Raw genomic sequence first — 72,089 nt, 5'->3', positions numbered from 1 at the left:
CGGTTTTGGGGCTTGAAATCTGGGTCTTGGCACTGTCCCTCAATTCTTCAGCACAACTCTAACACTATCCCACTTAAGCCACAGTGTCTCGTGCAGGTTTACTGCTTATGTGGGGCTGAGGAATCGAACCTAGGGACTCATGCATGCAATGCAAGCACTCTACCACTCTACCACCTTCCCAGCCCTGGCAGAGGGTTTTTATCTGAAGATCCATCACACTTGGGAGCTTCTGGCTGAAAACTCCAGAAAGACAAAAGTGAAGAAACACTTAAGAGAAAATGTAAAACAGAAAGCCACAATGCTTAACCCTAAAACAAATTTCTAGGATAAGGACACTCAAGAATTGGTGTCACCTAAGGAGAAAACGGAAATATTCAGGAAGAATGAGAAGGAAGTGGGAAGGAATAGAGAAAAAGAGACCTAGACTACCTAGAGCTGGGTCCTCAATGTGAGCTTAATTTTACTGGGGAAACCAACCCCAAGGACGCAATACCTTACAATTTTGATTACTCTCTCTCATACTACAAAGCCTAATCCAGATCCACTTCCACTCAGCATGGTGTCCATTCTGTGATCCAGATTGACTGCTGGAGGTTCCCAGGGGATGCAAAGAGTGAAAACCACAGGGTTAAAGCTCAGAAAAGACACATGCCATCACTTCTCACATGTCATTTGTCAAAGTAAGTTCTACAACCAAGCCTGGTATCAATGGGGATGGGAATAGATATTGAGAGCATTATAATAATATCTACTATTATTATCATATAATAATCTAACATCTATTGTTTCATGAAAGGGAGAGAGATAGCGTTTCTCCCTTTTTAGGTGTATGGGACAGGAGATTCTATAGAATGTTCTTCAATTGGGGGCTCTCTGAATCTTTTCTCCCAAGATTGTGGCTATGAAGTTTTGGGAAGGAGAATTACAGTGGAAAAGTGAGTTCTCAAGCTGGGTACTGATGGCTGACACCTATATTCCGAGCCTGAGATCTGAGGATTATGATTTGAAGTCAGTCTGGGCAGGAAAATCCATGAGACTCATCTCCAATTAAACAAAAAGAGCCCGAATTGGATCTGTGGCTCAAATGTTAGAGCATTAGCTATGAGTGGGTGGGGGAGACAGAATCTTGACCCTGAATTTAAACCCAGGAGTGGGGGATGGGTGGAAATGTATTCTCAGTGCATGAAATCAAAGTTGTATGGTCCACATCACTATTGATGTTAACTTTGGGGTAGAGTTGATCAGTTTTATTCTGGAAATGATTTGTTCCACTCTTCTCTGTCCTGTATTCTTTAAAAGAAACAGCTTTGAGCAATCTATATCTAAGATGTGTGGATTGCACTGAAGCACTGGTTTCATTTTTTTTCTACTTACAAAATGATACATAAATAGTGTACAAAGGAGTTTTAATTTAATATGTCGGTTTGTGAGTACATCTTGATCGATGTCATTAATTTGATCATTCTTCTCTATCTCACCCAACCCCACCCCCTACATTTACGTGGTCACATTTTCACACATGTACATTGAATATTAAGACTGGATTCTCCCACTGCACCAGTTTGGCAAAGAAATTTCTTCCTTGTACAGGCAAGGAAGATGAACCTGAGGACTACAAGCCCAAGACAGCATAGCTATTACTTTGCATCAAGATTATTTGACTTACAAAATCTTCACCAAAAGAAGCATTATTAAAAAGAACATGGCCAGGAACTAGAAGCATCTATCTTTGTGTGTGTGTGTGTGTGTGTGTGTGTGTGTGTTGGTTCTGGTGCCTGAGTGCTGTCCCTGAGCTGCTTTGCTAACTGTTAGCACTCTACCACTTGAGCCACAGTACCACTTCCAACTTTATGGTAGTTAATTGGAGGTAAGAATCTCATGGACTTTCTATCCTGGCCTCATTTTAACCCACAATCTTCAGACTTCATTTTCCTGAGTAGCTTGGATTGCTGGTGTGAGCAACTGGCAGCTAGCAAAACATCTATTAGTTACACATGTGGAGCAATTGGTCATTTGATACTGGTGACACTCAACCTTGCTAATTAGGAGGCAGAGATTTATAAGAATGATATCATGACCAGTTTTGACAAAAAAAATTCGTAAAAAAACTACAAAAACAAAGAAAGTTAGATATAGTGTTAACTCACTATGTGGAAGCCATAGGTAAGAGATCATTGCTCAAGGGAGACTTGACCTGAAAAATAATCTAAAGTGGTTAGAGCTTTAGCACCTTCAAGCACCAGTAGTGCCAAAGGAAAAAGAAAAGAAGAAAACAGAAAATGAAAGGAAAGGATAAAAAGGAACTATTTGCAATTCATTCGTGGTTTCATTTCATTGGATACAAGAATTGAGAGTATTTTGTTAATTGTTTTAGGATTCAGGCCTGTCTAATATAAAAGCATTTATTTCAGGTAAATATTGTATTATTACTATTTATTAACTTATTATTAGACATTTAGGTTTGGAGATTGAAATCATGGTTTTGTATATATTAGTCCAGTTCTACAACTTAGCTGTACCCAAGCTCTCTTGTATAGATTTGAAAATTGTTTATGAATTCTTCAATAGTTAGCAATTCTACTTTTCATCTTATATTTTCTCTCCCACCTTTTCCCCTATGTATTTTAGTTTATGTGTTGAAAACTCCTCAATTTTATCTTCTAAATTTAGAATTTTGCTTTTGAGTTTACAGAGAAGTCAGTTATTTGTGACACCTTTTAAAATTATATACAGGTATATGTATTTCATATATATGATTGATTCTTATAGTTCATTGCAATAAGCAACATTTATCTGATAATGTGCACATAGCTATTGAGCCATTGTGATCCTCTCCTAAGAATAGCTTCCCTTGTTCTTGCCATGTGAATGCTTAGAGTGCTGTTAATCATATCCAAGTGTAATTATTTGTCGTTTACTATCTATTAGATAAACTTGTGGATGTATGGGCTTATCTAGCTATTAGAAATGAGGGAAACCATGCAGCATATATTTAATTGGATCTGGCTTATTTCACTTAATACCATTTTCCCCCCAGTCTTTCCATTTCTTCAGAATGGGGTAATGACATTTTTTCCCATGGAAGCACAATACAACAGAATTGAAGATCCAGAAATGAATCCCCTCCTATAAGCACATAATCTTTGATAAGGAAGTCAGAAACACAGGATGGAAGAAAAACAGCCTCTTCAAAAAATTGGTTTAACTGGCTGTACACAGAAAACTGAAATTAGATCACATTATATCCTCCTGCAGCAGAATCAATTCCAAATTGATTGAAGAGCTCAATGTAAATCCAGATGCCTTAGGAATCTTACAGGAAGAGTTAGGGGAACATGAGGGCTCCTTGGCATAGGTCAAAATTTCCAAAGTAAGTCTGGATAAATGGGATTACATCAAACCAAATCAATCATTTGTCAGGCTCAAAAGCAATGAAAAAAAGAGATAGTGTAGCACAGATTTATTAGGGAGCAAACCTACAGATGAGAGCCTCAGCCAATGGTAAACCCTTTCTCCCTTTTCTAACTAGGTTAATTATTCTGGGTTTACATGAATATAAGTATTTTCTGATGGGGATTAGTCAGAAAACAACTAATGATAAGACAAAGATAGTATGTGAAATGAGTTGTAGCTGGAGAAAGGGAGGGATTAAGGCACGGGTGTCTAGTTCAAAGACTTGGCTTGGTGCCAGCTAAGTAAGGTATAGCTGCACAAGGGAAGGGGAGTAAAACAGGAGTGGTTATAAACAAAAGCACTGGTCTGAAGCCTCAAAATAAGGACCGCTGTCTGTGTGGACAAAACAGTCTCTAACAATAAGTTTTTTTAAAATTAACAAGCATGACTTTAAATTTTTGCAGACTGGGATGGTATATAGTCACAGGCAATTTCTCCTATGTCAGGTATGTTCAATCTACTCTTTCACATATTACCCAGTAGCCAGGTTTCAACACAAATGACTACAATGAGACTGTACAAATGAGGCTGTGACTTTCCCCTCTTATGAATCAAAATTCTGTCAAATGATTTATGTCTTCCAGATGTTTACACATTTCTCATGATCTTTTTTACGATTTTGTCTTCATTATTGATAATCATAGTACATTTTGTTGTTGTCTTGTGTGTATATGTCATTTTTAGGGCTTGAACTTGATGTTTAATGGTCTCCCTTGTATTTTTTGCTCATGGCTGATGATACTCTATCCTTGCGTCACATGCTCACCTTCTGCTTCTTGCTGGATAATTGGAGATAAGTTTTCACATTTTTGTATGTTTGGACTGACATTGAACTATAATATTCAGGTCTCAGCCCCCTGAGTTCTAGGATTGTACATATGAATGGCTAACACCAATCTTTGCTTTACTATTATTTTAATTATGTGGTAGAGGAAAGTGGAAGTATATTTGTGTTAAGTGTGCAATTTTCAAATACAAGTTTGAATCAACTTGATATAATATAACTGTTATCAATTTTACCAGTTAAATCATGAATAATACACATTACCACAGAAATTTAATTGAAAACAAAAGGCATAATTGTTTTCTTAAAACAGTCAATGAAACCATAAATTACTTTCACTTTACAAATCATGTTTTATTTAACTTAAATTAGGTGGACCCATTGCAACAATGAGATGTACAAGTCGTTATGTCCAAAAATGAACTTTACAACTTTGGTGTGGGGGTGTACCGGGGAGGATTGGGGGGGGCAGGGGGAGGATGGGAAGGGGAAACAAAGGAGGAGGCTAGGATTGGTAAGAAATGTACTTATTATCTTGACCATGTAATTGTAACCCCTCTGTACAGTATTTTCACAATAAAAAATAATATAAAAAAAGAAAAAGAAATAAACTGCAAAAAATTTGGACAGGGTACTAATATACATATTTTTCCATCATCACCTAACACATCCTCCTTCTTCCTTCCTAGGAAACACACCCAATCAATAAAAGGCATAGATATTTGGCTCTTGACCTTAGAAATGGAAGCAGAATGTTATGGATGTCTGAGATGATCATTAATAGTGTTTTACATAGTAATGTCACATGCAACAACCTATGAGTCCTGCAGGTCTTAACACTACTTCCTTAGTGATGTAATAGGATGTCAGCTTTATTGGACATAGTATTGTTTTCCACTTCCTTTCCTACCACCTGACCTAAATTATAATACATATTAACAGAAAGAAAAAGTAATGCCATCTTAAGAAAGTCCCATTGGAACAAGACGTTATGTCGAAAAGGGAACTTTACAACTTTGTGGGGGGATGGGGGGATCGGTGGGCAGGGATGGTAAGGGGAAACAAAGGAGGAGGCAACAATACTTGATAAGAAATGTACTCATTACCTGCTCATGTAATTGTAACCCATCTGTACTGTATTTTCACACAAAAACTATTAATATGAAAAGAAAAGTCATTTAGGGCTCGGGAAATATGGCTTCATTGCATGAAACCCTGGGTTCAATTCCTCAGCACCACATAAACAGAAAAAGAAACACTGGAAGTGGTGCTTTTCCTCAAGTGGTAGACTTCTAGCTCAAGAACAGTTCACGGTCCCTGAGTGCAAGCCCCAGGACAGGCAAAAGAGTCATTTAGCTAGTAAATGCAAAATAAAGAACCCATACTTGGAATATATTATTGCTGCTTCCAAGTGATACCTAACAATAGTCCTTAATTCATGTACTTTACTTATATTAGAATACTGTGTTGAACAAAAAAATGTTTTGTTAATAGGTCATGGCAATTAATGCCAGGAATGTGCTTGGATGTCAGGTGAAGTTTAATTCTGGAAATTGAAAGATTCCAGGATTTTGTGTGCTCAGTGCTAATCAGAAAGGGAAAGGTAATTTAAGTGAGATTTAGAGATCTTTGTGGCCAGTCATGGCACCAAAAATGCAGATGCTAGTTAACATTTGTGACAGAAGAGAAGGAATAACTCCAAATGGAAGGAATAAATTGTAGTAACTAAGGTATAGCAGAAACCGTTCTAGGGAACCATTTTTGGTTATTGAAGAACTAATTATAAACTAGGTTTATTAATCATTGCTTTTATTATTCTAATCACTTAGGCTCTTCTTAATCTCTGTGTGATAAGTTGTATATCCTTCTATGCTGCTCTTTCATACCTGATCTCTTTTGCTTTCTAAAAATATCATCTTTCTCTATTTCTCTATGAACAATTTCTGATACTAAATCCACATATGCAGACATGAGACGATGCTAATGTAAGAGTCCCATAGCTCATGAGTCATTAATGTAACAACATGGAAAAAGAGGGCATATTTATTGCTACCTCAATTTTCTGAAAAGCTGAAATGTCACATCATTTGATTCAAATTTCCATTCTTTGTCTACAGAGTGTCATTAAGTGCACATAAATGCAAATATGAGCCAGGTGCTGGTGGCTCATGTCTGTAATGCAAGCTACTCAGGAGGTTGAGACCAGAGGATTGTGGTTCAAAGCCAGCCAGGTCAAGAAATTCCATGAGACCCTTATCTTCAATTAACCACCAGAAATCTGGAAGTGGTGCTGTAACTCAAGTGGAAGAGCACTGGACTTGAGCTGAAGAGCTGAGGGACAGCACCCAGGATCAGAGTTCAAGCCACACGACGAACAGAACAGGTGTAAATATGACTTTACGTTTCCTCAAAAGGAACAACAAAGTCAATAGTAATCTTCCCAAGCAGAGAAAGTAATTGCAAAATGACTTTACACTCGCAAAAATGTTTCAAGTTTAAAAATCGATAATCCTGGAAAGATAAAACATAAGAATATAAGGAAGTCTGGGAAGTTCAGGTTGCATCAAGCCTAGGCAGAACAGTCTTTGTGACATTATCTAAAATTAACCAGCCAAAAGCTGCATTGGAAGAATGGCTCAAGTAATTGAATACTAGTTATGAGCAAGATTGCTGAATAAGAGCTTGAGTTTTTTTCATACACACATACAAGCATGCATATACACACAGAGGCACTTATATGTGTAAACACACATAAGAAACAACTTTCAGAATGTGTAGAAAAGTCAGAAAATATATCCTGATAAGACTAGAACAAGTAATAATTTTTAATATTAGAAAGTCCTCAAGTGAACTTTCCCCAAAAAGGTTGAGACTATTACATAGGTAGGGACCAGAGATAATAAGATAGTCAACTACTTATTATTAAAGTGATCAGTTCCATGGAGGAATGAATCAGAGACCCCTGCAGGTGCATCTGAAAATGTTCATAACCTCTGTCAAATGTTCCGTCTTTGAAAATTGTACATAAACAGTTTAAGCACCTAGTCTAGTGGATAAGATTATCAGAGAAGTTCAGAATTGCTAGCCTGTTTCTAGATTAAATAAATCATCACACTATGGCAGGGCAAAGTGATACAAGCCTGGAAATTTAGCACTCAGACTAAGACAGGAGATTAGAGAATGAAATTATGTAGCGATATCTTCCCTGGAACAGGTAGTATAATTTTCTCTCAATAAAACAAACCTAACAACAAGAAAGAAATATACAGTTTGAAGTTTGGGCTAATTGTGTCACTATGTTTTGAGAAGTCAAGTTTCCTTTTGAAATGCAACTCATATATCATCCTCAGTTGTGTTTTAAATGCTCTCTTCATTTCAGAAAATGCCTAGATGCAAAATGGCTCATGATTCCCAACTAAAAATTTGAGAAAGTAAGTATCATTCTGTTGGATTCCAAAGAAATGATGAGGGATTACAAAAACTTAAGCCTGGAGAAATGGCAAAGCTCATCTAATGTAGGACTTTGTAGACCTGGCTAAATTAGAATTTACATTTAAAATAAATTTTTTTTGTTTGTAATTTCATATTTGATAGGATACTACAAAATGGTTTTCAAGTAGAAGGTTTAATTTAGAAATGCACAAATGATTCTGGCATTCTATTTGCCTGGAATATTCTTTCAACTGAGGTATAAATAGAACTTAATAGATAATACCAACAGTTCATGTATAACATGATAATGTGAATAATCTAGACAGTTGCCAACAAATGGATGCTATTAATTTATAAATTTAGAAAAAGCAATTTTTTGAGACATTGGTGTAACATGGTGTGAAGAGAGTAATTGTGTTATATCTTTTTTTCTTCTACCTATACATAACACAGGAAGAAATTTCCTTAATTACGGACCTCTGTATACAATTAAAAAAATGCTAGGTTTGAGGTTTGATTTTATTTTGTTTTTGTTGTTTATTTTGTCTTAGGGCTTGACCTCTGGGTCTGGGCACTGTCCCTGATCCTGTTTTTGCTCAAGGCTACACCTCTTCCACTTGAAATTCAATGCCACTTTTGATTGGCTTTTCCTGAGCAATTTACTGGAGATAAGAATCTAAGAAAACATCTTTCCTGGGTGAGCTTTGAACCATAATCTTCAGATCTTAATATTCAGATATTCAGATCTCCCGAATATCTATGATAGATAAAATGATAATAATTGTGGGGCAAGTGGGCAGCAAAGATGGTGCTGAGAGGGAGTTGAGTAGGCAGAGTCCGATTTGTTTATATTCAGTGCGTAAATAGCTCCTGGAAGCTTAGGTGCATGATAGGGTGTGACCTTTACAGTGATTAGTTGGTTCCTTTTCCTCCCCATGCCACCCGGTCTTTTTTGCTTTTAAAAAGTGCTTGCTATGGTAAATAATGCTGCAATAAACATAGTTGTGCTGGTAGCTTTAGTGTGGCCTTGTTTTTGATCATTTGGGTAAATGCCCAAAAGTGGGATTGCTGGGTCATTGGGGAGCTCTATGTGGAGTCTTTTGAGGAACCTCCATACTGCTTTCCAAAGTAGTTGAACAAGTTTACATTCCCACCAACAATGAAGTAAGGTTCCTTTCTGTCCACATCCCCTCCAGCATCTGTTGTTGTTAGAGTTCTTGATTTTTGCTGTTCTAACTGGAGTGAGGTGACATAGCTAAGACATGGAACCAACCCAGATGCCCCTCAGTAGATGAATGGATCAAGAAGATGTGGTATATATACACAATGGAATTCTATGCCTCCATCAGAAAGAATGACATTTCCCCATTTGTTAGGAAATGGAAAGGCTTGGAAAAAATTATATTAAGTGAAGTAAGCCAGGCCCAAAGAAACATAGGTCCCATGGTTTCCCTTATTTGCAATATCTAGTATAGGTATGAGTCAAGCGGGAAAAGTCAGATAATGTGATGTTAGGAAAACGAAACCTCAAATATGTATTTTAATGTTTTTGTTTCTTTCATGCATGTGTTTCTAACGCATTTATAAGATTATTTCTTTGTTGCTTTGTATGTCCCTCCCCCACAGTGTAACCCCCGCTTACACTATATTTGATGTCAGTATAACATGTGGAGGAGATGGGGACAAACAAGTCGTTTAAGGATTCAGGTGGACCTGTTGCAACAATGAGAAGTACAAAATGTCATGTCAAAACCAGCTTTACAATGTCGGTGGGGGGGGTGGGGGGGTATGATTGGGTGGGAGGGAGGGGGGAGGCTGCGAAGGGAGGTGAAGGGTAAACAAAGGAGGAGGCTGCAATGCTTGGTAAGAAATGTATGCATTATCCTGCCCATGTAATTGTAACCCCTCTGTACAGTATGTTCTCAAATAAAATAAAATTAAATTAAAAAAAAAGAAGTGCTTGCTGTGTGTTAATAAACGAGTTCCTGCTTGACTTGACTCCCTGCTGTGTCTGATTGTCTCCTGGGTTAAGGGAAGCTTGGGAACAGGCAAGCGGCGCACTTACCTTTCCTCAGACCCCGTCCATCTTTCATGGGATGAAGACCCAACATCAGAAGCCCAACTTGGGCGAGAAAGAAAAATATACAGGCTGAGGCTAAGCGGTCTCTCAGGGTAAGTAAAACCCTTAGTATGGGTAATGCTATTTCACAGAAGAAGAAGGAGGAGGCAACATTAAACCTAGAGGGAGTAAAGGGGGACTTGGGAAGTGAGAAGGTAAAGGAATGGGTCAAATTCGACTGAGAATGCACTGAAACATGCACAGTGCAAGTCAAAACAAGGGTGAAGGTTACCCCCTCTGACTTGGGTGACCTGACTTTCCTAGGCTTCCACCCTATTCCTCCGATTGGGCCAGAGATTGTGCCTTAGGAGACCTGTGAGAAGGACCTGCAAGACGCAGATCCATACCGACCTTCCATTGAGGGGCTGACGGCTGTAGAAGAAACCTACTCGGAGGCCTGCCCTGTAAAGGAAGTCCCACCTGGGAGCCCAGAACCTGGGCCACAGGATTCACTTCCCCAACATATCCAGTCAATCTTTCACCAGGAGCTAACAGGCCCTTGGAATGGTATCCATAGGAAGCTAAGGATCTTAAAGAGATCCGCAAGTTGGTGGCGGTGAATGTCCTGAACTCTCCTTGGGCCCATACCCAATTACAGGACATTGCTTATCAACCATGTGTCCCTAAGGACTGACTGGATGTGGCCAAAGCCGTCTTCACCAGTTCTCAGTTTATTAAATGGTGTGCTTTCTTTAAGGAGCCATGCAGATTGTGGGCGGAGAATAACTGGCAGGTTCAAGCCGCAATACCTATTACTTATGCAGTTTTAACACGGATGGTGGCAGGGTGCTCCACTGGGGTCCAACAGGCCACAATACCTGTCCCGTACTATGACCAGGTGAGGCAGGAAGGACTTGCCGTGTGGTACAAACTGGATGATGGGCCCACTGTGTCCCCCATAGCAGGAGTGAGACAAAAACCTGGTGAGCCTCTACTTGAGTTTATAGCCCTAGTCCAAAAGAGTATTAATTGCAAGCTGCCGACAAGGAACCTCCGAGATCAGTTTTTAAAGCTACTGGTCTGGGAAGGGATATATGCAGACCACATCATGGCCTATGTGGGATTGAGAGAGAATTCCCTGAGCAGATGGGTGGTGGCCTCGCAGGATATGGGAACACAACCGCATCATTCCTAATCTCTACCTTTATCCTTACAGGCTCAGACATTTGCAATGACTGAGCCTATTACCCAGGCGCTGGCAGCCCAGGGCCAAGGAACCCCAAGACCATTGGGGAGAGGGACTTGTTTTAAATGTGGGCAGGAGGGGTACTTTAAGAAGGACTGTTCACAACAGTCCCCCACCAACCAACCCGAGGGGCCCAAACTGACCCCTACACTCTGCCCCAGGTGCAGGAAGGGGCTGGGAAAGGGGCTCAGTGGTAGGGTGCTTGCCTTGCATGCATGAAACCCTGGATTCAATTTCTCAGCAACACATAAGCAGAAAAAGCCACAAGTGGCGCTGTAGCTCAAGTGGTAGAGTGCTCACCTTGAGATGAAGAGCTGAGGGACATCGCCCCGCCCCAGCGTTCAAGCTCCACGACCATCTAGATAAATATATATATATATATATATATATATATATATATATATATGAATATTGGTGATGCTGGAGCAGGAGTTCCCTATAATCTCCAAGGCCAAGCAATTATAGAAAGAAATCACCAATGACTTAAGGAGCAATTATAATTATTAAAACAAAAAGGAGGTGTTAGCCTCCATATACAGTTACAGATAGCTTTTTTACCATTAACATTTTAAATTTTTCAACAGGGGCAACTGAATCCAGATTTCAGAAGCACTGGGGACAACTAAACCCTAAGCCCTAAGTGAAAGTCAGGTGGAAGGACCTCCCTGACAAATCAATTGAGATGACCTGACCCCCTAGCTACTATGGGCAGGGAATTTGGATGTGTTTTTTCCATAGGGGAGACAACCCCTTTGGGTAGAGCTGGTCAGATCTGGTTGAGTCAGCTAGAGTAGCAGTTGAAGCACATTTCCTTCTCATAGAGATGTGACCCACAGGAACATCTGCCTAGCTTGACAGCCATGAGCTGTCCAAGCTCCCTACATGCCTTAGTGCCTGTCACCAAGCAGTGCCTGTCACAAGTGCCTTACATCAATTCCCACTATGTGATTGGCCCAGAAGGACTCAGGAGGTTGGGAAAGCTGGGGTGTAAAATGCCCCCCACTTGCACAAGAGTAAATGAGACCTTCTAAGCCTATTCTCCCAGTGTGTGTTCCTTGTGGGCCTCATTCACTGCCCCTGCAGGACATCTAGCCCTATAAGTGGCGCCCAACGTGGGGATCTGGTGTTTTCGGCAGACGGACGGTCTAATGCAAGGTAAGTGCCTCCATGGGCAACCTTCCCCCTGCAGCATGAGAGCCTCAATTACGAGCGTTTGTTGCCCTGCTTCAGAGTAGGCGGTTAAAAGTATCACAAAAGGAAGCTAGTTTACTATGGGAAATAGTAAATGAATTATGTCTGTGGTTTGACTCCGGGGCCATTTGGGATCCAGACAGCTGGACCTGCTCCTTCAGGCGGCTCATAAAAAAGAAATCTGAGAAGGCACTGAGCTACCCCCAAATTTACCCCATTGTAGTAGCCATTCAAGCCTGTCTATCGGGGAGAGAAGAAGGAGAAACTCTGCAGGCATTTAAGGCCTCACTGCGAAAAGAAACAGCATACAGAAAATGGTGAAGCTGCTCAGGCACTCCCATATTCTTGGGAAGGCAGCAAACAATTCCAGTAAGAATGCAGATGACCAACAACTGCCACCATCATGTGACCCAGAGGGCCAGCCAGCTATGCTTGTAAAACCCCTCTCCCACACTTTGGGTCCCAGGAAACCTGCTCAAGCACTTCTTTTGGTCATTTAGGCTAGCCTGAGAACTCCCCTCAGGGAACTTTGTATCCTTGGGCCTTCATATCCAAGTTTGCCCAAGAAAGAAAACCCATTGTTCCCCCTATAATACAACAGTTGTTTGCGGGCCCCACAACTACCATGGCAATGGCAGCCAAGCCTATGGATGAACCCCAGTTCGTGTTCCCGGTAAACTTCCACCGAACCACTGCACCACCTAACCAATGGTACCCCCACAGCCCAAAAGTGCTTGACAAATATTGGACCGCTGTTAAGGAAGATGGGTTGCACTCCCCATATGCTCAACAGATGCTTGAAACCATTAGCATTGATCTGAGTTGCCCCATTGATTGGAAGAACTTAATGTGCACAGCATCATCTTCAGGGGACTTCCTTTTATGGAAGGCTGCTTTTTATGATGAATGTGAACAACAAAGCACATGAAATGTCACTGCTGGAGGATATGATGCAACCATGGCAGACCATGATTGCTTAAAAGGGGAGGGAGTTTATGGATCTCCCATTGCATAAGCAGTGGCATCTCCGCAGTACTTTGACCCAGTACTCCTCTGTGCATTGTGGGCTGACTCCTTGGTCCCTTCGAAAGAAGGGAACAAACAACTAAAAACCCTCATACAACATCGCAATGAGCCTTTCACTGACTTCGTTGCCAGTGTTCTAGAAGCAGTAGCCCAGAAGTTATCCCACGCTGGAGCCGGAGAAGCACTAACCAAGACCCTAATATGGGAAGGGGCCACACAGGAATGCAGAAAAGCCATTGTCCCTGAATGAAATGGGGAGATCACTGATTGCATCCTAGCCACCAAAAATTTGGGGACATCAACTCATGCTAGGACTACCCGTGCACAGGCTTTCACCTCTATGACCGCCAAGTGTGTGCGCCCACTAATGGCGCAATGGGAAATTGACCTTGTTGGGGATGTGGCATAACTGGTCATTTTATTTTCATTTTTTTAATTTTATTTTTTTTATTATGAAAGTACTGTACAGAGGGGTTACAATTACATGGGCAAGACAATGAGTACATTTCTTATCAAGCATTGCAGCCTCCTCCTTTGTATCTCCATCTCTTCCCTTCATATTCTCCCCCCACCCCTCCCACTCAATCCTCCCCACTACCTCCCCACACCCGCACCAAAGTTGTAAAGTTCATTTTTCACCAAAACGACTTGTACATCTCATTGTTGCAATGGGTCCACCTGTATCACTATTTAAACGATTTGTACTTCCCCTTCCCCTCAACAAATTATACCGACATCAAATACAACGAAAGCAGGGGTTATACTGTGGGGGAGGGAAATACAAAGCAATAAAGAAATAATCTTCTAAATGTGTTAGAAACAATCACCTGAAAGAAAAAAAACACTTGAATACATATCTTAGGGTTCATATCATTAACATCACCTTATCTGACATTTTCTGCTTGATTCAGAAATATATTAGATATTGCAAATAAGGGAAACCATGTTTCATTGGGCCTGGCTTACTTCATTTAATATAATTTTTTCCAAGCATTTACATTTCCTAACAAATGGGGCAATGTCATTCTTTCTGATAGAGGCATAGAATTCCATTGTGTATATAAACCATTTTTTGATCCATTCATCTACTGAGGGGGATCTGGGTTGGTTCCAGATCTTAGATATAGTAAATAGTGCTGTAATAAACATAGCCGTGTTGGTAGCTTTAGTGTGGTCTTGTTTGTAAACATTTGGGCAAATGCCCAAAAGTGGGATTGCTGGGTCATAGGGGAGCTCCATACTGCTTTCCAAAGTGGTTGAACAAGTTTACACTCCCACCAACAATGAAGTAAAGTTTCCTTCTGTCCACATCCCCTCCAGCATCTGTTGTTGTTAGAGTTCTTGATTTTTGCCATTCTAACTGGATTGAGGTGGTATCTCAATGTTGTTTTAATTTGCATTTCTTTTATGGCTAGCGATGTTGAGCATTTCTTCATGTGTCTATTGGCTATCCTTCTTTCTTCTGCTCCAATTCAGGAGCATAGGAGTTTTTGCCATTTTCAAAGTTCTGTATTGATTTCCTTTTCCAAGTTTTTAAAGTTTTCATCATAGACGTCCTTCACTTGTTTTGTTAAGTTAATTCTTAGGTATTTTATTTTTGTGGAGCTATTCTGAATGCAGTTGCTTTCCTAATTTCAGCCACACGTTTCTCATTGTTGGCATACAGAAAAGCAATTGCTTTTGGGGGGTTATGTTTATACCCTGTTACTTTGCCAAAGTTTGGAATCAGCTTGAAGGATTTGGGAGAGGAGTCCGTGGGATTCTTTAAATAAAAGATCATGTCATCTAAAAATATGGACAGTTTTACATCATCTTTCTCTATTTGAATCCTTTTTATGCTTTTATCTTGTCTTATTGCTGTAGCTAGGCATTCTAATAGTAGATGGAAGAGAAGTGGAGAGTGTGGACATCCTTGCCTTGTTCCTGAGTTAAGAGGAAATGGCTTTTGTTTTTCACCATTAAGTATAATGCTGGCTGTATATTTGTCAGATACAGCCTTTATTGTATTGAGGAATATTCCATGGATTCCTAATTTTTCCAAGGCCTTCATCATAAAGGGGTGTTGGATCTTGTCAACTGCATTTTCTGCATCTATTGAGATAACCATGTGTTTCTTATCCTTGCTCCTGTTGATGTGATGAACAATATTAATTGATTTGCATATATTGAACCAGCTTTGCATCCCTGAAATGAATCCTGTTTGATCGTGGTGTATGATTTTTTGGATGGATTGTTGATGCTGTTTGGCCAAAATTTGTTGAGAAGTTTTGCATCAATGTTCATCAAAGAAATGGGTCTATAGTTCTCTTTCTTTGATGAGTCCCTGTGTGCTTTTGGGTTGAGGGTTATGATGGCTTCATAGAATGTGTTCAGTAGTGAACTGTCTCTTTCAATTTCATTGAAGATTTGGATGAGTATTGGTGTGAGCTCTGCTTTGAAGGCATTGTAGAATTCCACTGTAAAACCATCTTGTCCTGGACTTTTAGATGGGAGGTCTCTTATTGCTGTTTCTATTTAAATCCTTGATATGGGCCTGTTAATATAGTTTAACACAACTTGATATAGTTTTGGCATGTCAATATTTGCTAGGAAAAGGTCCATTTCTGCCATGTTCTCAAACTTATTAGCATAAAGTTTTGAGAAGTATTCCCTTAAAATGTTCTGAATCTTGGTTGTTTCTGTGGTGATGTTTCCATTCTCATCTCTGAGTTTATTTATTTGGGTGTGTTCTCCTCTTTTTCTCATAAGATATTCTAAGAGTCTGTCAAATTTATTTTTTTCGAAGCACCAACTCTTTGTTTTGTTGATTCTTTCTACAGTTTTTTTGGATTCTAAATCATTTAATTCTGTTATAATTTCAATTATTTCTTTCTGTTTACTGAATTGGGGTTTATCTTGGTGCTCTTTTTCAAGAAGGTTCAGATCAACTAGATTTAACAGTCATCTACTGAATATTTCACCCAGAAGCATCAGAATACACATTTTTCTCAGCAGCACATGGAATATTTTCTAAAATAGACCACATTTTAGGCCACAAAGCAAACTTGTCCAAATTGGAAACATTGAAGTTATACCTTGCATTCTCTCTGACCACAAGAGAATAAAATTAGAACTCGACACAAAAAGCCACCAAAGAAAGTCCGGTAACATATGGAGGCTGTACAACACACTGTGAATCACGGCTGGGTAATGGAAGAGATTAGAAAGGAAATTCAAATGTTCATGATATTCAACAAAAATGAGCACACAAATTACCAGCTCCTCTGGGAACTGGTCATTTTAAAAAGGATTTCCCTTCACTCCGGGGTTCACCCAAAAGAAAGCAACCTCCTTCTCTATGTCCTAAATGTAAAAAGGGTTTTTGGGCATCCTCTGAATGCCACTCTAAGACTCAGGCTTTAAACTAAATATGGGGTAGTCCTCAGCCCCTACCCCAAAAGCACAAAAACTACAACCACCACCTCAAGTGAAATGGACTTTTCCTATCCAAAATGGAAAATCTAGAATGGAACTTAAGGTTAAAGAACAAAATTTAAGGGCATCATTGATACGGGGGCTAAATGTACAGTCCTTAGAAAAAAAGAAGTCGAAGGGTTGGGGTGGAACCTAATTCCTGGCCCCTGCATACAAGGTGTCGGTGGAAAAACAGATTCCCTCCATGCCCAATGGCCTGTATTATGGAAAGACTGTGATGGGGTCACCGGGGCTTTTAAACCTCTTGTTGCCCCTGGCCTTCCATGCAATATTTGGGGAAGAGATGTCCTCACTAATATGGGTATTGTGATAACAGCAGATGATAAGGCTTTTTATGAAGACATCATAACCAATCAAGCCATTAGTCACCCACAGTACCCCCAATTCTAATGGCTACTGTTTTAGGGCCAGAGCCATTTCCACTCCAATGGGATACCACCAAACCCATTTGGGTAGAACAGTGGCCTATTTTCCCTGAAAAGCTCCCTCATTTTCACACTGTAGTGGAGGAGCAACTAGAAAAGGGACATATAGAACAAAGCATCAGTCCCCACAATTCTTCCATTTTTATTATCCAAAAAAAGAGCTCAAGGAAAATGGAGACTTCTTCATGACCTACATTCCATTAATATTCATATGAAAAAGAAAGTAATGCTTCAACCTGGACTCCCACATCTTTCTGCAATTCCCAATGATTGGCACATTGCCATTATTGACACCAAGGACTACTTTTTTCCATCCACCTACATCCCAAAGATAAAAATATTTTGCCTTCTCAGTTTGGGAACCTCACTGTCAGTTACCCAAACATTGATATCAATGGAAAGTTCTCCCTAAAGGAATGAAAAATAGCCCTAATCTATGTCAGATGTATGTTGCCCATGCTATTAGACCTTTGCTTTCAAAATGCTTTTGTGTCCATTACATGGATGACATTTTATAGCACATAAAGAGGCTACCACCATTCAAGCCTGTTTAACACAACTCAAGGAAAATAGGCCTCCATATTTCCCCCGAAAAAATTCGACTTAAAGCCCCTTACGCCTAACTTGGATACTATTTAAATCAAACAATTACCCCAAATGGGTCTAATATTGTCATTAAGTCCCAATATACTTTAACTGAATTACAACAATTATGTGGACATATCAATTGGGTACGCAATTATATGCACCTCCCTACCCAAGAGCTCCAAACTTTATTTCAATTGCTTCAGGGACCCTCTGACACAACTTCCCTTTGTATACTTTCCCCTGATGCTCAACAAGTTTTACAACAAGTCACTGATCAATTATGGTCAACACCCTTGGTGTTTTTAGATACCACCGACGAAATCACCCTGATTATATTAACTCATAATTGACTAATGGCAGCGCTGACTCAAACTTGTGGTGTGTTACAATGGGCAAACCTTGACACTTCCCAATTACCAAAAAATAGCACACCCATTACCATGCTATGCAACTTAGCCATCAAAGGCGTGGAACGATGCCATCAAACATACGGCCGATTCTCCGACCGTCTTATCTGGCCCATTCGAAAAACAGTCTTTAATTTCCTGACAACAGAAGAGGAATTAGCCTTACAAGTCATCCATTACTAGTTTAACATTGATAATCATATGCCCAAGAACCCCTTTTTAAAGTTACACAAGAACTCCCACTTTCATGTAAATGCTGTACTCGTCCCAAGGGGCAACCTATCCCTGGAGCTGTTGTGCTTTTTACCGATATTAGCAAAACTGTTAATGGATTTTACAATGCTAATACTAAAAAATACATGATTCAACAACATTCCCTGTCCATTCAAGCTGCTGAGGTACTGGCCATTTTACTCGCCCTTACATCTTTTCCCAGAGAACCTCTTAATATATTTTCTGATAGTTTATATGCTGTACAAACTGCTGTCGTTCTTCCTGGAGCTTTATTAAGAGATTATGGTCATGATATAACATGAATAATGTGTAAACTGCAAACTGTACTAGACAACCATGCCCAACCCTGTTACATTCAACACATTAGATTTCATACTAACCTCCCCGGACCCCTAGCTCCTGGTAATGAAGCCATTGATCGTGCTATCACACCAACTGTATTACTCACCAATATGCCCATGGACCAGGCCTGAACGTTGCATGGTCGCTTTCATTTACTACTATCAAACAATTATTTCCTGATTTGACACACCAACAATGCAAGCACATGGTTCGGTCCTGCTCCTCTTGTGCACTTCCTTTACCCTTAGGATCACTTCAACCCATGAAAACAAATCCGTGAGGCCTTAGGCCCAATGGCACATGGCAAATGGACATAAACCTTATCCCCCAGTTCAGCAAACAAAAATACGTCCATGTATGCATAGATTTATTCTCAAGCTTTCTAACAGCTTTAGCCTTAACAGGTGAAACAAGCCACGCCATTAAGTCAATTCTACATGCCATTACAATTATGGGCGTTCCTTGGACCTTTAAAACAGACAATGGCCCTGCTTACACCTCCAAATATTTTCATGAATTTCGTACCCTTTGGAACATCACACACCAGACAGGTATTCCATATAACCCACAAGGCCAAGCAATTGTTGAACGCAGTCATAAAGAAATTAAGACCCTTCTTTTAAAAGAAAAGGGGAAACTGGAGGGGCTAGGGCATAAAGATCCCCAAACACAATTAAATTATTGCCTTATACTAAAAAACGTTTTAACATTCACACCCACCACAGGTGCGTCCCCCGAGGCCCTGCATTGGGGAGTCATGAAAACCCCTACTCCAGTCCCTTTGGTTAGATGGAGGGACCCCATCACAAGAAAATGGAAGGGCCCTGCTCCCTTAATGGCACAAGGGAGAGGATTTGCTTGTATCTTTCCAGACATGGTGATAAACCTGCAGCTGGAGTTGTCCCACCAACCGTCACCACCTACGAATGAGATGCGTTGACTACGCTTGAACAGCCCGAGGAGTAGGAGATGCAAACTTAGAGCTAGAGCCCATGCCATCACTTGGGGAGACCTAAAGGAATTGGTAGAACAAGCCCAGGCTATGGCCCCAGACCCTAACTCAGGGCATGGTACTCTATTCCTCCTAATGTGTGTCATTATTACAACCAATTCTCAATCTGCTACAGGACCAGGTAAAATAACGTTAATGTCTAGCCCCCAAATCTTGATGATAGTAGGGGAAGATACCACCATCATCCCTCAAATGCTTTCTTCCAGTGGCACGGTTGGCCTTCCTTTCTCGGCAGCTGCCCTATGGCACCAAAAAACAAACCTTACTTTTGGATGGAAGGGAGCCATCTCTTTTTGTTTTTCAGACGAGACTGTAAAACAGTTTGATGGCTGTACCATCCCCCTCTCAACAGTAACTCATGGGACAGGATGGTGGAACTACACGGAACCCTAACCAATTTGTCCCACGGGAAAAAATTGTACTCAGGCTATTGACATAACTTTTCATATGCATTTATGCCCATGCAGGGACTTTGATAGCTTTGGCAATGTTCCCATTCCTCTTGAGGAATTAGTGATTAGCCTTTGTGCCAGTTCCTGGCAAGGCAGAGTATTTGGGGACCTCACATTGTCCCTCTACCTGGCTATATACAACCAATCTGAAAAAAATCCCAAACCTCAAAATCTAAAGGAGTTTTAGAACTCGTCAGGGGGACAATTGGGAGACCTAGTACTCCCCATGCCAGTCGTTTGCTCATCATATTCCTGCCTGGATTTGTTCCCTTTCCTATTGGCCAATACTTGTCGCTGTAACCACTCTGCATGCAACCAGGTGTCAGGAATGGTAGTGGTTAGAGCCCTGTTCTTTTTTTGTCAAGGAGACAACTTCCCCGCTACTTGCACTCTCAGCAATCACTGGCAACCCAATGACTCATATCACTTTGTAGGTTTGGTATGTGTTCCCGCATTTATTGTTCTGGCTACTAATGACTCTCAGTTTTCTCAGGTTCAATTAGTTCATCCACGCCCTAAAAGAGATCATTACAATCATGTCGGCGATCATCACTACAGTGGCTTAAGCTACTACGACCGCTATATCACTGTCCCAAAGCGTGTCCACCGTGCAAGAGATAAACCAGCTCATCCCTCAACTGTCATCCATAGAATTACAACATTTGCAAGTTGCCAATCATCTTAACGGAGGCCTCCTTGTGCTCCAGCAACAAATAGACTTGCTCCAAAAAGAGATTATGTTTCTTCGATTACAAGGAGGACTATGTAATGCTATGACTACATCTGTTTGTCAGCTTTCCACTCCAGCACCCAATGTCACTAAACTTAGTAACTACATCAAAGGCCCTTGGTGCCTTAAGTACTTAAACTTCACCCACCTCCTGCTGCATGATATTACCCACCTAAACCAAACCACCATACAGCTTATTTGCGCTGCCTCATTTTTAGAAGATGTGCTTAAAAAGTTACAACAATGGTTTTCACCATCCTCTCTGGTCACCTGGGGAGGCCTTGCACTATTAGAGCTTATTCTCCTGGGAATTATTCAACGCTTACACTCCAGGCAAAAATGTCTCCAATGACGGGTCACCATAATGACGGTCCTTTTAAAAGAAAAGGGGACATTTGTGGGTAGAGTCGGTCAGATCTGGTTGAGTCAGCAAGAGTAGCAGTTGAAGCACACTTCCTGCACTTCCTGCTAATAGAGATGTGACCCAAAGGCACGTCTGCCTAGCTTGACAGCCATGAGCTGTCCATGCTCCCTACATGCCCCCGGGGACCAATCAGTGCCTGTCACCAAGCAGTGCCTGTCACAACTGCCTTACATCAACTCCCCTCGAAGTGATTGGCAGGGAAGGAAAGGACTCAGGAGGTTGGGAAAGCTGGGGCTACAAAACTTCCCCCCTTCTCCAACCTACCCCCCTCGCCGCCACCTTGAGGAAGAATAAAGGAGACCTGCTTAAGCCTATTCTCCCAGTGTTTGTTCCTTGTAGGCATCATTCACACTTACCTCCTGCCAGAGATCTAGCCCTACACATTCCATTTGGATCCCTGCCAGGATCCTTAAGTTTTTACCCATTTTCTCTATACAGGATGCCCAAGGATAAACAAACCAACAAGGAAAGAAAAGTGGCTATGGTGGCCGAAGCATGTGTTTAGCTAATTATTTTAATGTTACTTGCTCTCATTGTTCTTTTACTAAATTGCTTGTATAGTGGCATTACTTGAATCCATATGCTTCCTGTAAACATGTCTAAAACTTGGTATGATTTAGGCCTTTATTTCATTAGCTGCCTCTGCAGCAGCAGCTGCTATGGCACTAATACAGAATTTTAATCATAATAATTTTTCTTTAGAACTTTTTCAACCCCACAGGCAAATAGCAGGATTAGAACAAGCCCCACATCTGGACTTTGAAGTGGCAAAGACTGCTATCCCATCCCTGACTAATGTTAAAGGACTGCTAATGATATTGCTTGGCCTAGTAATGATTTTGCTGATGGTTTTTCTATGCCTTCTTTGCATTATCCGTGCAGTGCAAATCTCTTATGAGTTTAGCCAGCTAGTTCATAAGATCAAGCTCCAAGTGAATGAATTTCCCCCGAGAGGAACCACAGCAAGAGACAGGTAAGAGGGGGTGTCAGTCTGACCAACCTAAGACAAGCATTCAGCTTCTCTCTGAAGAAGTTCTCAATGATAGGGAAGGCAGACAAGCAAATCCACCCAACCTAAGACAGGCTGGTTCACTTCTTTAAACAAAGATGGGGTGTTGGGAGCTGACAGTAAAGCTCAAAGGTCATTTTGACCCCTGTGCTCGCTTAAAGGCACATACAAGGAACTGGCTTACTTAAAAGACACCAGGTGCCTGGGATTGCTTTGCTATATCTGCAGAGTTTGTTTTAAATTTCCTTGTTTTTCTGGACGATAGAAGAACGTCCTGAATGTGGGGACCCACTAGGATTCACTGTGCAGCATGTGTGGAACTCCCAATACCCAAGATGCTCTCATGTTGTGAACAGTACAACCTTACAAGATAAGGACATTTATATATGTCCCAGAAGTAATCGAGCTGCTTCAGATATTTCTACCTGTAGTGGGGCTGATGTTTATTACTGTGCTAGGTGGGGCTGTGAGGTAACTGGGACAGGCTCTGGAATCCTGCACAAGGACCCTCCCTATCCTTGTCTGGCGAATCTCGCCCCCCAGACTTGCCTGGAACCCCCTGTACGGTCAATGCTATTCTTACCAATGTAATCCTGTTAAAATAACCTTTACAGAGGAGGGAAAAGGATAACTAACTGGGAGGTGGGTATGTCATTAAAACAAAAAAGGGGGAATCTGTGGGACACATGGGCAGCAAAGATTGTGCTGAGAGTTGAGTGGGCAGAGCCCGATTTGTTTACGTTTAGGGCATAAACAGCTCATGGAAGCTTAGGTGCATGATAAGGTGTGACCTTTACAGTAATTGGTTGGTTCCTTTTCCTCCCCAGGCCACCCGGTCTTTTTGCTTTTGAAAAGTGCTTGCTGTGTGTTAATAAACAAGTTACTTTCACTTGACTCCCTGCTGTGTCTGATTGTTTCCCGGATTAAGGGAGGCTGGGGAATGGGCTCGCGGCGCACTTATGTTGCCTGGGACCATGTCCATCTTTCGTGGGATGGATGAAGACCCAACAAATAACATATAATAAAGTAAATGTAAAATAAAAATAAAAAAATAATATTTGCAAATGTTCTGATCTCAAGAATACCACTGGGGGGGGATGATGCAGTAATATTTAGTGTACTGTTCTTTGCAAATTTGGGAGGGCATCACAGCAGAAGTGCAGTATTTTTTCACAATACTGATAAGCTGGGCATGATGTAAATTTAGGGAAATTTATGGTGTACCTTACAAGTTGGAAACTGTTGGGCTAGGATGACTTTATGGCATAAAACCTTAGCATTGATTGTCAAAGAAATATTAGCTTAAACCAGGCGCCGGTGGCTCATGCCTGTAATCCTAGCTACTGAGGATGCTGAGATCTGAGGATCACGGTTCAAAGCCAGCCCGGGGAGAAAAGCCTGTGAGACTCTTTTATTTTTCTAATTTTTATTTTTTTATTGTGAAAATACTGTACAGAGAGGTCACAATAAGATGGGCAAGATAGTGAGCATATTTCTTATCAAGCATTGTAGCCCCCTGCTTTGTTTACCATTCCAATCCCTTCCCATCCTCCCCCCCAACCAAAACCTCTCTCCCACAAGTTGTAAAGTTCGTTTTCGACATGACAACTTGTACTTCTCATTGTTGCAACAGGTTCACCTGTATCCTTATGTAAACGACTTGTTTTTCCCCTTCTCCTCCACAAATTATACCAACATCAAATACAGTGAAACAGGGGTTATACTGTGGGGGAGGGACATACAAAGCAACAAAGAAATAATCTTATAATTGCATTAGAAACAAATGTATGAAAGAAAAAAAACATTTAAAATACATATCTTAGGGTTCATTTTCCTAACATCACCTTATCTGACCTTTTCTGCTTGACTCATACATATATTAGATATTGCAAATAAGGGAAATCATAGGACCTATGTTTCTTTGGGCTTGGCTTACTTCACTTAATATAATTTTTTCCAAGTCTTTCCATTTCCTAACAAATGGGGCAATGTCATTCTTTCTGATGGAGGCATAGAATTCCATTGTCTATGTATACCAAATTTTCTTGATCCTTTCATCTACTGAGGGGCATCTGGGTTGGTTCCAGATCTTAGCTATGGTAAATAATGCTGCAGTAAACATAATTATGCTGGTAGCTTTAGTGTGGTCTTATTTGTAAAGATTTGGGTAGATACCCAAAGTGGGATTGAGGGGTCATAGGGGAGCTCTATGTGGAGTCTTTTGAGGAACCTCCATACTACTTTCCAAAGTGGTTGATCAAGTTTACTCTCCCACCAACAATGAAGTAAGGTTCCCTTCTGTCCACATCCCCTCCAGAATCTGTTGTTATTAGAGTTTTTGATTTTTGCCATTCTAACTGGGGTGAGGTGGTATCTCAATGTTGTTTTAATTTGCATTTCTTTTATGGCTAGGGAGGTTGAGCATTTCTTCATGTGTCTATTGGTCATCCTTCTTTCTTCTTCAGAGAAGTTCCTCTTTAAGTCTTTAGCCCACTTATTTATTGGGCAGTTGTTTCATTGAGGATTAGTTGTTGGGGGATTTAATTTTTTGAGTTCTAAGTGTATTTTAGATATGAGACCCCTGTCTGTTGTATTTCTAGTGAAGATTTTCTCCCAATTCTTGGGCTTTCTATTGATCTTGCTAGCTATGTCCTTTGCCATGCAGAAGCTCTGCAACTCCATGCAATCCCATTTGTCCAAGCTTTCTTTTATTTGTTGTATTTCCGGGTCTCTATTAAGAAAATTTCGTCCTGCTCCAAGGAGACCTAGGGTTTCTCCTATTCCATCCTGAAAGTAGAAAATCTCAACAGAAGGTTAGACCATGCAGAAGATCGAATCTCAAGGACTGAAGACAGCCTAGACATTATAAAGAAAGAACATACAGCCATCCAAGACAAATCCAAGAAATATGAGAGATCTATCCAACACTTGAAAGACACCATCAGAAGGCCTAAAATAAGGATAATGGGTGTAGAGGAGCACCTAGAAACAGAAGTTAATGGTATAGGAAATTTGTTTAACAGGATCCTAGCAGAGAACTTCCCAAACTTGCAAAATGATAGGCCTATTCAAATATAAGAAGCTTTTAGAACTCCAAATAGACCAGATCAGAATAGGACATCCCACCATAACATTATAATCCATATTGGATGAATTCTGAACTAGGAAAAGATCCTTAAAGCTGTCAAGGAGAAAAGATTAATCACCTATAAAGGGAAACCAATTAGAATCACCTCAGATTTCTCAGCAGAGACAATCAAAGCAAGAAGAGCCTGGAATGATGTATGCCATGCCCTAAAAACAAATAGCTATCAAGCAAGAATACTGTACCCATCTAAACTCTCCTTCATAACTGAAATCCAAATAAAAACCTTCCATAGCAAAGAAAAATTGAAACAATACATCTCCAACAAACCAGCCCTACAAAAGATTCTTAAAGACGTCCTACACATAGAAAACCAGCAAGACCACAATAAAGGCCAAGAAACTACACCCAAACTGAGAATCCAAGAACCATAGGAAGGACCCAGTTTTCGCAGCACCCAAGAAGGTGGATAACATGACAGGAACTCCCAAATAACTCTCAGTCCTATCTCTTAACTTTAACAGACTCAACTCTCCAATTAATGACATAGACTATCTAGTTGGTTTAAAAAACAAGATCTTTCTATCTGCTGCCTTCAAGAGTCACATCTTGCCTGTAAAAACAAACACATTCTCAATGTTAAAGACTGGAACAAAATCTACAAAGCAAACAGCCACCATAAACACGCCAGAGTTGCAATCCTAATATCACATAAAATAGACTTCAAATTAAAATTCGTGAGAAGAGATAAAGAAGGTTGCTACATAAAAACTAAGGGATCTCTCCATCAGGAGGATATTACAAATCTAAATATCTATTCGCCAAACAAAGGAGCACCCAAATTTATCCAAGAAACACTACTTTCCCTCAAATCCCACACAGATCCAAAGACATTAATTGTTGGGGATTTTAACACACCACTCTCCCCACTAGATAGATCAACTCGGCAAAAACTCAACAGAGAAACCGCATATCTAAACAACTGCATAGATCAACTAGATTTAACAGACATCTACCGAATATTTCCCCCAAAAGCATCAGAATACTCATTTTTCTCAGCAGCACATAGAATATTTTCTGAAATAGACCACATTTTCGTCCACAAAGCAAACTTGTCCATATTCAGAAACATTGAAGTTATACCTTGTATGCCTTTCATTCTCTCAGACCAGAAGGGAATAAAATTAGAACCCCATACCAAAAGCCACCTAAGATAGTCCGATAACACATTGAGGCTGAGCAACACACTGCTGAATCACGAGTGGGTGATAGAAGAGATTAGAAAGGAAATTCAAATGTTCATGCTATTAAAAAAAATGAGCACACAAATTACCAGCTCCTCTGGGACATATTAAAGGCAGTACTCAGAGGCAAGTTTATAGCTCTGAGTTCCTACATCAACAAATTGGAGAGATGTGAAACCAACAATTTAATGAGACATCTGAACCTCCTTGAAAAAGAGCAACAAGATAAACCCCAATGAAGTAGAGTGAACGAAATAATTAAAATTAAATCAGAATTAAATGAATTAGAATCCAAAACAACTACAGAAAGAATCAACAAAACAAAGAGTTGGTTCTCTGAAAAAATTAACAAAATTGACAGACCCTTAACAAATCTTATCAGAAAAGGAAGAGAACACACCAAAATAAATAAACTCAGAGATGAGAATGGAAACATCACCACAGAAACAACCAAGATTTAGAGTATTTTAAGGGAATACTTCTCAAAACTTTATGCTAATAAGTTTGAGAACTTGGCAGAAATGGACCTTTTCCTGCTATATTGACATGGCAAAATAAACCAAGATGAGTTAAACCATCTTTTTTTTTTTTTTTGCAAAAATTAAACATTTATTGAGCACATGTTTGTTTAGTAACAGCAACACATACTTTCTCCAGAAAAGATGAGTCAAATCTCTTTAAACTGAAGGAATAATTCTCTGTTCTTCCCAGGTTAGACCCAAATCTACATTTTTATACTCTGTAATAACTTTCAAATAATACATACACACACAAAATAACTGAAGGAACAAACTCACATAATTCCAAAATCAAAATAGTTTAAGGTAACAAGCAGTTAAAGGGCATGTCACAGTGTACACAACCCCGTCGGCAGCTTTAGAACTACTGCTACTCGAAAGAGTTAAACCATCTTAACAGGCCCATATCAAGCATTGAAATAGAAACAGCAATGAGAGACCTCCCAGCTAACAAAAGTCCAGGAGCAGATGGTTTTACAGTGGAATTCTACAAGGCCTTCAAAGCAGAGCTCACACCAATACTCCTCCAACTCTTCAATGAAATTGAAAGAGAAAGTTCACTACTGAACACATTCTATGAAGCAATCATAGCCCTCATCTCAAAACCAAGAAGGAACTCATCAAAGAAAGAGAACTATGGACACATTTCTTTGATGAACATTGATGCAAAACTTGTCAACAAAATTTTGGCCAATCGAGTTCAACAATTCATCCAAAAAATCATACACCACGATCAAAGAGGATTCATTTCAGGGATGCAAAGCTGGTTCAATATACGCAAATCAATTAATATTATTCATCACATCAACAGGAGCAAGAATAAGAAACACATGGTTATCTCAATAGATGCAGAAAAAGCATTTGACAAGATACAACACCCCTTTATGATGAAGGTTTTGGAAAAATTAGGAATCCATGGAACATTCCTCAATACAATAAAGGCTGTATATGACAAACCTACAGCCAGCATTATACTTAATGGTGAAAAACTAAATCCATTTCCTCTTAACTCAGGAACAAGAAAAGGATGTCCGCTATCTCCACTTCTCTTCAGGCTAGTATTAGAATGCCTCGCTAGAGCAATAAGACAAGACAGAGACATAAATGTGATCCAAATAGGGAAAGAAGAAATAAAACTCTCCCTCTTTGCATTTGACATGATCTTGTATTTAAAGAATCCCATAGACTCTACTCCCAAATTACACAAGGTGATTCAAAACTTTGGCAAAGTAGCAGGGTATAAAATTAACCCACAAAAATCAATGGCTTTTCTGTATGCCAACAATTATAAAAGTGTGGATGAAATTAGGAAAGCAACTCCATTTGTAATAGCCCCACAAAAAATAAAATACCTAGGAATTAGCTTAACCAAATAAGTGAAGGACCTCTATGACGAAAACTTTAAAAACTTGAAAAAGGAAATCAAAACAGAACTTAGAAAATGGGAACAACTCCCATGCTCCTGGATTGGAAAGATTAACATCGTGAAAATGGCAATACTTCCCAAGGATATCTACAAATTTAATGCGCTACCAATCAAAATTCCAACCTCATTCTTCAAGGAAATAGAAGAGGCAATCCAAAAATTCATATGGAACAATAAAAGACCCTGAATAGCAAAAACGCTCCTCAACGGAAAGAACACTGCTGGAGGAATATCAATACCAAATTTCAAACTCTACTATAAAGCCATAGTAATCAAAACAGCTTGGTACTGGCATAAGAACAGACCTCAGGATCAATGGAATAAAATTGAAAACCCAGAAATGAACCTATAGACCTATAACCATCTAATCTTTGATATGGGAGCTAAAAAATATAATGGAAGAGAGACAGCTTCTTCTGTAAATGGTGCTGGCAAAATTGGTTAACTTGTAGAAAACTAAAGCTATATCCTTATATATCATCCTGCACCAGAATCAACTCGAAATGGATCAAAGACCTCCGACTCAAAGCCTTTCAGACTCTTATCTCCAATTAACAACTAGAAAAACAGAAATGGTGCTGTGGCTCAAGCGGTAGAGCACTTGCCTTGAGCTGAAGAGTGAAAGGATAGTGCTCAAGCCCAGAGTTCAAGCCCCACGACCGACAAAAAAGAAAGAAAGTAAGAAAGAAAGAATGAATGAAAGAAAGAAAGAAAAGCTTACTCTGATGAACAAATGTTTACGCTTCTGTTATTAATTATTATAGATAGTTCATAGGTCACAGGTTTATCTTCTAACAGAATGTAGCTCTTTTTTCTGTTGACTTTTAAATACATAACATCCCATTGGAAACTGTATCTATTGCAGAATTAAATAAAAAGCAAACAGATACTGTTTTACATGTCTCTGGTATGGCATGTTCAGAATTTTAGAATTAGTATTTAATAGTCATAGGCATATTGAAGAAAACTTATATTCTGTTCTCTTAACAATTATTCAGTTTTAAAAGTTAGGAGTTTCCATAGAATTGAACTGTTTACTGTTTTACTATAAGACAATACTAAAATTATGATTTTTCAAAATAATGGCAAGTATATTGTGAAAATATTGTATACTTTGATAACATTCAAGTTGATGACCCTCTGACAGAGAAAGGGATAACAGAATAATATTTACTATACAAATACAGTGAAATTATATTTTATGTAGCTTATATTTAATTTAATTATACAGTCAAGGTGATATATAGAACGGGTTGCAATAATTGTAAGGTAGTGAATACATAACATGTCGAACTTTTTACCCCCTCCCTCACTTTTCTCACAGTTTTTCTTCACCCATATACCCCTCACAAGTTGTAATGTAAATTTCCAACATGTTGTCTTGTGAGTATTGCTATTGATTTGGTTTGCCCTTTGTTCTTTGTCTCGAAATTTTGTTGTTCCTCTTCCCTTGCCAAATTAAGATAAATGTATATACAATGACACATGATACTGAAATCAAATACTGCAGGGAACAAACCATTGGGGAAAACGCAAAAGAATAAAAGAAATCACATAGTACATTAAAAACAACAACCACAAAGAAAAACCTCTGTTTCCATATCTAGGAGGTCATTTTGCTCAGCATAATTTTATGCATATCCATTGAGCCATTCTGCTCATTTGCTAGGACTATCCTAGATATTTCCTACTTATTACAACTGAGAGAAACTATGGAATATCTTCCTTTGTGTCTTGTTTATTTTACTTAGTAGGATTTTTCCATGTCTTTCCATTTGGAATTGGAAGCATAGAATTCTGCTGCATATATACCACATTTTGTCAATTATTCATTTACTGAGTGACATATTGGTTTAAAACATGATTGCATGTAACTATTACTTAGGGTCATTCAAAAATGACAGATGCCACCTCCCCAGACATTCTAAAATCATGATTTCTATGTACGATAGGATTTCATGGTGGTACAAGGGCTGAGATATCTGGAAGAATCTAATGCATATCTTGCACTGAATTAGGCAGAATGATATCCAGTATCATATAGGATAAAAATGGTAGTGACAAATTATTCCCTTGAGAAAGATATAGAAGGCTGCCAGCAGTAGTAAGTAGTTCAGATAATTTTGAAGCATTAAGAAATGCAAGTTCAAGTATGTGTGTTTAAATAAAAAGTATGTAAGTGGAAGGGCAAAAGAAGGGGAAGAGAAGAAAATAACCTAGAGCAGATCATTTTGCCAAGTTAGAGTATAAAAATACATATTCATTAACTTCCAAGTTAAAAAGAGAACAATATCATACCTCCCATTCAATTTAGATTCTTGAAAATATTTACTTGGCTTTTTCCTACTTTAATGCTCCAAAATAAATGAAGACTTATAAGAAAAGTTATGTGATGTCCATTACTTCACCCTGAACACTAACTGTGTTTTGCCCTCTTTTCTCAATTTGCACTTGGAAAATAGTCCCTAAGTTGATGATGTTGTGGCTGATTAGAGTCAGAGTCAGGAGCTTGTACATTTACAATTATCTCAGCATAGTTTAAAGCAGATCCCCCCCCCCCAAGATATCCAACTACATTGTCTGAAGCTGTACTTTGAACACACCCTGACACCTGAGCTCATAATTTGAAATTACACTTCAGCATTTCCTTGGCACATTCTACGTTATGCCATTGTCTGTTTTGCACATTCCTTTTGAGTTCTGAGTTGCTCTATTTCCATTTCATCTGTACAAACTGCTAAGAATATTGTTCAACTACCACTTCTTGTTGCACGTGCCCAGTCTATGTATGAAGGTACTTTGTCCATGTTAAACAATAGGGTAGTACTCACTCTCAGGAGAAAAGTTCCACAGTATAACACTATGCCCATATTAGAGGATGTAGAATTTAAAGAATTTTGAGACAAACAGTGATATTAGAATTGAAAGGCTCCTTAGGGACAGTTTCTTGGAGCTCATTAGTTTACCCAGGAGAAATATAAATATTCACAATATCTGGAGCTAATTAGAAAGTATCGAATTAACACTAGATCCTAGATGTTGTGTTAGTACTAGTCACCCTTGTATTATTGTTACATCAGAATCCTTCCCTACTTGCAAATGGGTATGAGAAAATGAAAGAAAGGCATTAATGCAAAATGTCATATCTTTCTATGCATTTAATCTTACTGGTGAGGGTAATGTCTGAACTCGTCCATTCAATAAAGTTTGAAGTTTATAAGAGAACTTCCTACATATAAGAATTTCTGGCAGGTTGATTGACACGGTTATTTCAGCATGGAGAAATCCCTAACAAGAACTAGAGTCAATAGAGTATATGACAGTTATGATGTGTCAATGCCTATTGAAGCATTTTCTATTCTAAAGAAGAATCAATTCCAGGAGTCTTCAGTCACATCAGTAAAGCTGTATGTTCAACCTAATTCTTGGTTTACTTTTCCTACATTTATAATGAATAGGCTGCTAAGATATCCAAACATATGTAAAGATATTTCAATAAAACTCCATATGATGTGGATACATGGGTCACTCGTTGGAACTGTAGGACAAATTAGGCTGGTTTGTGCTGTAGTTCAATCCATAAACTCCTGGCTAAAAAAGTCTTCAAAAAATATTCACAGAATACCTCTAAGTAAAGTTCATGAAAGTTATATCTGTATAATTCTTCTAAGGTCAGGATAAAAGCATTTGTTCCCAACATTTAAAATCAACAGGTTCTGTTGAATTCATGGATCCAGAATTTTATGGATTCACATTCATATCTCAAAATTTTATCAAGATGACTTTCACCAAAACACTTTTCTTATTGAACTTGTCTATTTCTTTTTACTTTTCGAATCCAAATAGCATATTTCCTCCAAGATCTTCCTGCGAATTCTTTCCTTCCTTTAATTCTGTCAATATCTGTTTACTACTTTTTTGTTTCCTTATGTATCCCTTTCTTCCAATCTTATCCACACTGGTACTCACATTGCTCACACTTCTGTCAGAACTTTCCTTTTCCTCTTCCCTCCAATAATGCCCCCAATTTTATTATTCTTTTTTCCTATTCATGATCGTGGATATTTTGATGATGTCTAAACAGACCTATATTTGCATCTGTTTAATATAAACTTTAGAACTATCAGATATTTTTCCCCTAAATCCATTATTTCCACCTGTGGTTCTTATCACTAAGAACATCACTAACACAGTTACCAGGCAAACGTGTGGAAGCCTTTTATATTTCTTCTTACCTTTCTACTCCCTCCTATTAGATAAGATGAATGATCAAGATTTACTCAGTTTTTATCACTAATTTGATTTCTTTTTTTTGGAGCTTTTATGACTTTCTTTAATTGTGAAAATACTGTACAGAGAGGTTACAATTACATGGGCAAGATAATGAGCACATTTCTTATGAAGCATTTTAGCCTCCTCCTTTGTTTCCCCTTCCTATCCCTTCCCATCCTCCCCCAACCCCAAACCTCCCCCCCCACTAAAGTTGTAAAGTTAGTTTTCGACATAACGACTTACACAATATGATTTCTCTGTACTCCTTTTTATGCCCCTAACACCAGCCTGTTTTATTTACTCATCACTGTCACCTAGTCCTAAAACAACCATTTTGAAAGTACGCTTTTCCCTCATAGTCTTTTCCTATTGGTCCTCTCTATCACCAAATTACTCTCTTTGTAAGCACACAGAGTGAAGAGCTCAGACACATATTCTAGTATCATTATTTACTCACTACATTGATTGTTGGCCTTACCTTTCTCATGTGTAAATCAATGGAATCTAACAGAAATAATGAAGAATATATTTGTTGACTTCTAGAGCAAGAATAAAGAAAAGTGAAGAGTCCTTACATTTTCCACTTTACCTTACAAATAAGGAAAGAGTCAAATTCAGTTTGTTGGTATAAAGTCACAAATTGTTTCATGTAGAAATAAAAATAAGTTTTACCTCCTGACTCTAAGGCCTATGTCCTTTCTAGGTAACTACAGATATGAAAGTGATATTATGTAAATTGGGTCATGTCTTTACAGCTGTATTGCAGAACATACTCAATATATCATTTGAAAACATTGGTTACTGAATAGTATCTATATGAGAATGTTATTTGAACTAATCCCACTAAGTTGAAAACTACACTTTAGTCCATCAAAATGTGGAAATAAACGATTTTATTTATAAGGAAATAGTACCATCAAGAAAAGTGAGTATACATTAGAGAGACTGCAGGAATTAGGGTTTTTACGGTCTCTGCCTGTTTATGTGAATGGATTTATTGATATTGAAACTCTCCTCTTGTTATTCTTATTGTATGTAATCCAACGCTGTTTATTACTATGTATTCAATGTGGGAAATCTAGCTGTAAAAATGTGTAATGGTTTTTTTTCCTTTTCAATCCCAACAATGACATTATCAGGCTACACTGTGGTCATCATCGTATCCATCAAAATTATTATTAACATCAAAAGTGCTAACTATTGAAAGTCTGATATGTATCTATGATTTTGCGATTATTTGTTTTTTGATTAATAATTTTAATGTTACCATTGTGCATGCATCCATATTAAAATTTTGAACAAATAAACAAAAAAACTAAAGCATATCAGGTAGCTTGACTATGTGCTTATAACAAATTATGGAATAGATTTTTGAAGTATTTCAAATTCTTAACCAGTATGAATTAACTTCCTCTCTCCCCACCACCACACACAAGTATTTATGAGTTTGAATAGAATTATTTCAAGTAATATACTGCAAATTTTACTATAATATCATGTGCATATCTGAACTTCCTCTGAACGTAATAAACTCTGCATTCTATTGAAATATTAGTTATTTTATTCTAGGAAACTTTCGGAAAAATAGAGTGTATATCTTTGAATGAAAAAGGTTAAAAAATATTAGCATAAAATTTTAGAGGGAGTCTGTCTTCAGAAATAAATATATATATATATATATATATATACACACACACACATATATACATATATATTGTATGTAGAAAGACATACATTTTTAGAGATTATTTTTCACCAGAAATATATACATATACCTAAATTTATGTGTAGAACGATGTACGTTATAGTGAAACAAAAATCTTAAAAACATAATTAAAATTTAAAAAATACATCAAACCAAGTGCCATTGACTCACGCCTATAATTTGAGCTATTCTGGGTAATGAGATCTTAGAATTGTGTTCAAAACTATCCCAGTCAAAAAAGTACTTGTTAGATTCTTATCTCCAATTGACCACTAAAAACAGGAATTAGCTCTGTGCTTCAAGTTGTAGAGTGATGCCTTTGAGCATAAAAAGGCTTAGGGACAATGCCCAAGCCTTGCAAACAACAATGAGAACAAAAAGAACAAGAACAACAACATATATCACTATCACATTAATTTCATAAAAACATCTTTTAACTCCTGTGAACATTTCTTAGAATGCTTCTTTAGCCTACATCGGGGGGAGGACTGGGTGGGGGACGGGGGGTTGTATGGAAAGGGATGGGAAGGGGAAACAAAGGAGGAGGCAACAGTGCTTGATAAGAAATGTACTCATTACCTTGCCCGTGTAATTTTAACCCCTTTGTACGGTATTTTCACAATAAAAAAAAGAAACATGAATATATGCCCCTGGAAAATGTTAAGTAACAATTATAGAATAAAGTTCATTTTCGACATAACGACTTGTACATCTCGTTGTTGCAATGGGTCCACCTGTATCCCTATTTAATTGTAACCATTCTGTACAGTATTTTCACAATAAAAAAATCTTCTATTAAAAAAAAAGTATAGAATATTTACCGCTATGTTAAAGACATGACTATTTAGATTGCTTAAGATATTTAGGTAATTTTTAGGAATTAATAATAATGATAATAGATTGGTTCTTGTCATTTATTCTATTTTATGATAGTAATAAAATGATATTTGCAATATTATAAAAATTTCTCTTGTTTGTTATTTGAATTATAATAAGAGATAAACATTTTTAAATATTTCCATAAGAAAGGATCATTTTAATGGTATCAATTCTTTTGTAATTTCAAAACAATTAAGAAAATTATTCCAAAGCTGTTTTGCTCTAAGACTACATTTGTTTTCTTGTTCGAGTTTTCATATGTTAGTAGAAATTAAAATTCCAAAAATTCAATGGATCTTGGCATTCAGGAACATCTTCATAGATACTAATATTGGAGTCCCTTAAGTGGAATTGTTTTATTTCATTTGTTATTTTCACAAATAAATCAAGATGATTGTGTATTTTGTTTCTTTTCACTGCTATTGGCTCTTATCTTGAGAATATTTTTTTTCTAGCAAAGAAGAGGAAAGCAATTGGATTGAGCAAGTAACATGGCTTTCGTAAAATGTACATGCATAGATTTAGGTCTTCTGTCATTTGCTAAAAGTTTCTTCCAGAAAATGTTATCAATTACTTATAAGTGATGCATAATTCCTAGATATTCCAGTTATCAGATCCACTTTTTGATTGAGTTATCTCTGTATAAACTCAAAAAATTACCAAAATAAACAGAATCACATCTTTGTTTTAAAAACTGTAGTTTACAAAGAATTTTTAGCCAACAACAAAAACATCTTTTTAGGTATTCTGCAATTTGTGTGAATTATTTTTAACTATATATATATATATATTTTTTTGCGGACATGAAATTCACATGTAATATATTTATCTCCTTTTATTGTATACATTTTAGTGCTTTGGAAGTGAATGGTACAATCAGAGGTTTTCCAAGACTAATTTTCACAAACTTGCATTTCTTCAAATAGAAATACTGTAAATATTATTGAACCATAAGATATGTATTAAATGTTTTCTTCATGCATTTGTTTGTAACGTATTTATAGGATTGTTGCTTTGTTGCTTTGTATGTCCCTCCCCCACAGTATAACCCCTGCTTTCACTGTATTTGATGTCGGTATAATTTGTGGAGGGGAAGGGGAAAAACGAGTCGTTTAGATAAGGATACAGGTGAACCCGTTGCAGCAATAAGAAGTACAAGTTGTCAAGTCGAAAACGAACTTTACAACTTTGGTGGGGGGGAAGGATTGGGTGGGGTGTGGGGGGAGGCTGGGAAGGGATGTGAAGGGTAAAAAAAGTAAGAGGCTACAATGCTTGATAGGAAATGTACTCATTATCTTGCCCATGTAATTGTAACCCCTCTGCACAGTATATTCACAATAATAAAAATAAAATAAAATAAAATAAAAAAAGAAATGCTGTAAATTTTAGAATAGACATTAAAATAGATACAAAATTAAGTTACAGGAATTTGTCCTCCATATATCCTTTATAGTGTGTCTTTTCAAAATTTGTTTTGGGATTATTTCCAGATTCTCACACATACTATTCAAGTGCACTGTCAATGAACTGCATTCCCTGTCCAAATAAGTTTTTTACTTTTCTTTACTAATACGTAGAAGTGTAATGGCTGGATCATATACAATTCTCTTTGACCTTTAGAAGACTTGAAAACTTGCTTGCAAAATTGATTGCAGTATTATACAAATCATTCTGCTATCTAGAGTATATCAATTTCTCCGCAAATGCATTACTATATTTTCTGTCATCTTTTTATATTATGGTCATAGAAATGAGTTTTATTTTTATTTTTTCTTAGATACTAAAGAGGAGTTTAATTCATTTGCTCTTCTTATTGACCATTAATTTACATATGTTCTTTAAAGAAATAACCTGTTCAGGAAAAAATTCATATGTAATTAGAAGATATAAAAGTAGTTAAGACTCAGGATCAATGTCGAATTAACATTGTAGCATTAACAAATATGTGCCCTCTATCTGTTGGATATGTCTTCACTTTTTTCATAGAATTATGAAAGGTCATTAGTTGATATTAACCCATTTATTCTTGCTTTTCTTTAGCCACTAATGTTTTCCATTTCAAATGTTTAGAAAACTTTACTGATCCAATGTCATGAATTTTTACATTTACATATTATTAGTTTTTATATCTCACATTTAGTTTGATAATCATTTTTTATTTTAAATTTTTGTATAAGGTTTAAGGTAGTAGTCCAAGATCATTGTTTAAATCTAGAGAAGCAATAGTGCCAATACACCTATTTTAAATTCTATTTTTATTTGATAAAGTTCATGGCATCCTTTTAAAAATCTTTTGACCATAAAACTAAGAATTTATTGTTAATAAATCTGTTACATTCTTCTGGTTGTCTGTTCGTACAGTAGAGCTATTTTGTCCTCACTACTAAACATGGTAATAAGATTCAAATCTAGTATGAGGTTTCAAGCAACACCATTTTACAAGATTGTTCTGAATGATCTGTATTCCTTGAACTTACATGTGAGTTTATTGAGCAGGTGGACCAATATCCAATAACACAGTTATCTAGATGTTTGATAGTCACTCATATTTTGCACCTTGTGAAAACACAAGGCCCCAGAGATTATATATAGAAAAATGTCTTTAGAGAATGCTTGAAGCCACTAAAATTAATTTAGGAATGAGTTAAAATTTAGATAACACTACAGCATAATATACCTGAATGATAACGACTTGAGAGCTGTACTACAGAGGAGAGTGAGAGGGGACAGAATGATGGACCATATAGGAGCTGTATGCCATTAGTATTTTGTTTCAAAAGACAGAAAGACTACAAAGAAGAGAAGCAGGAAAATAATCAACTGTCCTGAAACACTTTTCTTTTTAATCCACCTAATAGTGTGAGCTGAGAGTCAGAGAAGATTGGAAAAATAAAATAGAAAATAAAGCATTGTATAGACCTCTTACAGTGTAAGGAAATTGTAATAGGAATATGATAATTATTTTCCAAAGAAATAAGAGAAAGAATAAGTAAAGTCTAATGGAAAAATGAAGAGAGAAAAGAAGCAAAGTAAAACATTTATCAATAACAAACACAAGGGTTTGAAAGTGGAAAGGCAGTAGAAATATTCTAAATAACAATAAAATTTGCTAACGTGGATAGTATATGGATCACATTTTATCATATATAATTTTGAAAAATCACTAGTAATGAAAATTTAAAAGTCATAATTTAAAACACTACATTACAACTAGACAGTATAGTGCAGTGCAAAAACCTTGGCCTAGCATTTGTGAAACCATTGATCTGACCCCCCAACATTACAAAGTACACACAAAGCACACACACACATACACACAACCACACACACACACACACACACACACACACACACACACACACACCACGTACACACATTTAGAATATTGATATTATTATATTAAACCGAGGAATTTATCACAAATAGTAAAAGAAAGTTAATATATGAAATAATAATATTGCTCATACTATATAAAAGTTTAGGAGAAATAAAAGACAATACACTTGGATTCTTATAGATTAAGTAAATTGAAAATTAAGAAATAGAACACATGAGAACCTTTGCAAACATGTTTTAAATAATAAACATTTTGAAACATGTATCATTTTATTTTGACAAAAGATTGAGGTTACTGGTGTTTTAACTCAAGATTTAGAATATGATATCCAGGTGCATGCTCCATATCTTGCTATTGATGGCTATATCTCTAATCATTTCACTATGGATATTTTTAGAATAAGGTCTCATAGTTTCCCAGGCTCTCCTGAATTACAAACCTATTTGCAATTCATCCTATAGCTAGAAAATGAAGCCACAAATCACCATGCCCAGCTCAAACTTTTTTAAATTCAAGTACAAGAAAGTAAATTTTCAAAAAGTGACCAGGTAGTGAAGCCTTTTTTAATAAAGTATGTGTTTCTTGAAAATACAGTTAGTATTTGTTACCTGGAAAAATATGTTTAGAACTATAAGAAAATAAATTTATTTAAATTCACCAACCATATTAAATTAAGAAAATAATTTCATATATTCACATGTTAAATATTTTAAAAGCAAAATATATGTGTCTGATTAATTTACATGTGTGAAAATCATGCAATTAAATTAACTAATCCTACAGCTCTGAAAAAAGAATTACCCTAATGAAACAAAAGAAAATAAATAATTAAGTTCAAAATTTGAAATTTAGAAAATAAAATGAAGTGTGCTCTTTAGGTGACAAGTAAATGTAAACCTTCTGTATATCAATTTTATAATAAAAATGCATGAACAAAGAAAGAAAAAGTGCCCATTGTTCAATAGCAATTGCAAAAGCATCAGTAGTTGTATGAGTGTACAAAAAAATCGATGGAGGGGATAACAATGTTCCTTCCATAAGGAATGTACTCATTATCTTACTTATGAAAATGTAACCCCTAAGTAAATTACCTTGACAATAAAATTAAATTGAAATTAAAAATAAACCAAAGAATATACCAATTAAGAATTCTTAGATAGAATGCTCTGCCTCCATCAGAAAAAATGACATTGCCCCCATTTTTTAGGAAATGGAAACACTTGAAAAAATTATATTGAGTTAAGTAATCCAGGCCAAAAGAAACATAGGTTCCATGGTTTCCCTTATCTGCAATAACTAGTATTTGTCTGAGTCAAGTAGAAAAGGTCAGATAAGTTGATGTTAGGTGAAATGAACCCCAAGATAAGTATTCAAAATTTTTTTCTTTCATGCGATTATTTCCAACATATCTATAACATTATTTCTTTGTTGTTTTATATGTCCCTCCCCCACGGTATAACCCCTGCTTTCACTGTATTTGCTGTTGGTATAATTTTTGGAGGGGAAGGGAAAAAACAAATAATTTAAATAGGGATACAGGTGGGCCCATTGCAACAATGAGATGTACAAGAGGTTATGTCGAAAAACAAACTTTACAACTTTGGCTGTGGAGGGGCGGAGGATTGGGTGGGGGGGGGAAGAGGAGGGGATGGGAACGGATGGGAAGTGGAAACAAAGGAGGAGGCAACAATGCTTGATAAGTAATGTACTCATTGTCTTGCCCATGTAATTGTAACTCCTCTGTACAATATTTTAACAATAAAAAAAAATTCTTAGAAGCCATTGGTTAAAAACTTAGTAAAGAACTGCCCCAAGTACACAAGGAATATATTTTGATGATACAATTTAAATACTTATACTTCAACAGAGAAGCAAAAAGTTTAAAAACTGTCACACAGTTAAGTAATAAATCAGAATGTATTACTATAATAATCATTAGACGAATTTTTAGTGGTAGTCAAATATGTAAGAAATGAGGCAATTTGCCATTCATTTGCACTTAAGAAGTGAGGAAGAATTTTCTAGGTCCTTTTAAATATATCATAAGTTTAACGAAGAAACTATTCTGTCACATCATATGATAATCAGATAAAGATTATATCAGAGCAAAGAACAGATTCTACTATGTTTTTGGATGTTAAGGTATATACTTATTTTGGTGGGGATTTCAACTTCGTGTATTGTTCTTGCTAGGCTGGCATCATATCAGTTGTTAATTTTAGGGTAGGGGTTCCCTTTCCACAAGAACATGCACCTGATCTGTCCTTTTAGCCTTCCCATCATCAAAGGCATCAGAGTTGCACTATCTACCATGGCTGGCCTTGATCCTGCAGTCCTTCCAATTTTAGTCTCTAGATAGTGCAAGATGGTGGAAATGATCCAATGCACCCAGCTATAGATTATGGAAGTCCACTAAAATGTGGCCTGGGTTCTGTTCTCAAGCCTCCTAAGTAGTTAAGAGTACAGTTGGGAGCCCTGGTGCCAAGCAGTAAATATTTTTAAACAATTAGACATACATGACTTAGACTTGTGATTACCTCAGGAAAAGTATAAAACAGCAGTGAAGCATAGAGTACAGGCAGCATTTTAACAAGCTACTCAGAGACTGAATCAGCTTAGCTAGCTACTCGGGAGGCTGAGATCTGAAAACCACTGTTCAAAGCCAGTCCAATCATGACAATACATGTGATTATCTCCAAAAAACCATAAGTGGAGTAGTGGCTTAAGTGGTAGACCACTCTCCTTGACCACAGAAGCTTTGGGATAGTGTCTAGACACTATCAAGCCTCAGCAATGAATAATGCATGCATGAGTAATGCACATGCGTGTGTGTACACACACATGTGTGCATGCACACACACACAGAAATGATTATTTCAATGCAGAGTTCTTTATTTTTTTACTTTGCTGTACTTTATTTCCCTGTATTAGTCCACCAATTAACAAAGTCAGCTAAGCACCTACTTACATACAACTCATCATGTTTCTCTAAAGCCTACTCTCTTTTTGGAAGCCTGCTTTTATTTGACATAAAAGTAAATTATTCAGGAAGTCAAGTAATCTCCCTCAACTCTGTAGTGTTAGCTGATTTTTTAGGTTCTCCCTAGCAATATGATTCTGTGAAATCTTGCATCAAGCAGCGTATTTCATTCATGAGAAGGGAAGCCTCTGTCAAACAATTAGTAATAGGTTTTTCTCCTCCTGGCAAGCATCTGAGTTTTATTATATTTGTATAATTCATGATGAGTCTGTGAATGCCAAAGACTGCTGTGAAAATAAAAAGACCCTTCTCAGTGATTAGCATTTGTATACCATTCCTAGATATGAAGATGTTTAAATATTACTGAAATTGCTTTGGAATAAATAAAGTTCAGCTTGACTATCTTGAGAAAGAAGAATTGGTTTCTCAGCACTTTAGGTAAGAACTTGAGTGAAAGAAACCAAAGGAAAAATGAGGAACCACTGAATACATATATTCAAATGAAACAAACGAACCCAAAGAAAACACAAATTAATTCAGTACTCAAGAACCTGCAGGAAATGCAAAGATTTATTTAAAAAAATTAGCTATGATAAGCTTATGAAAAACCTGACTATATGGGAGTCTACTGTTGTGAGGATAGTGGTTAAAGCCCAGACTGGACATAAAGCTCTGTACACAATGCCAGACACCTGTTATTCTAAATTCCAGGAAGAATAACATCAAGTGGACTGGGCCCATGATCATACATAAGTAGGAAGCCAGATTCTATCTGAAAATTAATCTGGATAATTTAGGGCTGGGGGCATGACAAACTGGTAAGAACACCCATTTAGGAGACACAAGACACTAAATTCAAACTTTAATATTATGGATGTTAAAGAAAAAAGCTATGACTTCAAAGAATTGGAATAATTGTAAGATTTGAGTATTTGTGTGGAGAAAAATCCATTAGAGAGATAGAGTGAACCCATGTTGCAATGCTTTCTACTTAAGTGATAATGTTATGTGGTACTCCAGACATAACAGAGTTACCTTGCAAAAGTAACTGAGCATGGATGTGCATTTGGGTGATGAAAATACTCTATTTACACAGGTATTATTTAAATAGATTTTTTTGGTAGATTGTAGTTTTTGAAATAAGAGCCTGGGTGATATCCCTGAGCATTTTCTCCACATGTGACCACTTAATTTATTTTAAATTAATTAATTAATTAATTAGTTTGATGCTAATACTAGAGCTTGAAGTCAGGGCCTGGCTCTGTCCCAGAATTTGTTAATTTTTTGTTTTAGTTTTCTCAAGGCTAGCATTTCACTGCTTGTACCATAGCTCCATTTCTAGCTTTAGCTGGTTACTTTCAAATCAAAATCTAATGGACTTTTTTTTCTTAGTCTGGTTGCAAACTACAATTCTCAGATTTCTTCTTTCTGATTAGCTAGGATTAAAGCCATGATCCACCAGTGTGGCTTCTACTTTTTCCTCTATACTTATTTAATGCACATATTTAGATAATTATGTAAAACTGAGAGTATAGAAGAAAGATGTACATTCATGATATTGTCCTGTCACAAATTCAAGTTAGTAATGTAAATTTCTTCCTAAGACCATACAAAAAAATTCCATAATATAGTGTAAGAGAACTCACTATTGAACAGATGAGCTTTAAGAGCTTTCTAGTAGATCCATTATTTATTGTTACTCAACATTAGGAAAAATGTATAATGCAGTAAGTAAAATGGAAGTCCTTTGGAAGACTACTTAAATTCCTTGTTTTTTTAAAGACACTTGTTTTCATCTAAAAAAAATAGGCCTGTCTATTGTCTTCGTGTGATTTTGATGATGGAATATGCTTAATGAAAAGTCAAAATGTATTAGTAGTCCTTTGTTATCAATTCTTTTTCTTTTTGGAGAATATAATGATCAAAGCAATAGTTCAGAATCAGCAAGCAAGAGGTCAGAATCATGCTTCCAGTGCAAGTGGGTCACCAGTAAGTAATCCTCAATACCAGTTTCCACAAAGTTTTCTCACAGATACAATCAGCCTGCCTTTTCTAGCTGCTTTCCTAGCCTGTACCTATTCCTTCATTGTACAGGAAAAGTGTGATTCAACTGATTTCAGTCAGATCTGTTACTAGTGCTATCAAGGATTTAGATTCTAATGTAGGCTATTAAAAAGGTATTTACTAATTTCAAGTAAATACATAAATTCTATTTCCATCTTTTTTAAAAAAAATTCTGCTTGTTCTATAAATTGATCAGAGGCATGGATTTTGTGGATAGCTTATCTCTGTCTTTCATGGCTCTCATAGATAATATGATTGCTCCATAATTATCCTAATTTATATTGTTTTATATTTTGGGTTGCATCATTTCACTTTCTGCACTGCCATTTCCCAAATCATTTATATAGGGGGCATTATTTCACATTTTCTCATTCCTAGAATAAGTTGCACATGAAGACACCACTGGTCCTCATTTTCAGTCTGTACTTTGAATATGGAGGAACATCTTTCCTCTGCTCTCCATTTATTCCCTAATCTCCAGTTAGAATAATTTCGAATAGTAAAAATGGAAAAAGAAAATAAATCATGGTGAAAAAACATACGCAGAGAATTCACCAGATATTTCTGACCAGGTCAACCAACATTAACTATTAGGGAAATACATGGACACCTCATTTCCACTGGTACTCAATGTATCTGGTTAGGCAATTCTGATGAAGATGAGGAACAAGATGAAAATATGAGGAATGGTAAAAATTGCAAGAAAAAAAATGGAGAAGGATCCAAGCAAATTTCTTCTTTGGGCTGCTGAAAATAACCAGCTTACTACATTGCAGAGAATACTTTCCAAAAAGGCTACTCATGTGAATACTAGGGATGACGATGAGTATACCCCTCTTCATCGGGAAGCCTACAGTGGACACTTAGACATTGTCCGTGAGTTGGTGGCTCAAGGGGCACATGCAATAACTGTAGATGGCTGGACACCCCTGCAAAGTGCATGTACGTGTAATAATACCATAGTGGCTTCTTTCTTCTTCATGATGCAGATACCAATGCCCAAACTAAAGGCTTCTTGACCCCCTTGCATCTTGCTGCTGGTAATTGAGATAGCAAAAATACACTGGAACTGTTGAACCAATATGTCAAACCAGGTCTGAAGAACCACTTGGAAGAAACTGCATTTGATATTACCAAAAGGATAAGTATGTATCACTACCTCTTTGAAGTTGTGGAAGGCTGTACAAATTGTTCTCCTAAATCCTAATGATTCGGTTAATTTTCTTAAATTTCAAAAATGTCATTAATTCCTTTTTGTCAATACAATATATTTTCACAATCCAAATAACAACAATATCTTATAGTAACAATTCACGGATTCTATGGAGTTCTTCAAAGTGAATTGTCTGCTTTTGTTGTCAAAATGTATTCAAGAGTTTTTGTATACAACTATAATGATTTATGCAGAGTTTGTGATTTTGTTGATCGGAAATAATTTTAACTTATCTGTTGAAATGAGTAGTATAGAAACTAAAGATATTTCCATTGTTTTTCTGAAAAAGTATATTTTAAAATATTCTATATTCTATGTTTGTATAGTGTCCATAATCTCTTTTATTCTCTCCTAGATATAATACATTGAATTCTACATTGTTTTATAACATATAGGATCATTAATGTGTCCTTTCAGATTGCATTCCATACAGAAACAGTTTGATTCCTTTCTTTTTCCCTAGGTCCTTTTAGTATTATATTTCTTTGGGATAAAACTACAATGTTGTCTAATTTCAAAAGTTGTGTAAAGGTTATGCTATGTAAAGGCCTTTCTAAGGTGAAAATTTAATACACTGATATCAAAGTAACTTTTAATTATATGAATTAGGTGTATTGTTTCACTTATAATTTTGTAATCAACTTTTTAATAGCTGTTTTTCATTTCTTGCATCTGAAGAATGAAAAATTTTGAATACTTCACAAATTTTCATATCATCCTTGTACAAGTGCCATGTTAATCTCTGTATTGTTGTAATTTTGGTATACAAGCTGCTGAAGAATGTAGTATCCTGCAAATTTTAGTAGTTAATGATGAAATATTTAAAAAGGCTTATATGCTTAAGTGCCTATTTGTAACAAGGAAACTTTATTGTTCCTAAAAATGCTATTAATCTTATTTCCCTAAAATTCTGTGAATAGTTGAAAAAAAATGTTGTTCAGTTGATTGCTCACATTTGCAATTTTTTTGTCAATGACTATTTTAAGTCCTTTTCATTTAGAATTTGATCATACTTTCAAGTATTAATAGCTAAGTCCAAATGAGACGGCTTTTTCAAGTACTTATTTATCCAACTGTATTAGCTCTGTGGAGCCAATGGATTCAAAGTAAGCCTTGTTTAAGAGCTACTTCTAAACATATGCAGCTGAGATTTTCCCAAATGAGGTCTTACTGGCACAAATGTCTACCTGACCCTTTACCCTTTTCCACGTAGGAACAGACCAACCAGAATATCTTACTCTGACAGCATAGATTGTATTAGTGGAACAAAACTAATCTTAGTTACAAGTGATCATAGAGAGATGAACAGTTCAACCAGAACTGTTCATACTAGAAGGCATTTTATCAAAATATGATTGTTTATGATACCTACCATTTCAAAAGTAGCTAAAGCCAAGAAAGTGAAAAAATGTTCATATTCATGATTACCTAATGTCTTGGCCTGTCTACCTTCCAAACAGGCAGGAACTTACACTACTGCCATTTTAACACCAAATATTTTCATAGTTGCAAGAGAAGTCCATATATTTCTCTTGATTATTAGGCCTTAAATTGGTAATGTTTTTTATTATTTTTATTTCTATTATTATTTTTATTGTGAACAAAATGTACAGAGGGGTTACATTACATGGGCAAGATAATGAGTACATTTCTTATCAAGCATTGCAACCTCCTTCTTTGTTTACCCTTCACATCCCTTCCCAGCCTCCCCTCGACCCCCAACCAATCCTCCCCCCCCACCAAAGTTGTAAAGTTCATTTTGGACATGACAACTTGTACTTCTCATTGTTGCACGGGTCCACCAGTATCCTTAAATGACTTGTTTTTCCCCTTCTACTTCACAAATTATACCGACATCAAATATAGTGAAAGCAGGGGTTATAATGTGGGGGAGGGACATACAAAGCAACAAAAAGATAATCTTATAAGTGCATTAGAAACAAATGCATGAAAGAAAAAAACCATTTAAATACATATCTTGGATTCATTTTCCTAACATCACATTATCTGACCTTTTCTGCTTGACTCATACATATACTAGATATTGCAAATAAGAGAAACCATGGGACCTAGGTTTCTTTGGGCCTGGCTTACTTCACTTAATATAATTTTTTCCAAGTCTTTCCATTTCCTAACAAATGGGGCAATGCCATTATTTCTGATGGAGGCATAGAATTCCATTGTGTATATATACCACATATTCTTGATCCATTCATCTACTGAGGGGCATCTGGATTGGTTCCAGATCTTAGCTATGGTAAATAATTCTGCAATGAAAATAGGTGTGCTGATAGCTATAGTGTGGTCTTGTTTGTAAACATTTGGGTAAATGCCCAAAAGTGAGATTGCTGGGTCATAGGGGAGCTGTGTGTGAAGTTTTTTGAGAACCTCCGTACTGCTTTCCAAAGTGGTTGAACAAGTTTACACTCCCACCAACAATGCAGTAAGATTCCCTTCTGTCCACATCCCCTCCAGCATCTGTTGTTATTACAGTTCTCCATTTTTGCCATTCTAACTGGGGTGAGGTAGTATCTCAATGTTGTCTTGATTTGCATTATCACCCTACACCAGAATCAACTCCAAATGGATCAAAGACTTCGGAGTCAAAGCAGACACTCTGAAAACATTACAGGATAGAATAGGAGAAACCCTAGGTCTCCTTGGCTCAGGTCGAAATTTTCTGAATAGAGACCCGGAAACACAACAAATCAAAGAAAGGTTTGACAAATGGGATTGCATGAAGTTGCAGAGCTTCCGCATGGCAAAGGACATAGCTAGCAAGATCAATAGAAAGCCCACGGATTGTGAGAAGATCATCACTAGCCATACAACGGACTGGGGTATCATATCTAAAATATACTTGGAACTCAAAAAATTAAATCCCCAACAACAAATACTCAAAGAAACAACTGCCCAATAAATAAGTGGGCTAAAGACTTAAAGAGAAACTTCTCTGAAGAACAAAGAAGAATGGCCAATAGACACATGAAGAAAAGCTCAACCTCCCTAAATTGCTAATGTTTTAACCACAGTGTTTCCTCTTGCGTCCAGACTGTAAATCTACAAATGGTAAAGCTTTAGGTTTAACTCTACTAAACACTGAGGTAGAGATAATGGAATAATACTTTAAAACAGAGTTGCCTTTGATACCCTAACCACAACAGAACAATGCAAAACATGAGCCTTTCCATTATATTATATATAGTTATATATTTTACATTTATATGTGATGATTTTATATTTCACACTATGAAAGTTACTAGAATTAATTGATAATTTGACAAATAAATGGATATTTATTCTAATCAATACAATTAGAATATAAATAATTAGGTTTAGAATATATATCAGAATATAAAATGTATCAATGCAATATTTTAGGTACAAACTTGTGATACCTTCTAAGTGTACATGGCCTTCTGAAATCACATAGCAAAAAATGAGTGTTGTTTTCCTCTAATCTATATGGGATTTTATTCTGCTGCTCTGTATATTGTTTTAACTCGCTGGTCCCAAACTGTTTTTCTCCATATTTCTGAAGCATTCCAGTGATTATGCCCAAATTTTGCTGATATGATGTCTAAAAAATACATCTCTTCTGTAGGACCCATGGGTCCTAGGATCTCAGGTCCCAGTTACCTGTATCATCAGATAACAAGGGCAAGACTTCTCACCTAGGCCCATGCAACATGCCAACAGAATGTAATTGAAGAGATATCTGGTCGTTAATTGGACATAATCAACCCCCAGGCTTTCCTGCATGGTCTGGCTTGTACGTCCCGCTCAGCTTTCTCTCTCAAAGCTGGAGCTCTACCCTCTGGGCCACTGCTCCACTTCTGGTTCACTGGTGGTTTATTGTAGATAAGAGTCTCACCGAGTTTCCTGCTCAGCTGGCTTTGAATGGCGATCTCCTGAAGAGGCTTCAAGTGGCTTTTCTCAGGGATTCGCAGAGGAGCCGCTTCACACAAATCCTTAGTCTAAATCTCGAGAGGTACTACAGAAAAACAGAAACAGGAAGATGCTTCTAGTGTGTTCTAGATACTTAAAGTTGGAGACACAAAACACTCATAATGATTAGATCATTTTATAGGCAAAAGGAGCAATGCAGACAGTATGAGGATCACTCCAGGTTTCGGTCCTCTCATCCTGAGACAGTAAATTCTAGCTCAATGCTAAGTGACAGAATTGGCATATCCTGTGGATATTTGCTCCAAAATACTATGACACTCATTTCTCACGTTTGGCCTCAAACCTGTGACCAGAGAAGAAGATGAGGAGAGAAAGCAACTATAATAAACATTGGGTAGTTTACTTATAAATTCAAACCATTGGAATGACCCTGCTAAGAAGTCAGATTGTCCAGATTAAAAAATGAATAAGAAAGGAAAGATGATGTCAGTAGCTGCTGATTGTAATCCCACCTCCTTAGGATGCTGAGATGGAGAGAATCTTAGCTTGAATCCAGCCAGTGTAGGAAAGTCTATGACACTGTTACTTCTAAGAGATCACAAAAAAACCAGAATTGAGGCTATGACTCAAGCTTCATGTACTACCCTTGAGCAAAAGGAGCTCAGGGACAATGCCTAGGCTCATAGTTCAACCTCAGGACCTGCCCCCTCAAAAAGAGTCTGTACTTCCATGTCATTGTCTATGTATGGATGTATTCCTATAGGTGAAGCTATAGAATTGCTATGATGAATGGCACCAAGTTAGGAAATTTGTATTCAATACAATAATTTCATAACACAGAGACTTCTTTCAAGACAGTGCATGTTCCAGGGAACTCATCACTGTTCCCAGTGTAACCTGAGGGCTTCTCTGCATCCCAGGCCTGCTGGAAGAAGTTTCTCACATTGTGTGGACAGGCAGACAAAAGACCTCACTCCTGTACAGCTTGGTAACAAACAATTCCACCTGAGCCAGTTAGTGAGGATGAATGTGGGCGTGCTCTGAAGGTCAGGAGAAAAGGGTCTCTTTGTACCCAAGCTATCTCTCTCCCCAGTGCTCTGTTTTAACAACAAGTTTTCATTTGTGCCACTTTCCATGGAAGATAAAGTTATGTGCACTTATCCTGCTTTTGTGAGACTATGTTTTTGTGTTCAGATAAAGTGCTCAATATAATTCAGGAGTACTTCTGGCAGACAACTAGGGCACTGAATCTAATGAAATGTTTCATTGGAGCAATGATGGGCCTATGATGCCTCTCCTAGGTTTGGGAAATCCAAATACATCTTGGATATCACAAAGCTTCCTGTCATCTAGGGCTGGTGAAGCTCATCAGGTTTTGAAACCTTTGACCTCTCCTTGTTGGGCCCTGGGTGGCTAGGTTTTGATCACAAGGCCTTTGTGCTGAGCAGGAGCACAGTGCAGAAGCCCAGTGTTTTACCATTTTGTGTAACAACATCTCTTCTGGTCTGTGAGTGTGTGTGTTTGTGTGTGGGGGGGGTGGGGGGTGTGGGGGGGTGTGCACGCACACACATACATGAGTCCTGGAGCTTGAACTCAGGACCTGAGCACTGTACCTAGTTTCTCTTGTAGGATAGCCTTCTCCCACTGGAGCCACAGAGCCACTTCAGGGTTTTTCCTAATGATATGGTCCTGAGAAATCAAGCCTATGGTTTCATAGATGCAAAACACTCTATCCCTAATGCACTTTCCCAGGCCTCTACCTCAGGTTGTTAGTGTGTTCTGTCTTTTGTTGTTGTTGTTGTCAGTTGTAGGAGTTGAAGTCTGGGCCTGGGTGCTTTTCTTGAGGTCTTCAGCTCAAGTCTTGTGTTCTACCACTTCAGGTTTTCTGGTGGTTCATTGGAGCTAAGTGTCTCAAAGACTTTCCTGCCCAGGCTTGATTTGAACCTAGATCCTCAGATCTCATTCGCCTGAGTAGCTAGGATTACCAGCATGAGGAAAGCACCCTGCTTCCACTTCAAGTTCTTAGTGGTGAATTGTAGATAATAGTCTCATGGGACCTTTTGTGTCTGGGATACTTTGGAACCCAGATCTTCAGATTTCAGGTTCCTGAGAAGGCGGGATGACAGACCAGCTACTGACCCCTTGGGCTTGGCTTCTGCTGCAAGGGGGTCCATGGTTCCAAGTGGTGAAGTGCTAGCCATGAGCCCTAGAGGTAAGGGTCAGCACCTAGAACCCGAGTTCAAGGTTCATGACAGAAAAAAAGAAAACATTTGTCCGCAGAAGACAACTCACTAGTCTTCAGTAATACATAATTTTGTACTTGCCATGGGAGCATATCTGAGCCTCAATATTCTTGTCTGCATAATCATCTCAGTTGTGGATCCCTTACAAGGGCACGATGTAAGAATGCACCCTGTGAAGGACACAGTACATGTCACTCTTTGCAGGACTCAGCACACAGCATCTTGTGAAAGACTTAGCACCCAATGCAGGACTCAGCACACTGCACCCTGTGAAGACTCAGCACATAGCTCTGTTCCACAAGCTGTCATTAAAATTAGGGTAATTTCATCAATATCACCGTTCTTTAAGGAAAATTTCACAAACCATACAAGTTCATATCTAATGGTTTAATGGGGTGGTTTTTTACTTGGGGGAGGTAGACATGGGGCTTGAACTGAAAGCATGGGGATACTGTTCTAATGATATTTGCTCAAGGCTAGAGCTCTATGACTTGGAGCCATCATATTTTGAAGAGTCTCATAGACATCCTGCCAGGACTGGGGTTTAAACACCCCGAGCAGCTAAGATGACAGGCATAAGCCAGGATGACATGTGTAACCCATGGAGCTGGGTTGCAGTGGTTTACATGTGCCTAAGTCAGGTTAGGTGGCAGCTGTAAGCATCACACACCTAGCTTGCTCTGTAATGAGGTATTTGAAGTTATGTCCTTCTATAATTGCAGTTAGAACATCCTACCCTTTTTTGGTGGCAGTCCTGGGGCTTGAGTAAGAGCTTATAAACTCTCCCTAAGCATTTGTGCTCAAGGCTAGCACTCAATTGGTTGAAAGATAGCAGAACTTCCTGTTTTTCTATTTATGTGGCACTGAGGAATTGAACACAGGGCTTCATGATTACTAGGTGAGCACTGAACCACCAAGCCCCAGGAGTGAACAAGGTATAAATAGATAGAGATTTCTGTATATAAATATTGTAGACACAAAAAGAGAGATGTCTGCATATTATTAAATTATAGATAATATTAGTACCAATTCTTAGGTATTAAATTATATCTCCATTTAATGATGTGTCCCAGTTAACAATTAATAAAGCATCAATTAATAATTACTCAATATCAGTATTGTTTATCATATATGTACATATATCCATACATATAATTAATATTTCATAGAATGAGACAGATGTCTATATATTATTGAATTATGCATCATTTGTTACTACCAATTATTAGGTATTTAATTATGTCTCCATGTAATTTTTATTCTGTTAATGCTTAATAAAATATTAATTAAACTTAATGTACTTCCTATACTTATTGAGTCTAATTTTATCCTAGAATATTTCACTACTAATTCAATGTTTATCATTTATTGTAGTGACAATTCTTCCACCTATGACATTTTTATCTTTATTACAGCCTATTACATAGCATATAGATTTGCACACAAATTAAACATCCTACCTACCACAGAGCACTTTCACAGAAAAGGAAATCATGTGTCACACTCGGCTTCTCACTCCAAGATTACATTTTTGGCAGTGCTGGAATCTAAACTCACCGCCTAAAAGGCTCATTTCATGAATGGGTTACTGCCAGCACAGCAGCCTCTAGCCAAAACAGCTGCCAGGCAGTCCCCAGTCCCTGACATCCTGCCCCGTATGTTGACTCCAAATTGTGCTTAGTGTAGTTATTCATTTTATTTTTTTGTTTTATTCATTTGCAATTTATTTTATTGACTGCTATTATGCATGGAATATTTACAGCATTTATTACATAGGATATAGGTATGCTTATGTATGAAACTTCATACCTGACACCCAGGACTTTTACAGAAAAGGAAAACGTGTCACCATGGGCTTCTTACTGAACAATTCAATTTTTGTGAGTGCTGGCATCTGAACTCACAGCCACAAAGCCCAATTCATGAATGGGTGAGTGTCAGCACACCAGCCTGTGGCATATGGAGCTGACAAGCAGTTCCCAGCGCCTGAGGTTAAGCCCCAAGGGTTGACAAAATAAGAACAGACTGACATGCAGAAGGTAGTACACAAATAGATATAGATATTTATAGAGTGCCAAAGATGTCGATACATTATTTAGTTATATAGGCTACATTCCTACCAATTTTGGGGTATTTATTATGCCTCCATGTAATTAATATTATTGTTTTCATACTTAATGAATTATTAATTAAATTAACCACTGTCCTTAAACTATTGCATCCATATAATTAATAGTATTCTCTTAATGTGTCAAAAAATATTCATTAAAATCCATCAGCCTCCTAAAATCAGTCTCTAAATTTATAGTAGTATCATTCAGGAACAACAAATTCAACCTTGACATTAATTTCCATCGGTATTCCTGTGAGTAGGAACGAGACTCTTAGGATCTCCCTCCATTGGTAGGGGTCAGGACTGGGCTTCGAACACAGAGCCTATTTTGCCGTGTTGGCCTATGGCTTCCCTGGAAGACCATCAGACTTCAGCAATGCCAGGTTACAAACACTTTTCAGCTGTGTCATTCAGACCCAGGATGATCACCTTGCCGGGTGGTTTTTTTTTCTTTCTTTTCAGCCTTTGGGGACCTAGGTTCGGCTGTGTGTCCAGTGGCTGCAACCCAGTGTAGAGTGATCAAAGCTGAGGCAGAATTGCCATGCCCTGAGTTCAAGCCCTGTCCTTGACAAAATAAAAATATACACACACATACAGACAGACAGATACAGACATATATTAAAAATATTTTAAAAATTATGAAGCTCCTTGGCTTGGAATTCAGGCCATTTTTCTGCCAGGCCTGGGATTTGAACTCAGGGTTTTGGTCAATCTGCAGCAATGTGGGGGAAGGGGAAGCTCACCGAGCTGGAAGACAAGAAATTCAGGCCTGATCCCAGGGGCTGAATTCAAGCCCTACCACTCCAAAAAATAATATTCGTATACATTTTAAATACATGATTTATATTTACATACACATGTTTACTGCATATGGCAGTTAGTGTAGTTATTCATTTTATTTTGTGTTTTATTTATTTATTATATATTTTAGAGAGTATGATTACATGTATAACATTTTTTACATCCTATTGCATAGGACACAGATTTGCTTATGTATTATACATCATTCCTTAGACCCAGACTTTCACTGATAAGGAAAACAAGTGGGACAATTGACTTCTTCCACCAGGATTAAGTTTTGGGCAGTTCTGTGATTTGAACCTCGGGCCTAGAAGGCCCACTTCATGAATGGGTAAATGTTAGCACACCAGTCTGATTCAAATGAAGATGTAGGGCAAATTTGAAGACCTGAGTTCAAGCCCTAGGAGTGGTCAATATATAAACAGATAGATGTGTAGATTCAAGTGTGTGTGTGTGTGTGTGTGTGTGTGTGTGTGTGTGTGTGTGTGTGTGTGTATTTACATATGTATATGTATCTATAAATAAATTTATACAGAGACATAAACATTTATGTAGATTCTAATGTATAATTCTATATAAAGAGTGATGTCCATATCTTATTTTTATATATTTTTTTACTACCAATTATTTAGTCTAAAATTATGCCTCCATTAATTAATCACGGTAGGAAACAATAAAGTATTAATTAAATTAATCAATGACCTATATATATTTCATACAATCTTATACTAGAATGACTAGCTAATTAGTAATTTAATTAGTACATGACAAACATTCTATTATTGTTCCTATAGATAGGAACGAGTTCTCTAGGATCTTCAGCTCTGTAGATGGCAGTCCCAGGATTGAACTCAGGGCCTAGGTTTCTGGGTTGGGCTCAGGCTTCACTGACAGCCCACCAGCCTTCGGCCATGCAAGGTCTCGTACAATTTTCAAGCCGAGTCATTAAGACCCAGGATGGTCACAGTGCTAAGGAAACAAAGGTAAATCTGTTGTGTAAAACTTCCTGGTTTTTCCTCTTCCATCTTGGTTGGTTTGTTATTTTTGCCAAAGCTGGGAGTTGAACTCTGGTCCTAAGATCCCTGGATCATCTGTGGGTGTAAAAGCTGCACACCAGCCTAGGGTAATCAAGGCTGAGGCAGAGTTGTGATGACCTGAATTCAAGCCCCATGCCTGCACCACCAATAAAGTTAAGGTCCTGGCTAGGAATTGGGGCCATTTTATCTGCCAGACCTGGGATTTGAACTCAGGGAATGGTTAACTCTGTTTTGCTGTGGGTGAAGAGGAAGCTAACCTCCTGGAAGAAAAAAATTCAGGAGCATTTCCCAGGGTGTGAATTCCAGCCCCAGAAAAGGCAAAAATAATATTTATATACATGTATAATGTGTATCATATATATGTTTTTGCATAGATATTACATATTGTACCTAGAACACAATATTTCCACACAAAGGAAAACAGGACAATATTGGCTTCTTACTCACCTATTGACTTCGGCACTGCTGGGATTTGAACTCAGGGCATAGAATGCCCAATTAATCAAGGTGTCATTGTAAGCACAGCAGTCTCAAACAAATTCACTGCCAGGCAGTTCCCAGGACCTGAGTTCTAGCCCCAGGAGTGGCCAATATACAAATAGGTAGATTTGTAAATTGCTGCAAATAAATATATATATGTATATATTTAGAGAGAGATGTATATGTATATATATATATATATATATATATATATGTATTCCACTGTATATTTAAACATATAAATATATTGATAGAATGTGAGATGTCTGTATATTATTAAATTACATGTAATATATTACTAATAATTATTAGGTATTAAATTATTGATAAATTATTAGGTATTAGGTATTAAATTATGGCTCAATTTAATGATGTATCATGGATTAAGGCACAATAAAGTGCTACCTTGTGTAAAAGGATCTCAGGCACAATGTCCAGGCTCATAGTTCAAGTCTCAGGACCTGCAACAAAAATAAAAAAGAGCCAGTAACTCCATGTGTCTATGTATGTATGCATGTATTTCTATCGGTGAACATACAGTCGTTATGAAGAAAGGAAAACAACTAAGATATTTGCTTTGAATAGAATGATGTCATAGAACAGAGAGTGCTTTCATGACAGTGCATGATCCTGGTCAAAAAAAATTAAGACCCAAGCATGGAATTTGCACCATTTTTCTGGCAAGCCTGGGATTTCAATTCAGGGTATGATTAAATCTCTGGCACTGTGGGGAAGGGGAAACTCACCGTGGTGGAAGACAAGAATTTCAGACCAGTTTCCAGGGACGGAATTCAAGCCCCAGCATTGTTAAAAATAATATTCATACATGAGATCTATTTACGTACATGGGTTTACTCCATATGACATTTGTTACCCTTATTTATTTTTATTTATTTTATTTAATATTATTATATATATAACATTTATTTCATTTATTACATCTTATCACATGGATTTATTTGCATATGGATTAGACATCATATTGAGACCCAGGACTTTCACCAAGAAGGGAAATAAATGTGTCAAAATTGGCTTCTGACTCCACATATAAACTTTTGGCCATGCTGGGACTTGAACTCACAGCCCACAGTGCCCAATTCATGAATGGGTCAGTTGTAAAAGAAAGGCCTTTGGCAAACTGAGCTGCCAGTCAGTTCTGAGGACCTTCGATGAAGCAATAGCATTGGTGGATAGATAGATAGATAGATAGATAGATAGATAGATAGATAGATAGATAGATAGATAGATAGATAGATAAATAGATAGATAGATAGATAGATAGATAGATAGATAGATAGATAGATAGATAGATAGATAGACAGACAGACAGATAAATAGATAGATAGACAGACAGGCAGATGTGTCTTTAGCTATATATATGAGAGAGAGACAATGTAAGGATATTAAATTATATATATTATGAATTATTAGTTATTGAATTATGCTTCCACTTAATGAAATATCATGGCTGAATACTTATTAAAGCATTAATGTAAAAGTAGTCACTATTCCTTAATTAGGAGAATCATACCATTGTTCAAGAATGGAAGACATAATCCAATAGTTTTTGTGTTGCATTCTATAAGAGAATCATGAAATAACTGCAAATTTAATAGTTACTTTTATAACATTACAGTAAGCATTCCTATAGATAGGAATGATTTTCTCAAGATCTCCTGCCATTTGTATGTGGCAGTCCTGGCATTTGAACTACAGACCTGGGTAGTTTACTTTGAAATGCAAACCATTAGAATGACACTGTGAAGATTTCAGATTGTCACGATGAAAGAAAAGTATGAGAAGAAAGAAACTCAGGTGTCAGCAGATCCTGCCTGTATTCCTAGCACTTCAGGAGGCTGAGAGGTAGGGAATGCCGGTTTGAATTCAGCCAGGACAGGAAAGTCCACCACATTCTCATTTCTGAGGGATCACAGGAATACAAAATCTCCATGAGTGGGGCTATGGCTCAAGGGCAGAACACTATCCTTGAGCAAAAGTAGCTCAGGGACAGTGCCTAGGCTCATAGTACAACCCCCGCCACAGCCAAAAAAAAAGCCAGTAACTCTATGTGTCCCCATGTATGTATGCATATATTTCTATCAGTGAAGGTCCAGAGTCCCTATGATGAAAGGCATCCAGCTCGGAAATTTGCTTTGAATAGAATGATTTCATAACACAGAAAGTGCTTTCAAGACAGTTCGTGTTCCGGGGCTCCCTTTGCTGTTCCCATTTTATCCTGAGGTTTTCTCCTCACCAGGGACTGCTGGAGGAAGTCTGCCTCATTGTTGGAACAGGCAGACAAAAGCCCTCACTCCTGTACTGCTGTGTAACAAAAAACTCCATCGAGGCCAATTAGTGAGGAGGAGTGTGGGCTGGCTCTGAAGGCCAGGAGAAAAAGGCCTCTTTGTACCCCCAAGCTATCTCTCTCTCCAGTGCTGTTTTGACAGGAAGTCTTTATTTGTGCCACCTCCCATGATAGGCCAAGTTCCCTGCACTTATCCTGTCTTTGTTAGACTATGTTCTAGTTTTAAAATAACCTGCTACAATTAATTCAAGGGTCCTTCTTGCAGACAACTAGGTAGCTGAACCTAATGAAATAACTCATTATTGGCAATGGTGCCTCCCTAGGTTTCTGGAAGCTTGCTAAATCTAAGCACATGTGTAATATCACAATGCTTCCTGTCATCTAGGGCTGGTGAAGCTCATCAGATTTTGAAACCTTTGACCTCTCCTAGTTGGGCCCTGGGTGGCTGTGTTTCAGGGTTGAACACAGGACCTGGGTGCTTACCATGAGCTCAGAACAGAAGCTCAGCGCTTTACCATTTGGTGTCACAGCTTCACTTCTGGCATCAGTGTGTGTGTGTGTGTGTGTGTGTGTGTGTGTGTGTGTGTGTATGTACATATATGTGTGTTCATTCACTTGTCCTCGAGCTTGAACTCAGAACCTGAGCACAGTACTTGAGTTTCTCCTGTACAAGGATAGCATTCTACCACTTGAGCCACACAGCCAGTTCAGGCGTTTTTCTAGTGATGCGGTACTAAGGAATCAAACCCAGGGATTCATACATGCAAAACACTCTACCCATAAGACACATTCTCAGTACGCCACTGCAGGTTTCTTTCTTTCTTTTCTTGGAAGTTGGAAGAATTGAAATCTAGGCCTGGGTGCTGTCCTTGAGCTCTTCAGCTAAAGCCAATTGCTTGAGCTACAGCACCCCTTCTGGTTTTTGGTGGGTCACTGGAGAGAAGCGTCTCAAGGAATTTTCTGCCCAGGCTGGTTTTGGACCCGTGATCCTCAGCTCTCTGCCACCTGAGTAGCTTGTACGACAGGCGCGAGGCTTCCACTTCAAGTTTCTAAATGGTGAATAGGAGATAAAAGTCTCATGGGACCATTTGTGTCTGGGATAGTTTTGAACCCAGATCATCAGATCTCAGCTTCAGTGTCAGTGGCTAGGTCCTGAGTTCAAGGTTCATGACTGAGAAACTTAAACCAAAAAAATTGTCTGCAGGAGACAACTCACTAGAGATAGGTACATACATAATTTTGGCCCTGACAGGGGCAAATCATCATCTTACTTGTGGAGCTCTTACAAGAACCAGATGAAAAAATGCACCGCGTGAATGACTCAACACGCAACATCTCATGAAGGACTGATCACATAGCTGTATCCCACATGCTGTCATTAAATTAAGGTGCTTTCATCAGTATCACCATTCTTTCAGAAACACCTCACAAACAGTCCAAATTTAGATTTTAGAGGGATGGGGTTTTGTGGGGAGGGCATCAGCCATGGACTTGCACTGACAGTTTGGGGGTACTGTCCTAAGATTTTTTTGCTCAAGACTAGAGCTCTACTACTTTGAGCCACAGCTCAGAGTTTCACAGACATCCTGACAGGGCCTGGTTTTAAACCCACCAGTGTCAGATCTCAGTCCCTGAGTATCTTGGATGACAGGGGTAAGTAAGCCCGCAGCATCCGGTTCTGTGGAGATGGGTTGCAATGGTTCACCTCTGGCTAAGTCAGGTTAGAAGGCAGCTGTCAGCACTAGACTCCCTCCTTGCTCTGTGATGAGGTATTTGCAGCCCTATTCTTATATAGTTGCAGTCAGAACATTCTATATTTTCCTTTTTATTTTTTGTTTTGGTGCCAGTCATGGGTCTTGAGGAAGGGTCTAGACACAGTCCCTAATCTTTTATGCTCAAAGTTAGTGCTCAACTGTTTGAGCGACAGCACAACTTCTGGATTTTCCTATGCACACAGTAGTGAGGAATCGAAACAAGGGCTTTGTACGTACTAGGCGAGCCCTCTATCACTCAGCCCCATTAGTGACAAGTGTATAAAAAGATAAATGTTTAGACTTGCAGATAGATAGATAGATAGATAGATAGATAGATAGATAGATAGATAGATAGATAGATAGGTAGATGGATAGATGTATATAACGTGAGATGTCTCTATATTATGAAAGTGCATATACAATATTACTACCAATTATTGGCAATTAAATTATTCCTTCCTTTTTTAAGCATCATGATTGAATACATAATAAAATATTAATTGAAAATTATTCAAAGTTGTATAATTGTGTATAATTTTATAATATAAATCGTACACTAACTACTAAGGTAATTGTTACTTTTACAAAATTCCATTCACACAGATGTATATTGGAAATTGTTTCTTAGAATCTCCTGCCATCCCGGCAGTCCAGGATTCGATTTCCAGGCTTAAGTTGCCGGTTTCGGCTTGGCTTCCCTAATAGTCATCCAAATATCAGCAATGTAAGGTCATTTACACTTTCTGGGCATTGTCATTTAGTCCCAGGATGGTCACAATGCAAAGAAAAAAAAAAGTAAAACCACCTCCTTGAACTTCTCAGTTTTACCCTTCTCGTTTTTATTTTTATTTTTGCCAGCCCCGAAATTTGAACTCGGGACCTAGGATGCAAGGATCGGCTGTGGCAGAGATACCAAGAACTGAGTTCAAGCCCAGTGCTTGGCCCAAAACATCATCATCATCATCATCATCATGGCTTGGAATTTGCCCCATTTTTCTGGCAGGCCTGGGATTTAAACTCAGAGTCTGGGGAATTCTGAGGCACTGTGGGTGAAGGGGAAGATCACCGTCCTCGAAGACAAGCAATTCAGACAAGTTCCCAGGGCCTGAATTGAAGCCCCAGCACTATAAAATATAATAGTCATATATTAGATCTATGTCATATGGGTTTACTCCATATGATATTTATTATCCTTATTTATTTAGTATTATTGTACATACAACATTTATTTTATTACATCATATCACATATACTGAGACCCAGGACTTTCACAGAGAAGGAAAAATTTTTTCAAAATTGACTTCTTACTCCATGAATAAATTTTTGGCCATGCGGGGATTTCAACTCACAGCCTACAATGCCCAATTCATAAATGAGGTCACAGTCTTAGCACACCAGCCTCCAGCAAACTGAGCTGCCAGGAAGTTCTGAGGACCTATAATCAAGCCACAGTAGTGCCCAATATATATATATGTACATATATATACATGTATATATATACATGTATATATATATATATATGTGTGTATATATACAGAGGGAATATTATATTATTAAGTTATATATATAATTACCAATTATTAGTTATTAAACTATGCCTCAATTTAATGAAGAATCATCATTGAATACTTACAAAAGCATTAATAAAATATCAGTCAATATCCTTAATCATACCATGGTGCTAGAATGGAAGATATAAATTCAATAATTTTTGTGTGGCATTCTAAAATAGAATCATGAATTAATTTCAAATTTACTTATTACTTTTATAACATTCCATTAGCATTCAAATGAATAGGAATGAGCTTGCAGTATCTCCCTCTATTTGTGGGTGCCAGTCCTAGCATTCGAATTGCAGGCCTGGGAAGTTTTCTTGGAATGCAAACCATTGGAATGACACCGTTAAGATTTTAGATTGTCACGAATAAAAAGAACAACAAGAAGAAAAGTAAGCCAGGTTGTCAGTGGTTCCTCCCTGTGATCCTAGCTCCTCAGAAGGCTGAGATGCCAATTTGAATGCAGCCTGGGCAGGAAAGTCCGCGACCCTTGTATTTCTTAAGAGATCACAGGAAAACAAAAGAAATAAACAAACAAAACCCCTGAATGGTTCAAGTTGCAGAGCACTACCATTGAGCAAAAGGAGCTCAGCGACAGGGCCTGGATGATGGGCTTTCAGCAGGTTGCCCATGCCCAGCCCCCCAACCTGGGCAAGCTGGAAGAAGCCCTCAGAGAGTACTAAGTCTGCAGCTTGAACAAAGCATCCTTCCCTACCATTTAAGAACTGAAGCCACGAAGGCTTTGCCTGGGCTGGTGTGTGCAACTGGTGTTGAGGAACCTATGCAACTCTATTTTACTGAAGACCCCAACTCAGTTCTGCCACCCTTGACCTATTCCAGTCACAGACAGTCCTGGGAACACTAGATGCCAGGATGTGGAGATATCTGAAATAGCATTGCACAGACAATTTGGGGAAACACATGGTGTTTGCTTAAGGCAGGATGTCAAGGTATCAGAAACTCCAGAACAGCCCCTTCTGGGGTCTGGTGACCATTATCTAAACCAGACATCCTGCAGTTTAGCACATATCCTCTTGAGACTTCCCTGTGGTACAAGCCAACCAGTTTAAAGTATGTCAGCCCCCTTGATCTAACCAACAACTTGTTTCTGGTCCTTTCCCACTTTGTAGTTCACCAATCATAATATAGAATTGTTTTTATGATTTTCCCACAGTGTGTAGTGATTTGTTAGAAGACGCTATGGTGTATGCAAAGTCCCTGCCTTCCCTAAAAAGTGTATAAAAGGTGCTGCAAACCTCGGTTGCTGCTATGTAAGTCTGAGGGGACCAAGCTTGAGCTTGCAATAAAGACTACTTTGCTTTTACATTGGTGGTGGCCTCTGGTGGTCTTTTGGTTAAGGATTTCTGAATTCAGCTTTACAGTGTGTGCAATGGGTGCATTATGTTCTGGCTGAGATGTCCCATCAGAACACCTAGCAGCCAGCCACTGCCTCCAGGGAAACCACAGTTCCTAGGCTGTAGGAGTTGTTGAAGGTTGTGTCTCCATTTCCTCTATCTCCCTGTAAGATGTTAGCCTAGACCTCTGGGGCCTGGTGGCCATCACTCATTCATTATTCCTTATTGCAGAGTCTCAGGCTGGTCCCAAATCCTGACAAAGATAGGAAAGAGTCAGCGATTTCTGTGCCAAAATGGGTAATCCAATAAATCCCACCGTCATAGCTTCTTTTAGAAATGAGCCTTGATCTGCGAATGTGTCTTACTGGTACAGTGCTTACTTAGCACACACAAAACCCTGAGTTCGATTTTTCACTACCACAGAAAGAGAAAAAGCCAAAAGAGACACTGTGCTTAAGTGATAAAAGAGCTAGTGTTGAAAAAAAGCAGCTCAGGAACATGCCCAGACCCTGAGTTCAAGCCCCAAGATTGACCAAAAAAAAAGTCAGCAGAGTGAGACATATTCTTCTGGGACTCAGAGGAGGGCCGTTATGGGTATGAGGTAGAGGTCAGATGCTGGGGGCTCACCCATGTAATCTTAACTACTCAGGAGGCTGAGATCTGAGGATGCCAATTGCGTGCAGGAACGGATATATGAGGTTCTTTTCTCCAATTAAACCCCAAAAGCCAGAAGTAGAGCTGAGGTTCAAGTAGTACAGTGCTAGTCTTGAGCACAAAAGCTCAGGGATAGCGTCCAGGCCATGAATTCAAACCCCACGACTGGCATGCGTGTTTGTGCGCATGCACATGCGTGGGTGCACATGCACGCATGCACACGCACACACACACAAACACACACACACAGATACCACCACCACCACCACCACCACAATAGAGCAATTTCCAGTCAGCCTGCACAAGTTCAATCTGTAGGAACTCAATATATTTTTAAAAGGGGGAGAAGGGAAGGAAAGGCTTGCTCCAGGAGGTGATATAACCAGTGCCAAAATTCCACAGGAGCTCTAAGATGTGGAACAAAACAGAGAGGCTCAGGCAATAAGTACAGCGTGGGCAAAGGTCCTGAGGTGTGTTGTAGAGCTGGTAGTGTGGGTGGAATGTAGGTTCTGTGACTTCAGACAAGTCTGGCAGAACACTCAAGTCTGGGACAAGATTTACACTTGAGTCACAGTTAGGGCAGAATGGGGTCCAGGGGAAGATTAGCATGTCTTTTCACCAAGGACCCCAGCCATTTTCTTTGACCAGAAGCTTATTTTCCACAGCTCCTGACCTTCAGGCCTCCTTTGCATGGAGGAGTCAGGGCAAATGCAAGGAAGAATGCTTGCTTAAGAAAAGCTTCTAGCCCAGTGTCACCTGTGGCTTAACCCCTGTAAATCCTAGCTACTCAGGACACTGAGATCAGAGATCGTGGATCAAAGCCAGCTTAGGGGAGGAAAGTTAGTGAGACTTTTTTGCCGATGAACTACCAAAAGCCAGAAATGGAGCTGTGGCTCAAGTGGTAGATTGCCAGCCTTGAGGGAAAACTTAAAGAGACCACAGGCTAGACCGCTTTCAGGAGCTCCTACTCCACTGTGGTGAAAGGCCAGATCAGCTAGGCACTGGTGGCTCATGCATGTCCTCCTAGCTCCTCAGGAGGCTGAGATTGGAGGATTGCCATTCAAAGCCAGCCTAGGCAGGAAAGTCTGGGAGACTCTGTTCTCCAAGAACCACCAGAAAACCGGAAGGGGTGCTGTGGCTCAAGTGGTAAGATGAAGAGCTGGGGATAGCAACCAGGCCCAGTTTTTGAGCTACATGACCAATACCTGGCCTGCTTTGACCTCATGCTGTGGCTCTAAGCAGAGTATTTTCCAGTGGGTTCCTGAGGGTCTCCCAATGTCTAGGTGTCCTACACTTCTTTAGAGCAGCCTCCTCGGAGGCCTTTGCATACAAGTGGGCCACAGTACTAGAGAAGCATCGACCCTTGTGACACGGAGGTCATCAACCCGGTCATCAGAATGACATCTATCATGAGAGCAGTGTGGATCTGAGCACTAAATCGATGTCTCAGACCACAGTTCTGGTCCAGGAGGGATAAAACAGTAAATGCCCGCTCATATGGATATCACAAGAATGCACATTTGTCAGGCACACCTTGGGCGGTGTTGAGTTGGGCTCATGAAAGACTTGTACACTCAGGAATCCAGAGCCGGCTGGCTGCTGTTTGTAGTAAACGCTATATCCCAGTAGTCCCAGGGCTCAGAACCCAGCTTTCCTCCCCAGTGCTTAGATGGAGGCACAGATCCCTCAGCCCAAGAAGGACTTAGGGAAAAACAACTGATGTGGTTTAAGAGTTTACTATGATTATGCCTCAGGACTGCTCACAGTTATAGCTCCGCTTATCATTACCACTTCCCTCTCTGTGTGTTTGTGTGTGTGTGTGTGTGTGTGTGTGTGTGTGTGTGTGTGTGTGTGTGTGTGCACATGCCCATGAGTGCATTTTGATAGTAGGACTTGAACTCAGGGCCCGGGTTCTGTCCTTCAGTTTTTTTCATTCAAGGATAGCACTGTACCACTTGAGCCAGAGCTTTTCTTCCAGCTTTCAGGTGGTATTTTGGGAGAGGACAGTCTAACAGATATTTTTTGCTGGGTAGCCTCTGAATGTCAATCCTCAGATCTCAGCCTCCTGAGGGAGCTAGGAATATAAGAGCATGAGTCATTAACATCTGGCCATGCTTTCCTTCTTAGATAAAACAGAATATCTATCTTCTAGCTGAGCACCCATCTACAGCTATCCCACCTGTCTCTACCCCTACCCCTACCCCTCCAGGTATCAGAGGAATCATTCCTTCCCCTGAGGACAAAGAAATAGGATGCATTGACAGGTTTGAGCTTTATGTTCTCCACACAGTCAGGGGCTGCTGGGAGCTGATGTAGAGGCCAGAGATCTAGGCCAGAGCAAGTAGATAGCTGTTAGAACAGAAGAGACTATGAAAAGACATCCATGCAGCTGGATGCCAGTGGCTCATGCCTATAATCCTAGCTCCTCAAGGCAGAAACTGGAGGATGAATCAAGATTCAAAGCTAACCTGGGAAGACTCTTATCTCCAATGAATCACCAAAAAGCTGGGAAGTGGAGCTACTATAGTTCAAGTGGTAGAGCACCAACTTTGTGCAAACAGGCTAAAGGTTACCACCTAGGCTCTGAGTTCAAGACCCGGTACACACACACACACACACACACACACACACACACACACACACACACACACACACACACTATGTGCATGCAAAATGAGAGATTTCTACACTGCAATTTTTAGGTATTCTCCACCTTTTCCACATTAAGCCTGGTGGTTGTTGGCCTAGGAGTTTGATGCATACAACACCACTTGGCATCTTTAATTTTGGGGAACAGAATGACTAGAAAGTCAACATTCCCCATCCTAGCTCCTTGATTGGGTCCTGATCTAACCCAGCCTTTTGGGGCTCCTTTTACACACTCGCCAAGATTCTTTTAAAAGGCATCACATTCTGGGCACTGGTGGTTCACACCTGTCATCCTAGCTACTCAAGAAGTTGAGATCTGGAGTATCATGGTGACAAGCCAGCCTGGGCAGGAAAGTGTATGAGACTTTTATCCTTGATGAAACATCAGAAAACAAGAAGTGGCCCTGTAACTCAAGTAGTAGAATGCCAGCCTTGAGAAAAAGAGCTCAGGGACAGCACTCATGGAAAACAACAACGAGAGGCATTGCATGTTGGCTCTGGGATTGACATGGGCTGAATATAATTGGAATTTTCAAGTGCACCAAGATAAAGCATTACCTCCTTTAGTCCTGTGCTCCTCCATCTGTCTCACCCCCTGACCTTGGAATGCTTCGGGTCACCATGGCCCTAGTTGGATGGGAGGGCTCCGAGGAGGAAGATCCCAGAGCAATCACCCACCTCCTTCTTTTATACTCACCCTGCTGCTTCTGCAATAGACCTACTTCCTGGAATCCGTCCATGAGATCATGGCCGCCAACATTGTGGTGAGTGGTGGGTCTAGCCAAACTCAGGGAAGTTAGGGGTGGAAGTCGTTCTGGGACTAGGAGTTTCCACCCTGGGTGTGGGCTAAGTCCAGGGCTGACATTTATTTCATCCTGAGCCTTGCAGGGGTGGGGAGACAATGTAGACTCCACATTGAGTCAGGTAAGATCCGAATCTGGAGGACTACATTTGTGGGGGAGGCTGTGGAGCTCAGGGGGCCACTGTTCTTGGTACTCCTCTCTCGGGACTCCCCTCTCCCTCTCTCATCCCTCAAAGGTAAAAGAGAAACTTTAAATAAGGGTGTCAAAGAGGGGGCAGTGGAGTATTTCTGTGTGAACCAGATTTGTGCTTCATATTCATCCTAGCCCCTACTTCCAATTTATCTGAGTAATGACTACATGTGTTTGGGGGCAGGGGATCATCTTAGCTGAGAATGTGGCTCAGTGGTAGAGTGTTTGCCTAGCATGTCTGAAGCCTTGGGTTCAATTCCACACAGAAAAAGCTGGAAGGAGAAGTGGAGCTCAACTGGTAGAGCACCGGTCTTGATCAAAAAGAGCTCAGTGAAAGTGACCAGGCCCTGAGTTCAAGCCCTATGACTGGAAGAAGAAATCTTTGTGGAGGCTTTATTTCCCTTTGAAAACAATTTATTCTTTGTGATAAGCATCACATGGGCCTCTTCCCTGGTCACCAATGGGCCATTAGATATCCCTTGAATTTTGTCTCCTCCCAGCAGCCTCTGCTCTACCCAGCCCACAGTTTACGCTTCCCATTACCAGGCAGATAGAGACCTAGAGAAGGATACCTGGCAACCGAGTTCTGATGGCTGCCGAGGATTTTGAGACTCAATATGTCACATAGGGAGTCATCATCCCCATCAGCCTACAGAAAAAAGGGACAGAGTGCTGCAAGCCTGAGTTCGCCAGCTGTGGGTGGCTCTGGATGTGGGACATCTGTGGCAGGATGTGCTCTGTGGGAGAGTCCTCTAGGGGGGTAAGGAGCCCCGACCTCTCCTCTGGCAGGTTCCACATGGTCTTGAAGTTGCAATTCTTCAAAACCTTTCTGCTCCTCCCTCATTTTGCCCACCCAGGAGCCTGAGGCCTCTAAAGCAGCAACACAGATGGGGGGCTCAGACTGGACCGACATCTGGAGCCCCTTGAGAGGAGAGCCAGCAGCTCCTGCAGCTCTTTCCTCTTTTCTATCTTCTCCTAGGACAGCTGGCACATGCCCTTTGCTTTCTCCAGACACAGTTGATCCAGGATGAACATCTGTCTGTTACATACCAGGAGCAACTCCTGGACGGTGTGGATATGTGCCAACACCTGGCTGCATGGATGGTGGAGCTTGTTCGCTGGACTATGGAAGTGCACCTCATCAGGCAGGTTGTGGATTAAGCAGATTTTGTTTTTAGACTCCCACTTGTCCCACTTCCCATCCTCACACATGCTGTGGTGGCAGCTCACGGGGCGGGTACCTGTGGATCCAGCTCTATCTGGCACTGAGCTGTCGGGTGGATCGAGTGCCTGCAACAGGCCCACCGCTCCTGCGGCAGGAGTTTCCCCCTGTGGATGTCAGCCTCAAAGAGTGCTTGCAGAGACACATCCCTCTTACTTTGGAGGATGTCTCTATCCTCTGTGATGGGCACATCAGGGGGAGTCGCTTTCTCACCTTTTGCTTCTCCAGGGCTCACACCTTCCCCTTCCCCAGGGAAAGCCAGGAAGATCAGCCTGGCCTGCAGGCACTCATCCTGTGTTCTGATTACTTCCAGGCACTTGAGAGTGTCCTGCCACTTTGGGGGCATCACCTAGTCCCCACAGTTGATCGGGCCCTGCACTTGCTAAAGCTGCTCCAGGAGCTGGGTCTGCCTCTGCAGGTGCTGCTGCAAGGCCTACTTCTTGGAGCTCAGCCTTTCATTGGAGGTGATGCGGTGCTCACAGGTGGCTCTGAGCTCCTGCAGCTGGGCCAGGGACTGCTCCTGCTGTTCCTGCAGCTCCCAAGCCACTTGGGTCTCTCTCTCATCCATCTCTTTCCATTTCTCTATCTTCTCCTCTGAGTGGTCCATCTGTTCCTGCAGATGTTTCTTCACCTGCTGCTCAGAGTCCAAGATGCTAGCAAACTCCTCCTTCTCACAGCTCACCCTATGGAGAGCAACCCACAGCAAGGCCAGCTGTTCTTCTAGCTGTGGGTCGCACAGACATGTGCATCATGGGATCTCTGGGATCCCTTGTCAACCCTCCGCCTTCTCCTCCAGTCTCCGCAATTGTTCCCACTGCTCTGCATTCTGGAGATTGGAACTCTGGTTTTCCTGGACCTGGATGTGAAGTTGTTCCTCCAGGTTTTTCAACTCCATCTGCATGCGGTAGGCCTGGGTCTGCAGCTGCTGCTTGGCCTGAGATAATCCTGTGGGGGACCATGGCTCTGACAGCTTCCTTCTCAGTTCCCCCAGCTCTTTCTCAAAATCCAGCACCTGCCTAGCCCCTTCCTCCTTCTGCTCTGTCAGTTGGTTCACCTGCTCGGTCAGCCGCCAGGCCTCCTCCTTTGTGTGGACCTCTCAATTCTCAGGTCCTTCACTAAGGTGTCTGTGTCCAGATTCGCTGCTGTCACCATCCAGCTCAGGTTATCCAGTAGTCTTGTCAGTACCTCATACCCTGCCAGTGCTTGTTGGAGCTTGCAGATTCTGTTATTCCTTTTGCTCTTCTATGTCCAGAGTGCTTCCAGCTTCTCCTGCAACTCTCTGTTCACTTGCTCCAGGTCATAGAAGCTTCTGATCTTTTACTCGAGTTGAAGTGTTACATCATTCAGCTGTTCGAAGAATATTTCAATCTCCTTCTGTGCAGCAGTGACTGCAGAAGCCTCCATCTCCAACTCTGCCATGCGCTGCTATGTGGCCTGCAGGCAGCTGATGACAGTTTTGTGCTCCATTACTCTGTGATCGGCCATGTGCTGCATGTGGGCCGGTGCTGATTGTAAATCGCTTTCTGCCAAAACCAACTTCTGTATGACTGGCTTGTGGATTTCTAGCTCTATTCTCAGTACTTTGTGCCCCTGGGCTATCTTCTCCCTCTCTTTTTCCCGTTGATACTGCAGGTCTGTCTTTTCCTGATTCAGTGGTTAGATATTGGCACAGAGCGCCTGGTTTCTTCTTTTGCTGCGTTCCAGGGCAGGCACCACGTGTTGGTAGCACCTCTGAAGATCTTTGGTGGTATTGGGACCCTTGACACTCTGCACCCTGATGGCTGTAACACTCTCCAAAGGCAGGGGTGGTCTGGGGTTGGCATCACCTTTGGCTGGACCTTCCTTTGTATCACGCTCTCCAGTGGTGTTTGTCTTGGGGATCCCTCCCTTTTTTGTGTTCTTTGTTTTTTTGAATGTTGCAGGTCTGATGGCAGGATTCTTCTGTCGGTGATCTGGCAGTTGTTTCTTGCCCACAGCTCTCTCACGGAGTCTGGTTGTTAAAGACATCTGAGCACTAGGATGGGAGAGATGGGCTGGCCACATTCCCAGGCTCTGGGTAATCCTCTGTTCTCCCACTCACTGACTAGGATGTAAGTTTCCTAATCCACTCCAAAGTCGCCTCAAGACTCTTGCTCACCACCCAGCCACCTCTAACTTCCTCAACTGCTGGTAGTGGTCTCAACCAACAGAGGGAATCTGGGTGCTACTGGACAGCATGGAATATGGGAGTGGCCACAATTCTTGTATCCCATTGGTTAGAAAGAACCATGAAAGAATGGGGGTGCAGTCAGAATCCTGTGATGCAGGCTGCATAGGTGGAGTCAAGATGACAGCGGCTCCCCAACCCCTTTCCAAGTAAACTCTGTCCAATTCAGTTGGAGACAAGAGGGTGACTTGCTTTAGCCAGATGGCTGCACAGATTGTTCTGTATGACTGTTTGTTGCCAATCTCGGAACTTGAACTCAAGGTCTGGGCACAGTCCGTGAGCTGCTTTTGATCAAGGCTACCCCTCTACCATACAGGTCTACTTATGGCTTTATTGACATTGAACTTGGACAGGCGTTTCAAGGACTTTCCTGCCTACGGTGACTTTGACCATAATCCTCCTATACAGGCTTGTATCAAGGAGGACTGCTGAGAGCCACTGGTGCATGCCTAATCATTGGTCTTGCTGATGTTTTGGGACAGACCAGTGAGTTCCCTATCCGTAGGTTTAAGTGGTGGGAGCTGGAGCCCACAGTTCAAATCCTGGTCCTGCCACCTCCAAATGGCAGGAGATCCTAAGACACTCATTCATATCCATATGAATACAAATAGAATGGGATGTATGTATGATTGAATAGGCAGTTCTTGAATGATTCCAGGATAAAATTATACACTATTATAGGACACTGATCGATTTTAATCAATACTTTATGAAGCATTTACACAATCACATTCATTTAATGAAGGCATAATGAAATACCTAAGAATTGGGCATCACATAGTATAGAGATGCCATTTTTCTCTGCCAGGACTGGTATTGGAACTCATGGTCTGAGTAAATCTCTTACACTGTAAGGGAAGGGGAAGCTCGCCTCCATGAAGTGAAGAAATTCAGTTCTGTTCCTTAGGCCTGAAACTGATCCTCAACACTAGAAAACATCCCATTCGTGTACATTTTAGATATATGATTTATATTTACATACATATGTTGATTCTATATTACGTTCAGTGTAGTTATTCATTTTATTTTTCATTTTGTTCATGTATTGACTATTTTATTGATTATTTTGGCACATAGAACATTGATTACTTTGATTACATAGGATATAGGACTGCATATGTTTTCCATTTCATACCTGACACCCAAGACTTTCTCAGAAAAGGAAAACATGTGTCACCATCAGGTTCTTACTCCACGATTATTGTTTGGGAGTGCTGGCATCTGAATTCATGGCCTACAGGGCCAAATTCTTGAATGGGTGAGGGTCAGCATGCAATCCTGGGGCAAAATGAGCTGACAGAAACTATGCCGGACCTGAGATTGAGCCCCTGGGGTTGAGAAAATAAGAACAGATTGACACGCAGATGGTAGTACATTAATAAATATATGTTTTCACAAGTCAATACCTGACAAACATTAGACACTTATCTGGGCATTATGAAACTGAATGATGATTTTGACCAATGTGATCATTAACACCCTCCTTACTAGAAGGCAATCCTTCTCCCACAAGGGAAACTTGCATTCCTGCTAGATAAAAATCCGCCAAACTCCCTCGTTCTCGGTAGGAAACCCTCCTTCCCTCTTGGTAGGAAACCCTTTTTGTGTAGCTGGCCTTCTTTTTTCATTTTTGGTCAGTCTTGGGACTGAACTCTGGCCCTCGACACTGTTCCTCAGCTCTTCATCTCAAGGATAGCGCTCTACCACTTGAGCCACAGCACCACTTCTGGCTTTCTCTGCTTATGTGGTTCTGAGGAATCGAACCCAGAGGCTCAAGCATGCAAGGCAAACACTCTACTGCT

At 39.2% G+C, this 72,089-nt stretch overlaps 1 pseudogene; it reads right to left on the bottom strand.

Annotated features, from left to right (window-relative positions):
* Positions 1-45,693: 45,693 nt before the first annotated feature.
* Positions 45,694-45,793, bottom strand: LOC122116444 (annotated as a pseudogene).
* Positions 45,794-72,089: the final 26,296 nt, after the last annotated feature.

Source organism: Dipodomys spectabilis, unplaced genomic scaffold, assembly GCF_019054845.1.
Source record: "Dipodomys spectabilis isolate Male_0828 unplaced genomic scaffold, ASM1905484v1 ptg000134l, whole genome shotgun sequence".
Classification (NCBI taxonomy): Eukaryota; Metazoa; Chordata; class Mammalia; order Rodentia; family Heteromyidae; genus Dipodomys; species Dipodomys spectabilis.
This window is presented reverse-complemented; position numbering and strand designations above follow the sequence as displayed.